Source organism: Globicephala melas, chromosome 12 (assembly GCF_963455315.2).
Source record: "Globicephala melas chromosome 12, mGloMel1.2, whole genome shotgun sequence".
Classification (NCBI taxonomy): Eukaryota; Metazoa; Chordata; class Mammalia; order Artiodactyla; family Delphinidae; genus Globicephala; species Globicephala melas.
In genome coordinates, this window is record NC_083325.1 from 83,050,850 (window position 1) to 83,111,797 (window position 60,948).

At 52.6% G+C, this 60,948-nt stretch overlaps 2 protein-coding genes across 3 annotated transcripts; one reads left to right on the forward strand and one right to left on the reverse strand.

Annotated features, from left to right (window-relative positions):
• Positions 1-2,440: 2,440 nt before the first annotated feature.
• On the forward strand, positions 2,441-28,186 carry CYS1 (cystin 1). The gene is made up of 3 exons (XM_030844598.3): positions 2,441-2,776; positions 20,421-20,473; positions 25,048-28,186. Exons 1-3 carry the CDS (start codon positions 2,441-2,443, stop codon positions 25,151-25,153), a joined length of 495 nt encoding a protein of 164 aa, XP_030700458.1. The 3' UTR covers positions 25,154-28,186.
• Positions 28,187-31,730: 3,544 nt separating this feature from the next.
• On the reverse strand, positions 31,731-41,764 carry KLF11 (KLF transcription factor 11). 2 transcript variants are annotated; one of them, XM_030844595.3, is made up of 4 exons: positions 41,590-41,764; positions 39,727-39,996; positions 37,486-38,446; positions 31,731-34,361 (listed from the first exon to the last, which is right to left on the reverse strand). In XM_030844595.3, the coding sequence occupies exons 1-4, from the start codon at positions 41,629-41,631 to the stop codon at positions 34,081-34,083; spliced, it is 1,554 nt and encodes a 517-aa protein (XP_030700455.1). In that variant the 5' UTR covers positions 41,632-41,764; the 3' UTR covers positions 31,731-34,080. The 2 variants fall into 2 exon arrangements, with proteins under 2 accessions (XP_030700455.1, XP_060165614.1); XM_060309631.1 differs by lacking the exon at positions 41,590-41,764 and adding an exon at positions 41,332-41,511.
• Between the last annotated feature and the right edge of the window lie 19,184 nt (positions 41,765-60,948).

A 60,948-nucleotide genomic window follows, 5' to 3' on the forward strand; every position in this document is an offset into this window, starting at 1 on the left:
GATGCCAGGCTAGTCCTATTGCCAAGGGAAACATCACTCAGGACACATCTCCTGCCAAAAGTATCAACAACTGTAGTTCTCTCGCAAAGTTTAATTTATTCATTGCAGGATGTTCTTTTCCAGGAGTTTAAGCAGACAGCTCCCACCCTGGGCCTCATCTTCCACCACCCTCACCAGCCACCACCCCAGTCACTGCATAAAGAAGTCCTTTAGCTGGAGAAGTGTGGCTGCCAGTATGGCTGCTTCCTTAAGAGGGATCAGACCCCATTTTCAAGGTCCCAATATTCCTGGGACTTTGCCAACCCTTTGGAACAAAGAGATTCTTGTTTATTTCTAGAGATGATCTTAGGTGGCATTGGTCACGTGGGAAAACTCAGGTTGTTTGCTTGTCATGGGAAGCTTCTAAAAAAAGTAGTCTGGGTTTTTAGCACAAGTAGATGGAAGCCAGGTCCCCAAATGTAGCTGATTTTAAACGCACTCTCAGAGTGGAAAGAACAGAGGCTTTGGCAGATACACTCACTGAAGCTGAGTGAGCCAGACACGTCTGGGGAAAACAGGGTTGGAATCAAGAGCGGTCAGAAAAATCAGTTGCCCTGGGAGGTGAACACAGGGAGCTCTGGATATATTTAAACTGTGAGTCACATGACTAGCCTCTACTTACGCAGTAGTAAAACATGTTTTCCTTTAAATGATTAAACTTAGTTGAACTTAGTACAAGAAAGATTTTTCGCTGTGAATGTTTTTCTACCAGGTTTAAAGAGTTTCAAGATGAGATTTGTTTTCTTAAAAAGAAAACTTATATCAATAGCTTCCAAACTAGACACATCTGTGGAATCAGAACACCCAAATGACACCAAATAATGTATTTGGCCCATCTCCTGCATCTGGATGGTTAAGACAGCACATCAAAAAAAGGTAAAAACAAAAATAAAGAGGAGTTACAAATACTTCCTTCGTCTCTTGATAATAAAACAAATGGATATAGACTTGAAGCCCATGTTTATTCCATTGTCTTGGGCATAAAGCTTTCAATGCCTACTCCTGAAGTGATAAAATAGTAAAATTTCAAGTCTATGGTAGGGAAAGTTTAGCCAAAATTTGATTTTAACAATTATTCTGCAATCCCATCTGGATTCAGGTTAATGTCAAGATGTGAGTTAAACCCAGGATGTTTGAGTTGTCTTGCTTTGGAAAGGTTAGATTTTTTTAAGTAAGTGAGGAAGGGAGAGAAAGAAGTCAAGTCTTAAAATGCAAAAGCACAACCAACAATAACACCACCGGGTTTGAATTAGACAGCTTCGGCCTTTTTCTTATTTGGAGGTTGGTTCACTTAAAAATAATAAACGTTTTTCTTTCTTTCTTTTTTACTATCCAATGACCAAAAGCTAGAATTAATTACGATCAGTACCTACTGGCTTTTTTCCTTGGGGAGAGAATGCTTTTTCTGTCTCCTTTCAAATTTTTTCTTTCCCCAAAGTAGTTACTTTTTTAATGAGGCTCGGCATTCAAGCACCAGATCTCCTTTGGGGCAGGAGGAGAGGGACGGGAAACCCAGGGCCCACCACTGCCTGCTGCCGGCTCCCTTGCGGAAAGGCTGCAGCTGGGAGTCCGGTCCGGGAGAATCGCCCCCTTCCCTCCTTCTGTTCTGTCTTAGATCGCACGAGGGAGCAGGGCAGAAATTGAAGGGTGGGATGCCCGGCACCTTCATCATCTTACTCCATCCTCAGAGGTATTTTTACCGTCCGGCCCCTTCCCCCAACTTAACATGTGAGGAACAGGAGGCTGGGAGAGGTGAAGTCCCCATCGCGCTCTAAGCTCGGGAGGGGCCGGGCTGTGGAGTCACCTCCGCACTCATCACCACCCTACGCAGGCCGGTCTGGGCGTGTTGCAGGAGCCCCAGTGCTTTCAGTTCTTCCAGGCGGCGGGGACCTGGAGGGTCGGGGAGCCAGAGCCTGGAGGGCTGACCCCGCAAGGAGAGGCGGGGCCCGAGGCGGGCCGGAGGGAGGAGGAAGGAGTCGGAGGAGGAGGGGACGCCGCGCCCCAGTGCCCTCGCCATCCAGTGCCCGGATACCCGGCCCTCGCTCCCCGCCCCCGGCCGCCGGCTCCCCGAGAGCCCTCACCCGCGGCTCTCGGCCCCCACCTCCAGGCCGGGCTCAGCACCCCAGCCCCGGTCGCGCCCCCTCCCACGTTCCCCTGTCCCGGGATCTAGTGCCCCCACCGCGACACCACGCCCCACGTTCCGCACACCGGTGGCTTCGCCCCTCCCCCAGGCCCAGCTCGCGTCCCCCCGCCCCCAGTCGTGTCCCAGACCCGGGATCTCCCCCTCCCCCCGCTCACGCCCGGCCCGGGTCCGCACCCCCGGCCCGGCCGCGCCCCGGCCCGCGTCCCCGCCCCCGGGCCGCGTTCCGGCGGCGCCACAGGCCTGCTAGGCGGGTGCGCCATGGGCAGCGGCAGCAGCCGGAGCGGCCGCGCCCTGAGGCGGCTGCGCAGCCCCGACAGCCGGCCGGCGGGGCCCGGCGGGGCAACCCCGGAGGGTGGGACGGGGCCGCCAGTCTCGGTGGCGGCGGCGGCGGCGGCGGCCCGGGAGGAGGCCTGGGAGGCGGCGGCGGAGGGGGCGGCCGGCCCCGGCCCCGGCCCCGCGGCGCCCCCCGACGGCGGGGACGAGACGCTTCGCCTGCTGGACCAGCTGCTGGCCGAGTCGGCGGCCTGGGGCCCCGGGGAGCTGGCCCCGCGAGGCCCGGCGCGGCCCCGACCCGCAACCGGCGCCGGGAGCCCGGTGAGTGTCGGAGCCCGCGGAGTCGGTGGGGCAGCTGCGCCGGTTCCTGCCCCGGAGCCCCCTCCCCGCCGGCCCGCACGCCGCGCCCTGTCCCTCCGGGGCCCCCGCCCTGTTGCCCTGTCCTCCAGCCCCCGCGGCCGTCCCGCCGCGCTCTCCCTGCTCGCCCCCTTGCCCTCTCTGCCTCCTCTGGGTGCTGGTCTCACTGCCTCCAATTTGGGGGGTGACAGTGCTGTGCTGGCAGCAGCCTTAAAAGGCAGGGAGACAGCCATCCCTTAGCAGAAATGCATCTCCCAGGCTTGCTTCTGGCCAGAGCTTGCCTTTTTTTCCTTTTGGAACTGCGGCTCCTTCCAGCCTAGGTAGGGGCTGGCCAGCGGGGCTGCTTTCTTCTCAGGTACCTCCCCCTTGGCCATTCCCCGGGCACTGTCGGAGGAGGATGCTAAGAGGTGGGACCGGTAGCCAAACAGTGTTTACAAAGGCCCCTCGCGTCAGACACATCAGGATCTTTGCCTTGTGGTCAAGCAGTTTGCATACTACTGGCTATTTTTGAGATGCTGTGCAATTTCTTTTTGGCTTCCCAATTCTCTCTTCCAGAACACTTGTAATAACATCCCCGCTGTTCTAGAAAAACAATAAAAGTGAGCACTCTCGCATGGCAACAGCCTTCACTCCAGCAGAGCTGAATGAACAAGATCTGTGATATCAGCTCCTGGGCTTGAGGAGGATGTCCAAGGCAGTTCCCCCCTTCCCCGGAGTCCTGCAGGCTTTGCTTAACAACTGCTGGGACCAGAGGGAGGTGTCTTCCAGGGCAGCCACCAAGCAGTGGAATCCTGGAAGCTCCTCAGTGAGGTGGGGAGGGGTGGGTGGAAAGGACTGGGCCAACCTGGGCACTGCAGGGTCTTCCTCCCCTGTCCTCCTGCCCAGCCCCTGCTGCCCTCCCAAAGTGAGCTGCAGCAAGTGGGACCCAATTATATAACAAGATTCCTTTAAGATTACATCAGAGTTCCATTATATAACCCTCAAAATGGATAAACAGTTGAGAAATTTTGGGGGAAATTCTGAGACGGCATGGAAGCCATCTTTTAGGGATCAGTTGTCAAGTGCTTTGGAAACTTCAGAAGCGAAAATGGAAAGAAAACAGAGAGAATGGATTTCCCTCCCCCGTCCCCACCCCCATTCGCTGAGTATCACAGCAACTCCTAGGGTGCATGGGCTGCCTTACTCATTCTTTCAGTCATTTCTCAGGTATTGGCTTGAGCACTTACTGTGTGCCAGGCATCGCTCTGGGTGCTAGAGATGAACACTGATGGCACGCAGTCCTTGCCCTCAAGAAGTTGACAGTGTAATGGGGGAGAGGGATCTGCAAACAAAAAATAGAATACCTGTGGGCAGCCTGTAGAGAGAGTCCACAGGAGGAGCAACTGGTCCTCTGGAGAAGTCAGGTCGGCATACCAGCAGGACAGCACTTGAGCTGGATCTGGAAGGGTCTGTGGCCCTAGCCAGGCAAACAAGCAGCGAAGGGCATTTGGGCAGAGAGAAGCCTGCAAGCAAAGGCAGTGCCGGCCGGGGCATAGGGTACCCAGGGTGTGGGTGGGAGCACGGGAGTTGAAGAGGTTGGGAAGGGTGAATGCCAGGCTACGGACATGTCACGCTAGGAGTATTCCCTGCTGAGGAGTTTGGACTTTACCGTAAAAGCCGTGGGTATCTTTGAAGGACTAAGGGGAGTGACATTTTGTGTCTTAGGAAGGTTGGACCAACAGCCATGGGGAGGATGAACCGGGCAGAGTAAGGACTAGGGGCAGGATGTCCAACTGGGGCTGCTTCAGCGGTCCAGACGGGCAGGTGCTGAGGGCAGCAGCGCAGTGCGAGGGCTGAAGGGGATGGAGTCGAGAGACTAGGAGGTGAAGGCAGCCCGCTGGGGTCGCTCTTTTGGGTGCGGATTGTTTGTAGCTTCTGTACCATAGATGTTTCTTTTTTTTTTTTTTCTTGCGGTACGCGGGCCTCTCACTGTCGTGGCCTCTCCCGTTGCGGAGCACAGGCTCCGGACGCGCAGGCTCAGCGGCCACGGCTCACGGGCCCAGCCGCTCCACGGCATGTGGGATCTTCCCGGACCGGGGCACGAACCCGTGTCCCCTGCATCGGCAGGTGGACTCCCAACCACTGCGCCACCAGGGAAGCCCCTAACCATGGAGTTTTTCAGCTCTTATTGTGTATATGTTCCAAATCAAGGTAAATTTTTCCCTTACATTTTGGTAGAAGCAACTTTCAGTTAAATTTTTTTTTTTTGTCTGTGAACTATAATACTTTGTAGTGAAACACTAGGTAAGAGGATTTTCACTCTGGATTGTAAATTTAGGAAAAATTATGGGCAAATTTGAGGTAAGACACAAATGTGAAGGATACAGTAGTCTCTCTGCACTGGGGCTGTTACAAATCCCCATGTCCAAGAAACAGGATCTCAGGGAGAAAATGGGATGAATGAGGCCAAGGCCACTGGGGAACCCGTGACAGTCTGTGTGTGGATTTACATTCACTGAAATACAACTACTGAGACACTTCCCCAAATAAAGAGCATTTCCATGACATTCCTAGTTTCCAGTCCAGTTCCATAAACTCTTGGTACCAGTACATGTCAGCTAGAAAGAAGTCTTTCCCTTCATGCAGTTTTAAGTTTGGGTGCGTGTTCACTGCAGAGATGCGCATGAGATGTTCGGTTTCCTGTCAGATGACGTGCACAGTAAAGAAGGGGAAGGAGGATTACGTCCGTTGGGCACCTGTTCTGTGTTAAGGACTGAATTAGGTACTTCCTGGTCATTGTCGCACGTTCCCCTCTTCAAACAGCCTTTTAGATAAATAGTGCTTTCGATTTTACAAACAAGGCCATCTCAGTCCCAGGAGATTGATAACATACCCAAAGCCACACAGCCAGTAAGTGGGGGTAGCAGAGTTTGTAGCAGGCCTGCCGGGCTCCAGCCCCTCCGTAGACAACCTGGAACGTTCCATGCCTTTTCCATTTTCCAGATGTCCAAGTCACAAGGCAGATCCCGCACTTCCAGTGCTCTGCTCACAGTGGCACTAATGCCTGGCCTGTTTTTCTTTACGATTTTTTTTTAACGTTCAGTAATCCCTAGCATTCCCCAAGCAAACTCATCAAGAACCTGTATTTTGTCTGATAAAAGTACCACCCGTCTTGCCCTCATAATACCCCCTGAATGTTATTTTCGGCAGCCTCCTTATTCATTCAGATGTTTAGGTGCTTAGGGGTCATACAGTTTTTACTAAAAGTTGTGAGACTCCCAATTATTCACTTAGTACATCTGTCACCAGCATCCTTTTACTTGAGCATTTTCATGAGCCCCTGCGTGTAAGCATGTTGCTGGTTGCACGGCTGCAGAAGCAGAAGAACAAAGAGGCAAAAGACTCAGAAAGAGTCCTTTCCCCATCCTGTATCAGGTTTGATTCCTATGAAACAGAGGGCTTTGCAGTTCACTTACAGTCACTCGGAAATTCTTCAGATGTTGTAATGCAGCCGCTATTTATTCAGGCTATTCTAACAGCCAGCTCCTTACATCCATTGCTTTGCTTAATCCTCATCAGAATAGGTTCCTGCCAAATTGGTGTCGCCTCCCCCCAACTTCATGTCGGAGGGGAGTGTACAAGGCCCAGAGAGGTAGTTCACTTGGCCAGTATCGTGCAGTTTGAAAGAGCCAGTCAGAGTCGTTCTGACTATACCTCTGTAGAGCACTGTGTATACTGGAATTTTAACTGAGTGAATTTGCCATCAGGAGGGATTCTCACTTGTTCCCTGATTCCTCTGGTGCTCAGTTTTTCTCTGAGATAGGTCTCCATACCCCGGCTTCCGTGATTGTGTACAAGATGTGTTCCAGTCTCTAAAGATGTGTTCAGCCCAGAAAAGGTTATGCTTACTTTTAAGTGTTTGTTTTTGAAGTTAGAATAGGTAATATACATGCACGTGAGAAAAAAATTGTTCTTGGTTGTTCTCTGCAATAAAATACTTAAAATGATCTTACTCATGGGAGATGTGGGTTTTTTTAAAAAAATATTTTATTCATTTATTTATTTAGGCTGCGCCAGGTCTTAGTTGTGGCATGTGGGCTCATAGTTGTGGCACGTGGGCTTCTTAGTTGCGGCATGCATGCGGGATCTAGTTCCCTGACCAGAGATGGAACCTGGGCCCCCTGCATTGGAAGTGCAGAGTCTTACCTACTGGACCACCAAGGAAGTCCCACATGAGAGGTTTTAAATAAAAAGATAAGCCCTATATTAGCTTCACTCTACAATTGTAAAGGAATATATGCTCATTGCAGAAAAATTGGAAAACAGAAAAAAAATATATAATAAAAAATGTATAGAAAAGGAAATAAAGATTGCTCATAGGGCTTCCCTGGTGGTGCAGTGGTTAAGAATCCACCTGCCAACACAGGGGACATGGGTTCGATCCCTGGTCTAGGAAGATCCCACATGCCACGGAGCAACTAAGCCCGTGCGCCACAACTACTGAGCCTGCTCTCTAGAGCCCACGAGCCACAACTACTGAGCCCGCGCGCCTAGAGCCCATGTTCCACAACAAGAGAAGCCACCGCAATGAGAAGCCCGCGCACCACAGCGAAGAGTAGCCCCTGCTCGCCGCAACTAGAGAAAGCCCACGCGCAGCAATGAAGACCCAACGCAGCCGAAAATAAATAAAAAAATAAAGTTCCCTTAAAAAAAAAAAGAGCATAGTGTAGATATACAATTTATAGCATCCTTTTATTTAGCATTATAGTATAAGCATTTCTCCCATCATAATGTCTTCATAATTTGCCCACCATCCAGAAGTAGTGTTATTTAATTAATCTCTTATTGTGAAACATTCAGGCTGTTTCCAGGTAGATTTTTTTGTTTGTTTATTTTTTGCCAATATTGAGAATCTTTTTTTTTTGGCCATGCCGCGTCGTGGCTTGCGTGACCTTAGTTCCCCGATCAGGGATTGAACCGTGCCCCCTGCAATGGGAGCGTGTAGTCCTAACCACTGGACCACCAGAGAATTCCCGTAACGTTGAGAATCTGAAGAAAATTGTATAGGCAAAGACCATACTGCATCATTAACAGATTAAAATGTTTCCCACTATACTCTTTAACTTACCAGCTGTCACCTGTTTTCATTTCTTTTGTTCTTTTTTTTTTTTTACATCTTTATTGGAGTGTAATTGCTTTACAATGGTGTGTTAGTTTCTGCTTTATAACAAAGTGAATCAGTTATACATATACATATGTTCCCATTATCTCTTCCCTCTTGCGTCTCCCTCCCTCCCACCCTCCCTACCCCACCCCTCTAGGTGGTCACAAAGCACCGAGCTGATCTCCCTGTGCTATGCGGCTGCTTCCCACTAGCTACCTCTTTTATGGTTGGTAGTGTATATATGTCCATGCCACTCTCTCACTTTGTCACAGCTTTTAAAGATATATATCATTGAATTATAACAGTCTTAAAATTTTTTTACGTAATCGATCTCATAAGCGGCTTTTCATGCTGTTGCATGATATTATTCATTATTATTTTAATGATTGAAAAATATTTCATCAAGTTCACGTACTTTAATTCACTAAAGCATCTATTACTGTTCTAGACTAATTTTCAACTTGTTCCTGGGCAGTCTTAGGTGCCCAAGGCAGAATTCCTTTCCCAAAGTCAGAAGAACTTCAAAATCAACAGTATTTTAGTGAGATATTGAAACTGAAAACTATTTAGGGTGGGAGAATTATGTGTGAAAATCTAAGGGTTTGGATTTGTCTTGTATTAAGTTATTTAATCAAATTATGATTTTTTAAAAAAATGCAGCAGTATCTCTCTCAATCAGTGGTCTATTAATTAGAAAAATGTACCATCTAATATTGGTGTATCCATTCAACGTTTATTTTTTGAGCACCTACGTGTGCCAGGTACTGTTCTAGGTGCTGGTTATACATAAGAGAACTAAACAGACAAAACCTTCACTAACCTTCGGTCATGGAAGTCCAACAGTGCACAAAATAAAGTATAAAGAACAAAAAAGCAGTAGGGGCTGGGGAGAGCAGGAGTGGTGGCCTGGTGCCCGGGCAGAGAACAGGGAGCCTTGTGGCCACCGGAAGGCCTTGGCTTTTTTGGGGGGGTAGGGGGTGGGATCATACCGGTGCCCCCTGCATTGGGAGTGCAGAATCTTAACCACTGGACCACCAGGGAAGTCCAAGGCCTTGGCTTTTACTTTGAATGAGGTAGAGAAGGCTGGAGGAATTCTGAACAGCGGATGACATGATCTGGTTTGTTTGAAGGCTCACCCTGGCTGCCCTGTTGAAGACAGCCTGGGGTGGGATGGAGGGGCCAAAGCTGGGAGCAGAGCTGGGAAGCTTTTGCAGGAATCCAAGTGAGAAGAGGGATTGGTCTGGACTAGAGTGGTAGTGAGTGAGCTGGGAAGGACTGGTTGGCATATGGACCTAGATTAGAACTAGAGACAGCCCGTTTACTAATGGATTGGCTGTGGGTTGTGTGAGAAAGGAGTCAGAGGACCCCAAAGTGTTTGGCTTGAGCAGCTAGAAGGACGTAGTTGCCATTAACTGACATGGGAAATGTGGAAGGGGAAGGGTTTGAATGTTGTGAATCAGGAAGTTGTTTTAGAATATGTTAAATTTGAGGTGCGTGCTAGGCATCTACATAGAGAGATCAATTGAAAAGATCTTTGTAAGAGTTTGGCGTTCAGGGGAGAGGCTGGCTTTGGACTTATAAATTTGGCGGCCGTTAAAACATAGAAGGGTTGAGATTAGATCAGCCCACCAGTAATACTGAGGTCGGCTCACACCTGAGTGTGTGCCAGGTACTGCTCTGGGTGTTTATGTGTGTGACCTGTGTTCAGAGGTAGAGAAGATGAGGGGACATCCTAAAGGGAAGAAAACCAAGAGGATGCAGGTCTGGAAGCCAAGGGAGGCAAGTATGTCAAGGAGGAGGTAGTGACCAGCTCTTGTAAACGCTGCTCGATGGGACGAGTGAGGTGAAGTCTGAGCGCTGACCATGGAATCTGGCGGCTTGGAGGTCCCTGGTGCCTTGGCCAGTGCCGTTTCAGTGGAGCGGTGCGGGAAGCCTGATGGGCTGGCCTTCATGGAGGCAGGGAACTGGAGAGTAGCCAAGGCTTTCAGGAAGGTTCTTTTTACAGTGCAGTGTTGGTGGGTAGCCATAAAGATGGCTCCATTAGGACACTGAATTAACCGTAAACTCTCAGTCCCAGAATGGGCTAGATAAAAGAAGTTTGGGGGATTAAATGTGCTAGTGACATTCAAGGGTACCCTTAAAGAGGATATTCTGATTCAGTCTAATAGATATAAATTCAGTGTTTTTACTACCAGGTGATGATAATTCATACTCCCCACCGCCGCCTAGTAAATCTTAGTCACTCAAGATCTAGGGAAGATCATTGTCTGTCTTCCAGGCTGAATGACTCCACTGTCCACCATTTTTGCAAATGCACTTTTGCATTTTGCTCTAGCGAAGGAGGACCAGGGTGCCTCTTTCTGGTCTTTCACCGTCAGCCAGGGATTCCCAGTAATCCTGGCTCACAGCTGCTGTGGGATGTGAAGGTGAAAACAGGCATCAAAATGGTTCCGTGGCCGGAAAGCAGATCCGCCAGAGGACTTTGAAAGTGACGGATACTCTAATGGACTTCTGGCAAAAAGCCACTATTTTGAAGACAGTTACCATCTGTCCGCTTTCAGATCTCTCGCAAAGAACACAAATTTAAGTGGCAGTAAGTGGCATTTGATCAACCTAGGAGTCATAGGAGAGTAAAGCGTCGTGCTGACCCCCAAGGCTCATACCGTGTTGGGGGAGGGTTGTGAAATGAGCGTTCCTCATGGAAGCCCTGGAGTGGAGGTAAGTAGGAATTATTACATACAAAGAGTTGAATAATCCCATCCAAGGCAGAAGTCTTCGCATCCAAGAAGACCTGACATCTGAGTTGGTTGTGAAGGATCGGTAGAATTTTCCAGCAGTCAGTAAAGGAGGGAGCATTCCATAAAGAGCGAGCAGCATGTAGAAGAACCCAGAGGGACCAAGTGCTTTAGGAGAACAGCATGTTGTCCATAATGGCTGGACAGCAAGGTGATGATGGCTGGACAGAGCGCAAAAGACAACGAGATCGGTTTGGGTCATGATTTCACAACCTTCTAGGCTAAAGGGTTGAACTTTATCCTGTAGGCAACAGGGAGCTAGTGGAAATTTTGTGTTTTTTATTTTTAAATGATTATTTAAAAAATCAGAATAGGTAATATACACGCACATGAGAGAAAATGTAACAGGTACTCTGAAAGGAAAGTTTCCCCTCCACCCTGTCCCCCACTCTCTCCAGTTCACTTCTCCAGAGACGCCCACCTTATCGAGTCCTTGTGTCTCCTCCCCAGCCTGTGTTTAGAAAGACAAAGGGTGGCAGGAGGGCGGAGGATGAGAGGTGATGGCGCGGGAAGCAGGGTGCCCAGGTGGGAGATTCTGCAGAAATCCAGGTGAGAGACGATGCGAGAAGGCGAGGTGCACGCTGGTTGTGAGAGCAAGGGAAGGCGGGCTGCCGCAGAGGCAGCCGGGTTTCCTGCTGGTGTCGTAGCGTCGACAGCCATGCTCAGTGTTGTGCAAGTGGCTTTGGGGTGTGAGGCAGACAAGTTCGTGGGCCGTCAGAAGCTCAGGTCCACTGTACAAGGTGGTTGGAGCTGGCACGTAACTCTGTGAACTTCAGCATCTAGATGGGGCGATGAGGGAGAGCATGTGGGTGGGAGGAGAAGAGTCCTGAGCTGGAGCCCTGGAGAACTCCAGGAGCCGGAGGAAGACGCTTCCTCTCAGGAGATGTACGGAAACAGCCAGATCTAAAAGTGTTTAGAAGCGCTTGCCTGGAGATGGGGTCAGAGGTGTGACCCCAGAGGGCTACCTCCTTCCGTGGTTCCGGGATGTGGGCTTCGTCCATGGTGGGAAGCCTGACCGTAGTGAAGGTTGGAAGCGGGGTCTCACGCGCCTTGCTTGAGGCCGGGCCCCAGCGGCTGGTGCCGAGTGCTGGTGCCGGGAGGTGGGGGAGCGAGGTGGCTTGGGCGTCCCTGCAGCGTCTCAGTGAGGCGCTGAGGAAAGTGAGGTGCTGAGGAGGGCTTCCTTGCCAGGAGCTTCGGGCTGCCCCAGCGCCTGGGACAAGCCCTAGCTGGACTCCGGTGCGGACGGTCAGGAGTGGTTTGTGCAGACAGAGATTCTCAGCACCTGAGTGCTAGGAAGGCGGCCTCCAGCCCAAGGCTATCATTCAGGTTCCCAGCAGACTCGGCCGCTTCGGTTCCTTCGCAGCTTGAGAATCACAGATTGCTGGAGCTGAAGGGACCTTAGAGACCACCGGGGCTACCTTCTCATTTACATCCCAGGCCTTTGGGTCCCAGCAGGGTGATTGCCCAAATCCCCAGCAGGACCAGGATCCACGCCAGGTCATCTGCCTCCGGGGGTGAGGATCAGGCTGCCCATGTGAAAATGCGTTTGCAGGTGCTTCATAAGGTGTTATAACGCCGTAGATACGTAATTTATCGTTATTTTCCTTCAGTCCCGCCCTTTACCTTCTCCAGGTCTCCCCGGCCTTCTGTCTCTGGAAGCACTTTACTGAAGCAAGGCCTGGTGAGGGGAGGTGGGCGCCCTGGGACTGGTGGCTTCAGAGTCAGAGCCTCCTTTTGCAGAAGTCCTTTGTCACTTTAGGAACGCAAAGCAGCCCTCCCAGCAGAGTCCACTGGGCCTGCAGCGTGTGCTGCCTGGGAAGCCATGAAGTGGAGCTGTGTGGGGACAGTAGCGCCCCCGGGGGTGAGAGGACTGAACCCGACTGGGAGAGTGCTGAAACCTGCTGAGGCCAGGAGATTCGGTACCGGGAGACCGAGTTCACTCTTCTCTCCACTGCAGGTGTTAACATTTCCATAATGAAGCATAAGCAAACCTGGGCTCCACAGAAGGACAGTTCTTAGAGAGGAGGGGGGAAGTCTACTGATAAAACACAACAGGCTCGTCGTGCAGCGTGAAAGAAGCCAGGCAAAGAAAGGTGCATGCTGTCTGACCGCATGTCTTTAGGCTTCTAGAGAGGCACACGGGTGTGTGGTGACAGGGGCCGACTAGTGGCCGCCTGGAGATGGGAGGGCGGAGGAGGGAAGCAGGGAGCATCACCGGGGGTGATGGATGTGGTTCAACAGTGGACACACCTGTCAGACCTGTCAGATCGTATTCTGCAGACGCCTGCAGCTTGTTCCAGGTCAACTATATATATTATTGATATGGGTACTTTAAGAGTTAAGGGGAGAACTCTTTAAACAGAAGAAGCAGGATACACATATTGTTAAATAAAATATTCAGTGGGTTTTCTAAAGATTAACCACTGATACTTCACTTTTTTTCAAAAAACCCTAGTTGTAAGAGTCAGAGGAGACTTTTTTTTAAATTAATTATTTTATTGATTTTTGTCTGCGTTGGTCCTCATTGGTGCACACAGGCTTTCTCTAGTTGCGGTGTGCGGGCTTTGTTGTGGAGCACGGGCTCTAGGTGCGCAGGCTTCAGTAGTTGCGGCTCACGGGCTCTAGAGCGCAGGCTCAGTAGTTGAGGTGCACGGGCTTAGTTGCTCCGCGGCATGTGGGATCTTCCCGGACCAGGGCTCGAACCTGTGTCCCCTGCATTGGCAGGCGGATTCTTAACCACTGCGCCACCAGGGAAGTCCCAGAGAAGACTTTAAGAAATCATCTTATTGAGTTCTTCCTCAGATGTTTTATGCTTCTTGTTCAGCTGCGGTGTGAGTTTTTCAAAGCCCCCCTAGGATCTCGAGTGATGACACATCACATGCTCATCCTGAGTTCAGCCGGGTTCCCACGGCCCCAGTCCAGGCGCCATGGCCTCCCCGGGGTCCAGATGTGTCCTACGGAGCAGGAGTGGCAGGCTTCCTGCTGGCTGGGAGCTTGTGTCTGCACTAGGCCTGGAGCAGCCGCCAGGGGCTGCTGTGTCTTTGCTTTTCACAAGCTCCCGAGCTGCTTCAGCAAGTTGGATCTTCTGGGAGGCCTGCCTAACACATTTTGCGTCTGAGAAAGTCAAGTTAAAGGCTTAAACTGACGAGAGGAAGAACCACACGTTCAAACCACAGAGAGAAACACAGGTAAAGAAATGAAAGATATAACAAAGCTGAGTTGTCAGGGAAATTAGAAAAGAAAGAGTATGGCCTCTGTGTGAGTGCAGCCTTGGGGAGTCCAGTCCACATACTTGATGCACCACATCATCGCGGCCCTGCAGCTGGCAGCGTGTCCCCGTTAGTAGTGAGTAGAGCAGCGCAGAGAAGAGGAAACTGGCTGACGATGCAAATGTTTGATTCCGATTTCTTGCTCCTTCACTCAGTTGCCCTCCTGATGGGAGAAACCATATATGTAACAACTCTTACAAAACCTGGTGATGAGAGGAAAAGCCCCAGCAGGTGATGGCAAAAGCTAGTTCCAGCAGAAATGGACAAGAGGGAACTAGGGCCCCTATTGGATGACTTCATAAAAAATAGCTGAAGGGTAGTTGAGTAAAAGGATTACTTTACTTCTCTGTTGTCCCTGAGAAAATAACCAGGCTCCGTGGCTGAAAACTGCAGGGAGGAAGATTGGTGTCAATATTATACGAGAGAACTTTCTCATGTGCCCAAGAGAATTGAAAGGAGGCTCTCAAAGAGATATCTGTGCACCCATGTTCATAGGAGCATTGTTCACAATAGCCAAAAAGTGGAAGCCCCTCAAGTGTCCCTTGGTGGATGAATGGATAAACACAGCGTGGTATACACGTGCAGTGGAATATTATTCAGCCTTAAAAAGGAGCGAGGTTCTGGCACGTGCTACAACGTGGATGAACCTCGAGGACATTACGCTGAGTGAACTGAGCCAGGCAGAAGAGGACGAATACTGTATGATTCCACTCAGGTGAGGCGCTAAAGGACCCATTTCTATCGGACAGGAAGTACAGGGGTGGTTGCTGGGGTTTGGGGGATGAGAGTTGTTGTTTAATGTGGACAGGGGTTCAGTTCTGCAAGATGAAGTTTGCGAGATTGGTTAATGTACTTCACTCTACGGAACTGTACGCTTACAAATGGTTAAGATGGTAAACTTCAGGTTAAGATGGTTTAAGGTGTGTGTATTTTACCACAATTAATTGTTTTTTGAATAAAACAAATTAAAAAGAATTTTCAGCTAGTCTGAGCTGCCTGAGCAGGAATGGGCTGCTTCAGGAGGTGGTGGAGGTGAGTGCGTGTGTGTACGTGTGCACGCACACGTGTGCGTGCCTGTGTGACTTGCCCTCCTCTCTCTCATCTTCGTCGCCCCTCCCTACCCTCTGTCCCTCTTCCCATTGTGAATTCCTTGCTGACTTGGGAGTCATCTCCTCTTCATCTTTACACTCCCCAAAGGCACGAATATTCAAAGGAATATGCAGGGAATACTGAGTCCCCGGGGCAAGGTCACTAGCCAGTAGCAGACACTAGCCGGCCCCACAGGTACCCCTGGGAGGAAGTTGTGCACCTTCGCTGCGCAGCCCACCTCCGCGTGGAGAGAGCGCCAGGCAGGCAGGACAGGCTCTTCTGGCCAATGCGTGGGGGTGCCTGTGTGGCAGGCGGCTGCCGCGGCCCATGCCACAGGGCCTGTGTGGCCAATGCGTGGGGGTGGCTGTAGTGGCAGGCGGCTGCCGCGGCCCATGCCACAGGGCCTGTGTGGCAGGACACACCCAGGTTTGCTTCTGCTAACCACCACTAACTAACATCTCCCAAGAAACACATCAGAACTAGTTTCTCAGGGAAGCGTATGCTGTCCTGGAACCTCTCAGGCCTTGAACACCAAGGTCTTCCCTGCGCTCTCCTCCTCACGCCTTCAGGTTCTCTTCTAGCAGGGCTGTGTCAGAGGCTACTCTGGGCTGGACGTTAGGTCAGATGTTCGTAATGGTGTTTACTGGTCGCTTACAGGATAGGCATTGTACTAAGGATGAGACAGAAGAGAAAGAGACAGATTATCTTTCATATCTCTGCAGCCCTGAAGGCTAAGTACCTGTTACACAAATGAGTAAACTGAGGGTTAAACTGATTGCACAAAGTTTATAGCCCCCAGTCTGTGCTCTTATCATTTTGCTCATTGTTAACATGTCTAAGACTTAACTTCTCTGGTGACATTGCACCTCAAAAGTATAGGGTGTGGGTCTCCACAGCAGCTGACAGAGCACTGGGCACACTGGGGTACTGATGATTGATTAATTCCTGGCGATTGATTAATCCCTGGGATTAAGCCTCAATAGGAAGATGGAGGGGGACTTTAAAAACGAATTTGGAGAGAATGTAAGCAGATTCCTGTGGGGGCAAAAGCCCAGTTCTGCCTATTGGTGGTGTAGGATTATGTGCACAGGGAGCACCGTGGGAAGGAAGCTCATCCTGCTCTACTGTTAAAAGGAAAAAACAAAACCTTTAAAACTCCCCAATGTCTGCAGACTACGTCAGAATAAGACTCTTGATTAATCATTTATTTAGGATTAGTATCTCTCTCCCATTTGTTTGTCTTTTTGTGTTGCTTCCAGAGAGACTCTCTCAGTTTGACCTTCCGGGTAACTGAGCTTCTCTTCAGCTGTGTCTAATTTACTCTTCAGAACACCTCCTGAGGTTTTACTTCCTTCCATCGTAGATGGCATTTCCAAAATCTCTAGCTGGTTATCTTGCACAACAGCTTATTCTTGTTTGGCTGAGACTGAATCATTCTCCTTTTAAAGTCACGTTCAGTCTGCTCGAATCACTTTTTTCTCAGGTTTAATTCTTTGAACTGATGAGTTTGGTTCCTGCCTCCACGTGTCACAGAGGAGGGTCAGGATATGCTCCTGGTGAGTGTGGCCATCGTTAGTGGTCTGGGAACAGTTTCCTGTGCTTCCTGGTGTCAGCGGCTGCCCATGCTACCCCCCCTCTCCTGTCCCAGTCTGGGGGATGCACCTCTGTGCCCTGTCATTTGCACAAGCAGGCCCCTCCTCTCTGACCCTTGCCCCAAGGCCCTCTCCTGCTCTGGTGTCTGTCTCCTCTGAACTTGGAGCCCCCAAAGCTGCTGCTTTGTCCAGCAGCCCCCTCCTGTGTGTGCTGGGGGCTGTGGTTTCCTCCATCGATCTAACCCAGTCTGTCTTCCAACAACCCCTACTACCGGGCTTCCCTGGTGGCACAGTGGCTAATAATCTGCCTGCTATGCAGGGGACACGGGTTTGAGCCCTGGTCCAGGAAGATCCCACATGCCACAGAGCAACTAAGCCTGGTCACCACAACTACTGAGCCTGCACTCTAGAGCCCATGAGCCACAACTACTGAAGCCCGTGTGCCTAGAGCCCGTGCTCCTCAACAAGAGAAGCCACTGCAATGAGAAGCCTGTGCACTGCAATGAAGAGTAGCCCCCGATCGCCGCAACTAGAGAAAGGCTGCGTCCAGCAATGAAAACCCAATGCATCCAAAAAATAAATAAATTTATATATATAAAAAAAAGAATATGCCTGCCAATGCAGGGGACATGGGTTCGAGCCCTGGTCTGGGAAGATTCCACATGCCACAGAGCAACTAAGCCTGTGTGCCACAACTACTGAGCCTGTGCTCTAGAGCCTGTGAGCCACAACTACTGAGCCTGCTCGCTTAGAGCCTGTGCTCTGCAACAAGAGAAGCCACTGCAATGAGAAGCTTGTGCACCACAATGAAGAGTAGCCCCCGCTCGCCGCCACTGGAGAAAGCCCGTGTGCAGCAACAGAGACCCAACACAGCCAAAAATAAATAAAAATTTAAAAATTTATATAAAAAAAAAGCTCTACTACTTTCTAGTCTTGCAGTACTGTTAGAGATTTGTGAGTTGTTTTGTTTGGTTTGTTTTGTTTTTTGCTTATGGCCTTTTCTGTCATTTCTAAGGATTTGGGATGAAAGCGGGAAGCGGGCCTGCATGTTTGGTTTACCATTGTAATCACGGCTTCTGATGACCCGTGCACTTGTAGTCCACACCTCGGTGTCTGGCATTGGATTTTTCTCTAGTTGTGTCATCACGCTAGTTTTTTTCTGCCCAGCTGTGAGCTGCTCTGGGCAAGGACCATATCCTGTATGGATAATAGAACATGGCGCACAACAGGGCACATGGACTTGATGAATGCTTATTCACGACCTCTGACGACTCCGTGTATTTGCATATGCAAATATGTTCCTTATCTGAAGTGCCCTTCCCCTCTTTTCCACCTGGTAAACCCCTACTCTTTCAAAACTCCAGCTAAAATGTCACTCTTGCCACTCTTCTTGGAAACCTCCCATGGTGTTTTTCCCATTCAGAGTTGGTTTCCCCTCCTCTCCCAGCCCTTTATAACTCGGCTACATAATTTATCACATAGCATCGCATTGCATTTTTATGAGACTCTCCCCGTGAACCGTGAGCTCCTTGAAGACTGGGTTCTTGACAGTCGTGGCCTGTCCTGGGGGGCACTGCTCGTGCCAATGGGAGATCTTGTGCACAAAGCAGGCTGACGTCTGGCTGGGCCATGGCCTTGCTCAGCTTCATGGGTCAAAGGCTGGTGTCCACAGTGCCCTCAAGTGCCTTATGCTGGGAACACAGTATGGAAGGTTATTCAGACCCCTCTGCTGCTGAAAATAATATACTGGATATAATTAATGTAGTAAGAGTGTCCTTGAAACATTAAGTGGCTGGTGAGATAGTGAGGAATTACCAGCCCAGATCCAAGAAAGGCAGGATCAGAGATGCAAATAAGACGTTGGGCTGCATGTGCCTCAGGTGAACTTGAGCTTTGGGGCTGATGGTGTCCAGCAGTAAAGGGAACAGAATTTAGGGCCCAATGAAAGTTATAGTAGATCCTTCCCTCATCAATCCAGGACCTTCGGGGGACGGCAAGGAAAAGTATCACAGTACAGAACAGTGAAGGAGGGAAGAAGAGCCACAATCTAGCTGCCTCTTCAGGTTTGCAGCCCCAGTTCCCATCACCCAGGTGGTCCAAAATGCCTGAATGCATGGATTTAATTTCAAGTGGCCCCAGACCAGGAGTGCCCCCTGGTGCCCGGACAGAGCAAGCTCATGTCCTCTCTGGAGGAAGGCATGTTCCTCTCAGGACAGAGACCACCCACAAAGTGTTTTCAAGGCTAATGAGCATCAAACAAGAAAAAATAACCAACCAACCAGAGAACCAAGTGAACACTAGAAGAAACAAAGACAACAAAAATAGACCAATGAAGACTTCAGTTATTTTTTTGGATTACCAGACACAGATTATAATCAACTATGTTTATTTTATCTTATTTAAGGGAAATACCTTTGAAGGACCAGGACCTCTAGAAAGTGACCTAGCATATTTTAAAAAGAACCAGATAGAACTTGAAGAAATGAAAAATACAATAAACAAAATTAAAGATTCTGATGGTTTGGGTTAACAGGAAATTAGACAGAGATGAAGAGAAGATCAGTGCCCTGGAAGACAGAACTGAAGAAATGACCTACACAGAGAGACCAGGATCTGATAAAGGACAACTTGAGAAAAAGCCACAGCAAACCTAATATTACATTTGAAATAATGAAAACTTTTCCTTTCAATAAAGGAACAAGGCAGAGATGCCTGTTATCATTTCTTTTCAAGGTAGTACTGGAGGTCCTAGCCAGTGCAGAAGGGCTAGGTGAAAAGTGTGTTTCCCTTCTGGGACCAGAAGGGAAAAAATCAAATGGCCATTTTTCTCAGATAATGTGAACAGGAAGAAAGACAGTCCAAAAGCATCTACAAATAAGTTATTAGGACTAATAAGAGAGTTTAGTAAGACTGGTGAACACAAAATGTATATATTTCAATCATATATCTGCGGAAACAAACAGGAAGAAAATAAAATTTTATTTAAAAAAGGATAATATCAAGTATCTAGAAATTGGTCTAAAAAGAGATATCTATGACCTCTACAGGGAAAATAAGACTTCTTAAAAGACATTAAAGAAATCCTAAATGAATGGAGAGGTGTTCCTTGTTTTTAAACTGGAAGACTTGTTATTATAGATATCAAGTCTGCCTAAAATGATCTGTATATTAATTCAACCCCAACAAAATCCCCAAGGGGGACAAACTGACTGCAGTACACATATAAGGAGGTGCAAAGAACCGGGAAGAGTCCAGGCTTATTCTAAAGCTGTGGTAACTGAGACGGGGTGGTGCCGGCACAGGACAGGCATGGACCATTGGAAGAGTTTGCAGACAGACACGTGCGACGTCTGTGCACCCTTGACTGAGAACAGAGAAGGCACAGCCGAGCAGCAGGGCAGGCTGCCGGGCAGTGCTTACATGGACGTCAGGACTTCGACTCCTGGCGTGAGAGATGGGGACATGCTGGCCGTTAGCTGCCGGGGAGGTGGGGAGTCTCTTGGTGTGAGCTGTGTAGGTCACTCCCCTCTCCCAGCCTCAGCTTCCCACATGCAAAATAGGCGGATGGAACTAGACAGCAGGGGAGCCTTTCCACTTTCCAGCTCTGGTTTATTCAGCCCTGGGTTGAATGTGGTGGCCGTCTGTCAGCACAAAGCCAGGGCAAAGACAGGCTGCACCACTGCCAACCTTCTGATGCCTCCTCCTTTTGTCTTTCTCAAGGTGTCCCCGAAACGGAGCACTGAAGACCACCCAGAGAGCAGCAGTGTCTCTGAGTAAGTACAGGGGCAGCGGGGGGGGAAGCACATCTCCACCAGAGTCACAGCCACCCTACCCCCCGCCCTCCCCACGCCTCCGCATCCCCGGCCCTGGCCCCGCCCATTCACTCAGAAGCTATTTGCAGTGGCTCATCTGTAAGTGAGGCACAGTCCTTGGCCTTCAGGAGTTTCCAGCCTAGAAGGATGGCAGGTGGGTCCCCCGTGATCCCATTACAGCGTTAGAAGGAAAACACATTTAAAACCCCTGGAAAGTGTCATCTGAGGACCCCAGGCCCAGAGACCAGGCCTTCTCTGTCTGCACGGCCCTGGGCTGTGGGAGGATTCCAGGGCCCCAGGAGCAGCCAGCACCGGGAAGCTGTGCGGGGGTGACCTTGGGCCTCTGGCTCATCGTGCCCTTGGCTTTCTCGTCTCTAATTGGCTCACGGTGATCGGCCCTGGGTCACTGGGAGGTAGGTGAGTGTGATGCTCAAGACCAGAGATGTGAAAATTCTGGCTCAACAGCTATTTTTATTACCAATTCCAAACGGCTCAGGGCCAGAACTTTGCCGGGTTCCCTTATTTAACAAACATTTGAGGAGACCTTCTCCCGAAGATTGGGGTCTCTTCACACGGGCTCAAGGGAGGTCTGAAAGGGGACAGAACTGCCGAGGGCTTGTGGAGGAGCTGATGTTTAAGTGGCTCGCAGGACACGTATTTTCACCAAGGAGAGAGGGCAGGTGCGTTCCAGGTGGTGGGCTCCACAAGCAAGACACAGGTCTGAACAGGACACCACGCACAGGCTGGTGACATTTAGCACAGGGTCTGGGGGGAGAAGGAGGGCCTTGAAGGCCAAGCTGAAACCGTGGGCCACTGCTGTCCAGTCAGAGGACGCTGGGGTCAGCTCTGGGAGCTGGGACTCCACCGTGGCCGCGGAGGTGAAGCGGTGAGCACGGGTACACGGGCTCCGCCCCTTGCCAAGGCCAGCGCTTCACTCAGCAGAGAGGAGCATCCCTCCCGGTCCCTCCTCACAGGCCCTGCTCTTCACTTGTTTTGCAAACCGTCACAGGCTCCGCTTAGCACAGCTGCCTCCGGGTGGGCTCAGCGCCCCCGTGCACTCCCGTGCTGGACTGGGCGCTGTGTCTCGCTGCAGTGACCGGGCGCCAGGGCCGCCTCTGCTCCGCTGACCTGGACGCCCGAGCACGTGGCGCGGCTGAGGACCTGGGCCCGGCGCGGTGCCAATGGAGCTCCGTCCCGCCTGCATATTTCTACTGATTGTAAAGATAACTGGCAGTGACTTTCTTAAGTTTTCATCACCCCAGGGACTTTAGGAGGATTAAGTTCTGCCTCGAACAAATTAGCTGTTTCTTCTTATTTTTAAATGAATAGGTCCCTTCACCTCACATGCAAACTCCAGGACATCCCTCACTAGGAGTACTTCATTCATTCATTCATTCACTCCCTCAATATACTTTAGTGGGAGCGTCCTGAGTGCCACGCTAGGCCCTGGACTCCAGGCTGGGTGGGTCCCAGGCTGGTCCTGGCTCACTGGCGGCAGAGGGGAGAGCGTCATGAAGGTGAGATCAGGGCTGTGCCTCCCAGGAGCAGGCTCTGAAGCCATACAGGCCTGCCCCAGGGTCTGGACTGGCAGTAGCCGCCCTCCTCTGTTCCCCAAACTTGGGCTCCCCTGTCTGTAGGGGAACCTCTCTGAGGAGGGAGCGGCGGGTGTCCTGCCACCACGTCCACTGTGGCCTCTCACTGCCAGCGGCCGGCCCTGGGCTCCTCCACACAGCCAGCGTGCGCCTCCCTCCCCGCCCCCCAGACTGGGCGCACACAGAGCGCAGCCCACAGCACCCTCCTCTCCTGGTTCCTGCAGCGCCCACCCTTCCAGCCACAGACAAGCCCACCGTCCCCTTCTCCACCACCAGAACCCCTCAAAGCAGCGCTTCAGGGAGAAGTGTCCTAATGCATGCAGTTTACTTTGAAATGCATCCAGAAATCAGATAAAGTAATAGACATGGGATAAAGTAAACCCAGCAAAATGTAGCAGAAAAATATTTACTTAATTTTTGAATCCACGATTTCAACTTTTCGGTATGCTTGAAAGTCTTCGTAATAAAAGGTTGAAGAGGAAAATCCTCCCAAACTCAGTTCAAATATCTCCTCCTCAGAGACTCTCACCCTCCCCTCCCTCCGTGTCGACCTGGTGAGTCTCCCTCCTTCAGCAGTGCCGGCTCCAGTTCACACCACACCTGTACGTGTAACGCAGCGGGTACCTGTGACAGCCTGTCTTACCTCTTCACTCTCAGCCGCATCTCTGGGCCCTCACAGCACCAGGCCCAGAGCGGGTGCTTCACAGATGCAGCTGAAGGGAACGTTCGGTGTGAACCTGGGCCTGTGGGCCTTGACCCCCAGTCCTGACCATCCTCGATGTCGGCCACGCCCTTTCCCCAGGGTTGGGGTGTGGAAGCGACAGAGCTGAGCCAGCCGGGCTGGCTTTGAGGACAGGGCTGGGCTGGCCTGACCTGAAGTCTGTGAGGATCCGGTAGCAGAAGCCTAGGGCCTGTGGAGGGGAAACAGGGATTCAGGAGCCTTCTGTCAGCAGCTGCTGCTGAAATTTGCTCATTATTTATTCTGTAAATGCTTGTGGGATGCCTACTATAAGCCAGGCCTAGGCCAGGCACCCCGTTTTCCTAATGAGTAAACAGATGCAAGGTATGATTTGCCCATGGTCAAAGGGCCAGTAAATTCTAGACCCAACAGACAGTATAAATGACTCACCTCATTTTGCATGTGGCTCTGTAGCCCAATTATAATTGATTTGCTCTCTCTGGGGAAGAGTAATGGGTTTTTGTTTTGCATGACTTTAGGAATCTCTGACATAGTGAATTATAATTTAAACAAAGATTCAATTCTTGACTCCTCAGTCCCTCTAGGAACCATCTCTCCCTTTTAATGTCGTGCTCCCCTCCCCCAAGTAGGGGGAGACCCCACCTCGGTCTTCAGGCCCCCGGGCCGGCAGCCCCACGGCCGCTGGTGGACAGTGTTGCCCACCAGACAGGCTAGGATGGCGTGAGGCCGAGTGGAGCCCTGGCTGCTGGGGCTGCAACACCTCCTGTCGGCCTCCCCATCAGCCTCCCCTGCTGGCCTCCCTGTCAGCCTCCCCTGCCGGCCTCCCCCGTCAGCCTCCCCTGCCGGCCTCCCCTGCCAGCCTCCCCTGCCGGCCCTGCCTCCTCACCCCCTTTCTCCCCCATGTCCCAACTGCAGGGAGCGTCAGGTGCCTAGAGAGAAAGGCCTTGCTGAGCTGTGGGACCGGGTGAGGACGGTCTGTAGCCAGGTCACCATGGGACCGTGGGCAAGGCATTTCTCCCCCATCCACAGAGAGGGGGCTGGCCTGGGTGACTGTGCCAGCCCAGAGAGGGCTGTGCGGGAGGCACATGTCATCTCTGGGCTTGGGGAAGTGGAGTCCCGCCGTTAGACCCTCATCCTTGCTGTTCAGCGCTGGGGGCCTGTTAGGCGGCACACACCCTGAGGTGACAGTCAAGTGGCCCAGAGCCCAGCTCCTGCCCTGCATTCCGCGACAGCAGACAGGGCCCTGGAGGCCGCTCTGAACATGTCAGGAGCACGACGGCAGTGATCAGGTGGGCCTTAGAGATCATCCAGCCCAGCCCCCCAGCTCACATGGCAGCACGTCTCTGGCTGGCAGGTGGGAGCTCAAGGTCCCTTAGCTGGCAGTGGGCAGCTCTGGCCTAACTCCTCCTTCAGAGGTAGCCCCTCAGGCTGGCAGCACCCAGTTCGGCCCAGGTTTCACACCCTCCCACCTGTCAAAGGTGCTGAAGGGGGCAAGGCCATGGCCAGACACAGGTGGACACCGCCGTGGGACAGCCTGCAGGACAGGGAAGTCGGGGGCACAACAGAGTCCAGAAAGCCGGAGAGGGGGTGGGCAGCCGGATCCAGGCCGGTGGGAACCACTTCCAGGGGCCCAGGTGGCAGGATGAGGATCCGAGATTCGGTCACTTAATACACTGCCCAGCAGGTTGGGGGAGTGGCCAGGATCCTGACGCCCAATCCTGTCCCAGCGTGGCAGCTCCTGTGAGACACCCCCGCCCACCCAAGGGGGCAGGCACAGGGCGTGAGTCAGGCCGATGGATAGTCAAGACACAGCTCACCTTTGCTGAGGGCTGGGCAGGGTGCAAAATTCAGTGTCACACGCTGTCCATGCATTAGCTCATTTATGCCTCAGAATGAATTTAAGAATACAGCTCTATTTTAGAGAAAATTATCACTGAGCTAGTAACTGGCAGAGCTGGGATTCAAGCTGGGTCTTCCCATCCCCGGGCCCTCACCCTTAAGCATCAGAGGCACTGGCTTCCTCACAGCGTAAGGTCTTGGGTAACATTGGGGAGATGAAACCAGAGAATCAGGCAGGGGCCTGCTGATGGAAGAGGTTGAGGAGGTGTTCCCGGGGCAGAGGTTTTCAGTTTTAGTTTTAGGATGGATCAGAATTCCATACAGGGGCCACCGTGGTTGTCCAGTAGAGATGTGGAGTTTGAAGGTAACATCTTGTTTCCCATGTCCATGTTTCTCACCCACAGAGCCCCAGGCAGCTGCCACAGGAGGCCTGAGAGGCAGTCAGCCATCACATACGACTACTCTGAGGAGCAGCTGATGGCCAGCATCGAGCAGGAGTACTGCTGCTAAGGCTGGTGCTGCAGCAGCCCCGTGGTCAGCCAGCGGCCAGTGCACCGTTCCTCCCAGCCCCAGCCCCAGCCGACTGGGTCTCTTAGGAACCTAGGCTGGGCGCACACATCCCCCTGCCCTGCCCAGGGCTCTAGCTGGAGCTTAGCCACCTCCAACATGCAGTTATTCCCAGACCTTTCACAACTGCCCTCTTCAAATCCATATTCAGACAGTCCTGAACGTGGCCGGCAGCTGGCCATCATGCTTGCTGGCAAGAGGTGATCGGCTGTGCAGATCCAGGCCACAAGGAAGGCACAGGTGCTGCCCCACAGGTGCGTGGGCAGGTGACCTGCCGGATACCTGCCCCTCCTCTCAGTCTCTGGGGAGATCCGTCTACAAGGTTCTCCTGGGTCTTGAAATGCTTCCCCTTTCTGAAGGCCCACTTGCCACCTGCTCCGAAGAAGCCTCTTTACTGAGCCTGGCTCAGACTGGACACTTTGCGAACTCTAACACACGTCCCAGAGGGCCCCAAGGAGGTTCCGCTCTGGAGGGCACACCCAGGAGGTATGCCTTAGCGAGCTGGAGGGAGTCACCCTCTGTTCTGCAAATGAGTCGCCTGGAGATGTTATTGAAATGCAGATTCTGATTCTGTGGGTCTCCAGCAGGGCCTGAGAGTCTGCGTTGTTTCTAACCAGTTCCCAGGCGATACCCAGGCTGCTGGATCCCAGCCATGCCTGGAGTAGCAGGGACCTTGTCTGAGCTTTAGGCCTGGCTGACTCTTCCTTCCCCAGTGCTGGAGGCTGCCCAGAGCCACGACCCACCCATCTCCCCAAAGAGAGGCCTGTGCCCCTGCAGTGGGTGCGGTGGGACAGGAGCCAGAGACCCCGGTTCTGATCCTCTCTCTTGCACTACCTTGCGGTCACTTCCCCCCTCTGGTCCTCAGTGAGTCCTGGAGGCACGCGCCGTCCCCCAGCTCTGACCATCAGGGATCACACAATCCCAGGCTTCCTCGGTCTCTCGTCCCCGTCCCCTGGGGGCACGGGACTGCCTTCCCTGCTGAGGGTGACCACTGGCCACACCTGGAAAGGGTCCTTAGGGCTGCCGGCTCTTCCCACCTGGAAGAAGGTAGAAAATCACAGCAGTGAGGCCAGGAGAGCCTTAGAACATTCCCAGCTGACTGATGAGAAAGCTGACACCCTGTGAATCAGGCAGGGCCTGGAGGCGAGTGCTTCTTGCACGAGACGTGCACAGAGGGCCTGCTGGGTGCCGAGCGCGGCCCCAGGCCTTCTCTTGGTCGCTGGGTGTTGCTTCTGAGCCCCAGCCTTCTGCTCTGGAGCTGAGTGTGGAACCTGCTCATGAAGGGGAGCGGGGGGGAAATGTGGCTGAAATAGAGGCAGGAAGAAAAACATCTCCATGTCGAAGGTGACAATGACACATCGATGTCTGGAAAAGTCTCAGTGCCACACACGTGTCTCCTGGCTTCTGTGGTGGCGAGTGCCTCTGAGATGCTACAAAGCCCAGGGATATAGAAAACACGCTCCGTTCCCAGCTCTGAGAAATGCTGTGCCCGTCCTCCCGGGGAAGAAGCCAGGCCACGGCCCTCCTTCTGCCCCTCTCACGAGTTCTCAAAGGGGCCCCGCCTGGCTCAGGTTCCCTCTCCTCACCTAAGGTGAGCTTTTCCAAGACACTCCCCTTTGATGTTCTGAAGTCTCAGAGCCACTTCTCACTGGGCTGCCATCCAGTGAGATAGCACCACTGGGTGGACGCCCCTGGGGAATTTCTGTTCAACCCCCCCCCCCACTCGTTCTGACCTTATGAGCCCCTGCTGCTGTGAGCCCGGCCCTCTGCTGGATGCCAGGGTTCGTGTAGCAAGATCTGGTCTCCACTAGTGAGGACATGCTGTTTCTAGAGGCGCACCTGTAAACATGGACTCACGGCTGTCAAAGAACTGTAGCCAAAAGCCCTCTGAAGATCTAGCCTCTGTGGATTGGGGATGTGGCTCTTTTTCTGGGCTGGCAATAGTTAGTCAGGAGAAAAGCCTTCTTGGTTGCCTTTGAGAAGACAAATAACGTTTGAGGCCCGGACGTCCTGCGCTCTCCCAGGAAGGAAACGATGTAAAACCAGACCTTTGGGGTGGTGACACCTGGACCCCCGGCACCAAATCAGACCTTAACAGGTGGGCGGGGCTCAATTTTCTGGTGTGATGAAACCCCTCTGGAAACAAAAAGCTGCCTTTTCTGTGACGTGTGAACCCTGGGAAGGAGCAGTGACACATTTTAAGTCCTCAAGAGGTGGATGACATCCGATGGACACCCTGTGGAGCTGGTGCCCCAGGGTGTGCACATGAGACGGAAAAAGCGTGTGGTTTTGTGTGGCACTGAGGGCACCCGGCTGCGCTTTCAAGGTCCAAACCACCAAAATCAGGGGCCTGTGGTCGGCTGTCAAGAGTGGCACCACGTGGCAGCAAGGCGTCCACACAGCAGGGTGTCCGCTTGGACTGGGTGTCTCTGTCCCTGGAAAGTGGCGGCTACAAAGACCCCAGCCTGGGATAACTAAGCCCGAGAGGTTTAGGACTATTTTCAGGGAAGGGGAGAAACTGTAGAGGGAGGGGCTGACTTTTCTACTAATCTGGTGAGGAGAGGATTTGAGTGAAAAATAAAAATAACATGACCTTAGTAGCACAGGTTACAGACATGTTACTTTTTTTTTTTTTTTTAATTTATCCAACATCTACTTGAAGAGGGCGGGCTCCAGGCCAGGCCCTGTGCCAGGTGGGCCCTGGGGGATAAAATAAAGATGTGATGCGAGTGAGCAGAGTGAGGTGGGAAGAGCCGTTGCTGTCGGGGTTCCAGCATCCTCGCTGCTCCCCGTCCTTGGGCAGCTTGGGTGATGGGGACTGGGCTCCCCGGGGAGGCCCTGAAGCTTCTCCCTGCCCAACGGCGCCTCTTCCTCCGCCCTGGTCACTGGGAAGCCTGAGGGACAAACGGCCGTGCGCTGGGACCCCGCGGAGCCACGCGGATGAGAGGTGGGCGGGTCGCGGGGGTGCCGAGCCCGCGGGCGTCGCGTGGAGGGAGCTGGGGGCGGGCTCCCACCCGGGTCTGCAGACACTCAAGGGGACCCTGGCCTCGAGCCCGGCCCCATGCCGGCAGGAATATTCCCGGCAGAGGGGCTTCTGAGGGTTCCCGGAGCGGTTTCTGCGGATTGGGTCCCCCGCGCGGGGAGCCGAGCTCGGGTGCGCCCCCTCGAGGCCGACCGCAGGCCCGCAGGCCCCCAAGCCCGGCGGGCGGGCTGCGCGGCTGCTGAAGCCCGGGTCCCGGGTTCTTCGGGGGCTCAGAGGTGCGTGTGCGGACTTGCTGCCCCGCTGTGGCCTTTTGGTAGGGGTGTCTCTCAGAAGAACCGCCTGGGCACCACCTGTCACAGCTCGCGTAATTCCCACACGCAGAGCCATCTCCCTGGGTTCCAACATCCAGCCAGGTGGGCACGGGGTCGGGGAGCGCGCACACTGAGCCCGAGGCCCCGCCAACGTCCTGACCCACCGCGTGCGCCTCCTATGCTCTCTCCGAGCGCCTTATCCGCTAGGGCGGCCCTCTAACCACGTCGGGTGGCCCTCTGAGAAGTGGTACAAGAGACGGCTCCTCGGCCCAGATATGGACACACGCCACCCCCACCCCTCCCCCGCGCACAGGACTCGCCTCGGTTTCAGGCTGTTCTCCTCCCCCCAGGCGCCCCGTCTGGAGATCTCCAGGGTTTTGTGGGCCGTCCTCTCTTTCTTGGCAGTCTGCCCCTCACCCCCAATGCCTTGGCATCCCTGGACCCTCAGCTCCATCTCCTCGACTCAGGGACTCCTCTGGGTCCCTGCTGAGTTCCTGTCCCTGCACCACAATCTGGAAACCTCCTCAAGGCAGCAAATCTGGGCAGTCACAAGATTCACTTATTTCCTGTCTTTCAGGGTCACTGTCTTTCATGACCTAAGGTCCAGCTCCTGGAAAACTCTCATTTGATACCTTTTGTCTGGATTTTTTGGGTGTGAGGGTATATTTGTTTCCTGTTACTCCATCATGGGCAGAAGTGGAATTCATATTACTATCACTTTAATGTTTAAACTGTCACAACATGGCCAGTGGGAGCCCCTGTGCCGTTTAGCACAGTCCCTGACACTCTTGATGGCAGCCGGCAACACAGGAATACTCTAAGCCCATTCTGTTATTTCTGGGCCCTAGCTCCCTTTGATAGAAAACTAAGGTTTTCTTCCACGTACAAAGTAGAAGTGCCAGACCCTGAGACAGGCACACTACCTGCTGTCTCTACCTAGTCTTCACTATAAATAAGCAGTCTAAAGGTAGAGTACCTTTCTCAGCAACACAGAGCTAGATGGAGTCAGACCTGCACCCAGGCCTGCCTCGGGCCAAATCAACACCACCTACCAAAGCAGCCTGCCAGGAGTCTGGTAGACTTTCCCAGGCCCTCTTCCCTGGACTCCTTCAGGACTAGGGGTTCTGACCGCTCCAGTAGGAACTTGCCATATTTTACTGAACATTGCAAGTCTAATCTACCTGCTAAAATGTAAGCTGCCCTGTGATAGAAATCACATCACATCCATCCATCCATCCATCTATACCCCTACCCACCCATCCACAAGTCTTGTGGGACCCACAAGACTTACAATCAAATTCAATAAAACTGGCAAGTTCTTCCGAGTGGTTAGAACCTCTAGTCTTGAAGGAGTCCAAAGAAGGGGAGCCCTGGGAAGGCTCCCAGAGGCTACCACCAGAGCTGGGCGGTGAGAGCTTAGCTGCCACTGCCCCACCTTGTCATCATCTCACTCTGCCTGTGCATCTCCTCCCCCAGCACCACTGGACTTGTAGCAACCTGTTTCTTTTTTTTTTTTAAACACAGTCTTCTTTTTTAAAATTAAATTATAGTCTACAATATTATATTAGTTTCAAGTGTACAACATAGTGATTTGATATTTTTCTACATTGCGTAAAGCTGACCCCGGTAAGTCTAATTACCGTCTGTCACCATAGAAAGTTATTATGGTATTATTGACTATATTCCTTATGCTGTACCTTACATCCCTGTGACGTTTATTTTATAACTTGTTTCTTCCTTATCATCTTTGCTTGTTGACCAGTTTGTCTGCTGAGATGAGAACATGCTGGGGAGAGGAAACCTGTTTGCAGAGCCAGCTCTGGGCAATTCTGGGACGACTAGGCTTCCTACAGAGTGGTGAGAGGCTTTTGAGAACGAGCCTCCCTAACTTAGCAGGGACTGAGTGTGTCTCACCCCCCTGGGGTGTGGTGTCCTTGGTGCCCGGACTTCCTCCCAGGATGGGGCCTGGGTGTTAGCAACATGTCTGAAGTCCTTAATTTAAGAAGTCCCTAAACAAAGAGGCAGGTTGACAGCAAAGGAACAGTGGATGTTACAGCCAGAAAGTAAAATCTTGGTGGCACAAAGGGAGGAGAGCAGGTACAGAGTCAGAGTTGAGGCTAACGGGTGTGTGGCCGGCACCTAGGCGCAAAGGGGCTTGGAGTTGGAGAGACTTTTCTAAGTGGATTGCTAAATGCAAAGCGCATTGATCCTTTACCGCCTCCCCACACACCTGCACATACACACACGCACACACGCATAACCGGGACTAGCGTGGCTTATGGAGTCACATTCCAGAATGGTTGGCTTGGGAAGGCAGTCAGTCAACAGGGTAGTGACAGACTGGCTGTGGAGCGGGAAAGGAGCCCAGGGCGCCTCCAAGGTTTTGCACCTGAACAGCTAGAAGGATGGACTCCTTGTCCTTTTTAAAGGCAGCGGGGTCACTGTGAGAAAAGCAAGTGTGGAGGAGATGGGGAGTTCAGTCGTCTCAAGTTTGGGATGCTGGTTAGACAGGTGTCAAGCAGAGGGCTGGACACAGGAATTTGAAGCCAGGTGTGGAGCGTAAAGGAGAGACATACATGCGGGGCTCTTCATGGTAGAGAAGTTATTTTTATCTAAGTGCCAAGGCTGGAAAAGATCACCAAGGTTGTGAGGGGAATAGAAGAGGGGTCAGGGAGAGGAGGGGGACCGGCGAAGGAGCAGCGAGGTAAGAGAGCAGCACGGTGCGGCCTGCAGGGGAACCCATCAACCCTGTCCAGTGCCGTTCACAGACAAGCACGACGGGCACCAGGAGCTGAGCCCACGCGAGTGCCTGGCCACACCCACGAGGCCTCCCCTCACGGGACGTGGATGCACAGCCCCAGCAGAGCGGGCTTGAGAGAGAACGTACTCCAGGGGCAGGAGCGGAGACTGTGGCTCCCTGATGTACCTTTAAAGCTTGGGCTGGGGGTGGGGGAAGGGAGGGAAGAGGCTGCCTCCCATACTCCCCTCTTGACACACGGAGGGCATGAGGATGAGGGTCACGGGTTACCCAGCAGCCATGGTCCTCTACTGCCAAGACCGGTCCTGACGTCAAATTGGCCAACACAGAAGCTGCTCCTTCACAAAGGACCCTCCAAAGAAGCCAAAGGGTGCCCTGAAAGTAGAACAGAACCCAAGAAAACAAAGAGGAGGGTCAGGCACTGGGTACACCGGAGTGCAGTTGAATGACACAGGACACAAGTCCAGTTTGCAAATCAAAAAAGTTTTATATGATCCAAAGAAAAAAGTTACATCACACATATTCATTTAAATAATAAGTCAAAGTCTGTTACATAAAACATAATTCTGAAACATTTAACATTTTATTAACTACTTGAAAGGCTCAAAGTCAAAAAAGATCAAGCAAAACTGCTCAGGCAGTAAAGTGCACTGGGGGACGTGCCGCCCGCGCCCTCCTCCGATGCCCGGGCCGCAGCGGAAGGACTCCACGCTGAACACGCACCGCGGGGTTCTGGTTCTCACGTTGCATTTTTCAGATGAAGCTGTTTCCCAATTTACAATCTTTCAATCACAGAGGGCCAAAAATGTTGTTTACAGAAGGTATTTCAAAGTCTAATCAGGAAATGGAAGTGTAAATCAAAACTTTTTTTTTTTTTAACACATCTATCCTTTAGCAACAACACTGCTCAGAGAATGAAGTTCTAGGTGACAAGCAACCAAATACTCAAAGACGTTGTATTATCTACCAGAACTTTAGCAGGACTAACATCACTTTGTATAATTAAAAATATCCAGATTTAATGCCACTTACAGCATACACAAAGAAATGTTTATGCTGATTTAAGATATAAGTGCAAGAAAGAACTGGGTGGTGGGGAATCACGAACTATAGACATTTAATTCTGGTTCTCTTCCAACTGTAGCATGTCTCATGACCAGTAGGAATACTCAATTACAGAAGTCTCCAAAGACACGGAAGCCTACTAAACACACAGCCGGCGCTTACAGAACTGTATGTCAATTAGCAGTTGATACTTCATGGGTATCAAGTAACATACAATGAATGACCAGGCAAGGGTTATTAGACTAAAAAGACCTGAACACAAAACCTGATATTTATTCAATATTTCACCTTACCGTCATTTTAATAAAGGTAAATGCAAATAAATAAGAGGCAAAGACAAAAATCTAAATACACACGGCACAATAAAAACCATTCCCAGGCTCGAAGGGCAGAGCAGTATCACTGTGTTCCTTACATGCACTCTCTTGCCTGGATTCCCAACGCTGCCCAACCAAAGCAGTCTCAGCAGCTTCCTGGACACCTGGACACTGGGGCGCAGTCTCTGTAATGCTAGGACCTGTGCTCACAGCTTCAAAGTGATGCCCATGGTCTATTCTCTAGCCAGACTGCAAAATACCCCATTCCAAGTAATTTTCTGTTTGATCAAAACAATTTCTTTCAAACAAAATGAATGAAAGGACAGCTTGGTAGTATTACTGCCGCTTAGTGTAACTTGCATTTCCCGTCGTTCTTAATACTTAATAAATAAAGGAATCAGAACACTGGAGCTGGACCATACGCATGTCCGCTTCACCTTACATAAGCTTTACTTTGGTGGAAAGTTCCTCCAGCTACTAAGGACATCTTTTTCTCTAAGTTACTCTACCCACAAAACACTTGGATAAGGCCACAGCAAAAGAAGTCAAACTGACAACTGACAAAGCAGCTGGGTTTGAGTGCTTACATTTTCTTTTTTGGGGGTTTGAGGTACAAACAGGAGACTCTGAATGGTCTGCTCTCAGCAGAGTACAGACACTCAGACCCTACATCAGCTCTCTGCTCACCGGGTATCCACCGAGTATTTTACGTTAATCTCTGGGGTACATTCTTCACAAGTCACACCATGGACACAGGTGACTAAGGTCTACTTAATGAAAATTTTAATTCCTTGGGCTACAGCCTTAAAGAAATAGTTGTCTGGAATTTCCCTTGGAAATGTTATGAAGAAGCTGACTGCGAAGTTTTTTCCCCCCATTTCTTTAAGAGGCCCCTATTCAACCAGTTCTGATTCTAAAAAATTCTTAGATCTAAAAGGCCTGATTACAAAGTTGTAAAGTTTTTTTGTCTGAATGATGTGCCAACTTTACTAAAAGTAGGGTTATTATAAAAACATCGTTAAACATTGAAAAGAAGATTGTAAAATCATCTATATAGAAATTGGTAATTTGAGAACCAACAATATAAATTTTTTTTTATAAAAAACAGTATAAAAATTAGTAACGTGTCTCATTTCTACAAAACAGGAGTAGGAAGGTTGTAAAAAAACCAGATTTTGTAAAATTTATTGCCGAAATGTTTGTTTGAATGCTGGTGATTTAGATTATCAAATTTTCTTCCATTTTCCTTAAAACAACTTCTGAAACTACAAAAGATATTGAACAGGGTTCCCCACCAAAAAAGACAAGTTAACATACTTTCATCAGAACCAGCTCCCCTAGCCCTCAAGACAATTTCTTTTGGAGAGAAAACCATCACTTCCATTCCTGAAAAAAGGCTTTGAAAAATTCCCATCCACAACTCCCTGGAGGACCTTTCATGCAGAGGCCGGCAGGTGCACCAGCGGGCTCCCAGGGTTCTCTGCTGAGGCAATTCTGTTCAGTTTGCCAACCTCCGCCTGCCAGCCAGGGATCTTCTTGGTGGTCATATGGCGCCGGGCATGCTTTGTCAAGTGGTCGCTGCGCATGAAACGCCGATCACACACTGGGCATACAAACTTCTTCTCCCCAGTGTGAGTTCTGCGGTGGCGAGAGAGTTCATCTGAACGAGCAAATTTTTTATCACAGCCATCCCAGCTACAGGTGAAAGGTTTCTCTCCTGAGAGATAAGAAAACACAAAGTAAAGAAAACATAAACGTGCAGCACCTTATTGGACAGGTTAATTCATGTCGTTTTAAAACTGTATTCGTCAAAACCTAAGCAGCAAGTAATATCCTATCATTCTGGTATCAGGTTATTTGGAAGTCAAGAAATCGTCCAAGATGCATTTCTTCCTGCCACACCTAAGATGTAATATGTCAGGGCCCAAAGACATCAAACTAATCTAATCCTTCTAAAGATATTTTTAAATAAAAATAAATCTTTGACTGTGAACTTGGGGTAGGAGGTAAATTCTTGAAAGGAATGACTCCTTCCCTCTCTGGAAGCTGCACATATAAAAAAAAAATCCCTCCTAGCACCTGCAAGACTTCTCAGAATCATTAATTCCATCTTCATATTTGTTATTACACTGACAAAGAGGTTAATTGCAGAACAGGTTAGAATTCTAACAGCTACCTTCTTGTTGTTACAAGCTTCAAGCATCTGTCATTCACTCAAAGTTTCAGAGCCCCCGGCAGGTGTCCTGCCCATACTGTGTCTTCCTGGAGGTACAGGGGTGAGTGGGAAGCCCTTGTCCGCAGAATCCTGGGCCTTTCTAGCCAGCAGGAATGCTCCGTCTCCTGCATCCTGAAGCCCTGATCTTGACCAGGTTGTGACCACCATAGACCGCTTGTGCAACCTTGTGAAGGGATTTGATAAATGCTGTTGCGTGCTGTCATGTGACCTACCTTCCCGAAGGTTTACGACTTGTCTAGTTCATCCATCTATGTACAGTTTAACCCCCGGCACAGCACTTTGTATGACAGGTGGTGAATAAATGGTTTTGAATGAATGAGTGTTGGAGAGAGATCAACTAAATATCTGATGTTTTTCAAAGCTGATTTAAAAGGAAAATTCATTATCACAGTGATGCTGTGATGGATTTCAAAGACCCCATGTTGAAAGCATAAGGTTACCTGTTCCCAGGAAACTACCACCAGTGCTGGCAGCATACCAGATGGCCAGATGTTGGACAGAGAACCAACACCCTTTGGCGTGGGATTTACAAAGTGCCCTATGTTTTCAGCATGTCAAAAATGTAGCCTTTGCTCACTCGACCGTATCCTAATTAAACAAATTTTCATGTTGGTACAGTGGAAAACTATCTTATCTAAGGTAAACCTATCCAAGATTTCTATTTCTTATAAAAACTCCAATTTAGTGTTTATGAAATAACACAAGAATTTGATTCTTCAGAACCTTTATGGTTACTTAAATGTAAGTACTTTGGGAAACCTGAAAAGAGCTTGTATGATCACCTTAGTTTCCTACCAAGGGAAGCTGACTGAATAAACAGTAAAACCTCATTCCACTGCGCTTCCCCACATGTGGAATCTGTGTTTGGATGTGATCTGAAGTTCACCTCAGCAGTCTCAGTGAAAAGCAGGGCTTGCCAAGTCAATGAGCCCCTTAGGGGTGCCCATTCACACCGATACAGCCATGACAGCAACCCTGCATCACCAATGACTAGTGCCAGGCTCTTGGGACAGAAACCAAGAGTCTATATCCAGTGAGATCAGACACCTATGTACGTAACTAAAAATACAAAGGGAGAATAAGGTGAAAAACACAACAAACCACCAGGGTCAAATAAAGAAGGAGAGATCAGGGAAGAGTTCTAAGAACTAACTTTGGGATGGCCCTTAAAGGGTTTTCAGTAAGTAGAGACAGGCAGAGGGCAGAGGGTGAAGGGCAGAAATGTGGAACTGGAGAGAGACAGTAAAGGCAGAGAGGCAAGTTCTTCACAGGCCAGGTTTGGGGCCTTAGCCCGGAAGCACACAGCCCCTTCCGCAGTGTGGAGGACAGCAGGGCTCCTTCCGTAAGGCCCGCCTTCCAGATGCGGCTTCATTCTGCAAGCGGGAGCTGCCACGATTGGAGTTCTAATGTGTTAATTAGAAACCACTCTACCAGGAAAGCATTTCAAAGTAAAGTACTATGACAACTCCCTCCAATTCAGCCTTTCCTAAACTGTATTTCACAATTCACTGCTGTCCCCCAGGCCACTAGCCGGCATCTGGGGTTCCACGATCAAGACAGCTTACGAAGCACATCTTTACTGCAGAACCTGCGTCCTGTTAACTGGGCTTATTATATATACATATGTGTGTGAACCTTTGAAAGGTGAGTTTAACAAGCAGACTATTTAACCACAGGACCCTTGAAAACAAAACAAGTGACACTAACTCAAAGAACAAGAGTGTCACAGAACACCTGAGACGTTCTGCCCTAATCAACTACAGCAGAAGTTCTACCTACCAGGCAACCTCACACCTCCGCTAAACATGGTAGCTACCAGCCCCATGTAGCTATATAAACGCAACCTTAATGAAAACGTTAAACTTCGGTTCCTCAGACACACTGAGCCACACTGAGCCTCAGACACAATGGCCAACAGCCATTCCACTCGACGAACACGTGGCAGGCTGCGGGAGGGCCCCCTGGGGCAGAACCAACATCACATTTCAAGTCCATGTGGCTAGTGGCTACCCTCCTAATGGACAGAGAACATTTCCATCACTGCCGAAAACTCTACTGGATCTGACAGGACAATGAAGAGATCATTAAGTCATTTTAGTTAGTTTCTTGTGTGAGTCCTTCTGAATTAAAACCACATATTTCCAAAAATAAAAAAACAATATTCCTTTAAAGTTCAAATATTCTAGAATTCAAACTTTCCCATACTTTGGAGAGCTCTTTCCCCATAGTAAGCCTAAGTAAGTCACACTGATGTTTATTGAACGTGAATGGACACTTTCTAAAATGCAAAGAAAGAATGTCTACTGCAATGTGAAGAGAAAGGGGGAATGTGAGCCTCACCCTAAAAGCCTCTCAATCACAGGTTCACAATCACAGAACTATATTACATTTTAGCTACTGGGGTGACCAGATACCATGTTCCAGGAAAACCACTGACAGCTGTACTAACGTTCACCCCAAGACTATGAAGGCTTTTCAGAACCAAAGAAGGATGGCCACCTTCTCCAGCGGTTCTCAGCTTCGCTCCCACTCAAAGGCGGCTGGACGTGTGTTTCCCGATCACGGGATCCGACATTCCCTATGCCGTACCTGCTTCAGTTCTCACCTGTGTGAGTGCGAAGATGAGCCTTGAGGTGGGAACTTTTGAAGTAGGTTTTCTGGCAGCCTGGGAAGTTGCAAACATAGTTCCTCCTTCGGGAAAAGTCTACCTGAGGGGCGCAGTTCTGACTGGATGCAATGAACACTGGAGCAGGGGCAAGGGGCAGTAACTTGGTATTCCCAACAGCCATTCCACTCGACGAACACGTGGCAGGCTGCGGGAGGGCCCCCTGGGGCAGAACCAACATCACAGTTCCCTGAGGCACAGACGGTCCCACGAACACAGGCTGGGGCACTGGAGCAGCGTGGGGTAAGATGGGTTTGACAGTCCCTGCAGACACTTGGGGAGATGGCTTCAAAAAAGCTGATAACATGCCACTTTGTCCAGTCACAGGGATCATTTGGCAAAGGACAGGGGGACTAGGAATGGGGACAGAAATCAGAGGGGTGGCTTTCCTTGGCAAGTCATTTTCATAATTCTTTGGTGAGCAGGTCTGAATTGCAACGGGCCACCCTGCCTGCTGGTCTTTGGTGGGGCTCAGGCCACTGGACTTGTGCAAACAAGGCTGACAGGATGCTGAGTTAGCGCTGAGCACACTGTCTGTGAGGTGTGTGTCCTGCACAGCTTCAACGTGCCCCAAAAACTGCGCTTCTCCTTCCGCGTTGGCCGAAAGTTGGTGTGCTTGAGTCTGGGTGGTAGGAACGTGGGCAGCAGCAGGACTCCCCCCAGTGTGGCAAATGACACTTGTCACCGTGGCCCTGCAGTGAGGGCTGACAGCCGGCTCCAGCAGCTCTGCCTTCAAAGCAGGCAGGGTGCTCTCTGCCCTCCTGCTCAGCACTCCGGCTGCCCCAGTAGAGGCTGGGGCGACAGCCACGACCACAGGTGCTTTGGAATCAGTTACTTGGGAAGGAACAACTGTCCCTGTTGACGGCTCCAGGAGGTCAGGGCTCTGAGGAGGAGTCATGCACTTTAAAAAAAAAAAGAAAAAAGTACTGTGTGAAAAGGTTGTTTTGGTTAAATTTTAAGGAACTTACTTTGATCATGTTGTCCCCAAGATCTTTACAAAGAAGTATCTAGAAAAAACTGGTCAAAGTCTGCTCACAATCACACCCAGTGAATATAAAAGCTGCATGAGACACTTTACTTTCTAGCTTTCTCTCCCTTTCCCGACCTCTCTCAAACCCATCCATCTGCTCGGTTATAAGGACGCCAGTGCCATTCCTGGCCTCGCACAGCTACTGAAATGAACAATTTGCATATTAGGGCTGCAAATGAGAAATCAAACTTATATTCAAGATGAAAGCTTTACACAATAATTTTAGATTCTCAAAAATTTTTTAAAAATCTCAGTGGTAATCATTTAACACACACATATCCAATCAATCACACACGTATCCTGTGCCTATTGGATGAGAGGTAAAACCTGTCAGAATGACCCATAAAAGGCCCTGCTCTAACCAGGGGTTCTGCCTATAGTGAGCCTCTGTAACACCTCCCCCACCACTCCCACTTATCTTCAGCCTCTCAGTGGACGATCCCAACGCTGTGACGTGCTCTGGGCAGCCAGGCCCACTACCTGTACAATCCTCTCCACTACCCCCGAGTCCCTTCTCATCCCTCTCTCTCCAAGTCGGTTTTCCACACTCTCCTTCCAGGGCAGGCTTCCAGCCCAGGGCAATTAGATTATAATTTTCAGTTTTGTTAGCAACTGACAGCTCTCGACTTCTCCAAGTTGCGAAGCAGTTTTCCCCAGTAACTTCAGAGCTGTAGCAAGTTAAGAAAACCAAAACCAAAACCAGTGCTTGACTACACCCAACTCACCCAAGAAAGAAGCTGGCTGCCACAGGGTGGCAGAGGCCAGGGTCTCAACCCAGCTAACAAAAGCTGTCCAGTGCCAAAGCACAGGCTTTCCCCAGCTGTGGCAGTGGATCCTGACCCTGGCCTGGGGTATCTGGGGAATCTAAGCCTCCACCCTCAGTTCCCCAGGGAAATGAGTACATTTTGCTTTCTCCCATTAATCTGTACGTTTCAGCCTACGGACATTTTCACCCCGTGGCTGCAAGCTATGATCAATCAATGGAAAGCATATTTTCAAGAGAAAAAAGAAGTTTTCACCCTTAGGACCCATACAGGGGAGGGTATGAACTTGCTTGCCAGCATCGGGTGAATCTCCCCAGGAGCTCTTCAGCATGTTTACTGAAGGTACTCCAGCCATTGCACAAATCGCTCCTCTCCCCCTCCTCTTACCAGAGTTGATAAAGAATGGAAGTCCTTTGGTAACTCGGGTGTGGCTGCGTCCACGTGCACAATGGTGGAAACATCCCCAGAGTCAGAGACAGGTGTGAGGGGTCTTATCTTTAACAAGTCCCCTTTCTGGGATCTCTGACCCCAGGAGCTCATACAAACAAGAGCCTCGACAGCTTCCATGTCGTTCTGCTCCAAGATGCTGCACGTAGACCTCTCGCTGTCGTGCCGCTTCCTCTCCAGGATTGACTCGCATATGTCCATGATGTCAACCTAAAGTCGACACAACACAGTGGCTGAGTCCCTGGAAACACAGGGAGGGGGGGACCGGGACAGCACGGGGACGCGCACACCAGAAGCCTGCCCCGCCCCCGGCAGCACGCGCACGCGCTCTGGCTTCCAGGGAAGGATGCCTGCCGAGCGCCGAGGACCACTCGCTCCGAGCCAGCGTTCTGCAGCGGCGGGTGGGGGGCAGTGGGGGGAGGAGGAGGAATGGACTCGGTCCGCCAGCGGCTTCCACGGAAAATCCTGACTGTTAACAAAGGTTATTAAGCTAGCTTCTCCTTCGGGAAATGATTAATAACACTTCCAGAAGTGTGAGCTGCAGTAGCTAGTACCAAACTGTCCCCGGGGGAGGAGGAAAAGACACTGATGGCTGAGGTTGGGTAAGATGAGAGCGCAGCCCTTCTGAGTCGGCGAAGCCACCAGAGCGTCCCCACAGACGCATCTGCGACAACCCCGGAGGCTCCACACCAGTGAGGCCGTCACTCAGCAGAGCCCTGGGCGGGAGAGCCTGCACTGGCTCAGCCCCGGTCCCCACACCCAGGAGCACCGATTCACGCCACAAGGCCAGCGCGGGGAGAGGAAAAAAGTGTAAGATGTGCCACAAGCCCGGGCCCCGAGGACTTCCCAGCGCAGCAGACCGTCTCTTGTCAAGCAAGAGCGGGGCGGGAAGCGGCTGAATGATCTCTTCGCAGAGAAATTCTACATCTACTAAGATACACACTTCCACTCAGTTTGCCTAAACATCCAACCTGTCCTGCTCAGGTGTCCCCCAAAGCACACAGGCAACGCCGCCGCCTTTACAAACGCCGCTCTAGCCCCACTTCTGCCCGCAGCCCGGGCCTCGGAACGAACTGCGAAGTCACAGACGTGCAGGCTGCCGCCTGCTTGGCCCACAGGCGGGCAGGGACAGGGCGGCGCGGGGCTCCCACACTTCTCTCTCGGCCTCTCAGCGGTCCGCGCGGCTCGACTAGGTCCCAGGTCCAACCAGCGAACTCCTCGCAGCCCTCAGGTCCCGACCGGAGCCCGCCAGGGTTGAGGCGCCGGGGCCCGCCCCCCGCCCCGTGCAGCCTTCCCGCCGGCCTTTTCCCCGCCCCTTGCCCCGCCCCCACGTTCCCACAGCCCTCGCCCCGCCCCCACCTTCCCGCCAGCCGTTGCCCCGCCCCCTCGCCTTTCCACCGCCCGTGCGCCGCGTTCCCACAGTCCTTGCCCCTTCGCCGGCGCCCCGCCCCCGCCGCCCGCGTGCCGCGTTCCCGCCAGCCGCGCCCCACCCAACGGCCACCTCCTCAGGGCCTGGTGATGTCATGGCTGGAAATAGCCCCGCACCTGAAGCCGGCGGGGCGGGGCCGCTGCGGGAGCGGTAGACAAAGCTGCGCAGAGAGCAGCGCGAGGCACACGCCCACTTCCCGCCCCTCCCGGCGCGGCCTCGTGCGGCCACCGCCCCTCTCGACTCCCGAAGCCGCCCGGGCTCCTAACGGTGCGCGCGCGGTTATGCCCCGCGCGCCTCTGGCCTCCTCCGCGCCCTGGGCCCGCACTGGCAGCGCGTCCCCGCCTCGCCCCTCGCTCCAATGGGAGGCCACTCACCGCGCGTGCGTCGCCCGAGCCCGCGGAGGCCGGCGTGTGCATGGTGCCGGCGGCCCGGAGGCAACAAAGCGGCCGCGCGGCGGGAGTTCAGTACAGCAGCTGCCGCACGTGCACGGCGGGCGGCGGCGACCCGGAGCTCCAGCGGCCGGCGTGCGCCTCCGCCCGCCCGCGCGGCTCTGCCCTGGCGCGGCCCTCGCGGTGCGGGAGGGGCGGGGCGGCTGGGGAGGGAGCGGCCGCAGGGGCGGAGCGCGGAGGCAAACCAAAATACACCACGCCCCGACGGGGCGGGGCCTGGAGGGCGCCAGCCAATGCGCACCTAGCCCGTGCGCCGCCGGCCAATGGGTGCCGCGGGGAGCCGCGTGATCAGAGCCTGGCAGCGGCGTGATCGGGCAGGGCGGGATGCTGCATGTATTTTGGTGGCGGCGAGGGGGCGGAGCTTGAGGCCCTGGAAAGTAGGGGAAAGGCCACGGCGGCGGCGGCGGCCACGGCGGCGGCGGCGCGGCCGGCGGGGACCACGCAGCTGCGGCCGGGGAACTCCCCGAGCGTGTTGGGACGGCTGGGAGGAGGATTACGCTTAAAGGGGCCACCGCCCGCAGCCTCCCGGAGCGCAGGTCCCCATGAAGTGAATCCGTCCAGAAGAGGCGGCTCACCTGGAGACCTCAACCCAGATTTTGCTTTCTTGTTTTTTAATTGGTATTAATCTACTGTCGCTCTTAGGAGTGCATCCCTGGCCTGGAAGAGTTTTGAAAGCTGGCTAGCTCCAGGTGACATCGCCTGCATCTGCTGCTTACCGCAGCTTCTAGGCCTGTGTCTGCCGCTGACCCCGGTCCCCAGGCAGTTCTGGGCTGCAGTTTCCGCTTAGCTCAGTGGGGGTGGGGGGCAAGACGGGTGCCCACCCGAGAGGCTCCTGGTGAAACCCATTCTTCCCAGGCCAGGTGTAAGCGTCACTCCCTATGGGAAGTCCTCAGGCCTGAATGAGAGCGATGCCTAGGACACCTTTTTTCCCCCCAGTACTTCGGTTGCCTGTTTCTCAGGGTGCGGTTTATCCAGTTCTGCAGCTCCAGGTTCCTGAAGTGCAGGCTGTGTTTATGTGCACCCTCACAACCTGCAGCGAGGCATGAGACAGCCCTTCATCCATCCACGTGGCCCACATTTGCTGGGTTTCGATATGGCTCGGCACAGCGCACGGTGCAGAGGCCACAGTGCAGAAGCCTTGACCCTAAAAGCTAAGAGCAGGTGAAAGTAGAGGATCCCTGCACTGTGGGGATTGGCTCTGAGCAAGAGAAGCTCTGGGCCCAAGGAACAGGCCATCAGAGCACCAGGCCCTCCCCCTTAAACTGATAAGGAAGCAGGTGGGACCCAGGGCTCTGGCCAGCTTGTTCCTCAACAGGCCTGCTCTGTTGGGCAGAGGGAGCATAGGCTGACCTGCAGCTTCTCTCCATTTCATCTTCTTCAGATCCTTCGCAGTACCTTTCATGGCCTGTAACTTGTTTCTTCGGTTATTTGTTAATTGTCTCTCCACCAGAAGGAACCCTCCCAAGGTTAGGGACCTTGTTTAATTCACTGTGAACGCCCAGTGCCTGGCTCGCTGCAAGTACGCAGTAACCACTGGTTGAATGAGTGAATGAAGGCCAGCACCACCTGGCCTGCCCACTTGGACATGCTGCAGACCCCTCTACTTCAATGTCCTTGAAACTCAACTTCCATTCTACCCCAATCCGGGTTTCTCGCCTCCAGAAGGGCACCACCAGATACCTCATTCCTTCACCCAGAAATCTGAGAGTCACCTTTGACCCTTCCTTTTCCTGCACTTGCTTCCTTCTGCCAATTACTTTGTGTTCTTCTTCCTAAATCTCTCTCAAACTCTTAACTTCTCTCCATCACCTACTCCTGCTCTGGTCCAAGCCACCATCTTCTCTCACCTGAATTATTCCGCTGCTTCCCAACGGGTCCCCCTACCTCTGGCTTCGTCACCTGTAATCTGTGCCTCATCTCACTGCCACAGTGATCTTCTAGAAGTAGAGATGGTACCGAACCCATAATCAAACCCTCAGTTTGGAATCCAAACAGCTATGGGACTGAAACTTACTCCTTAGGTGGGAATCCATGAGTCTGCGTAACCAGGCCCCAGCCAGTGCGTGCTGCATCATTCTGGCCAGTTCCCCAAATCCCTTTCCCTCCTGCCCCCATTGCCTCCGTAGGGAACCCTGTGCCGCCCACATCAGGTCAGATCACTGTCTTCTGCTTTGTACGTGGCGTTCCTTCTGTGTGGAACACCACAACCCTTCTCCACTTCTACTCTGTAAGACTGCAGTGTGACTCCTCAGCAAAGCGCTTCCTGACCCCCGAACAGCAGGACGACTCAGCCAAGTGCTAAGTGCAGGGTTTTGGCGTCACACCCGGATGCAAATCCCAGCTCTGCCAATGTGGCCAGGCCATGTGGCCGGCTATGTCTCTGCAGAATAGGAGGTGGCATCGACTCTCCAGGAGTCTGGAGCACAAGCTTCTCTCACCTCCAGCTCAGTTTCTGCTCCCTGGACAGCAGGAATACCTGGAAACTTGGGCAGCAGGCTGGCTCGGGGCTCTTCAAGCGTAAGGCCCTACCCTTCCTGCATCGGTCCATGTGACAGAGAGACAGGTCTTCGCTTATGCTTGTCCCTTCTCTCTTCTTCCCCACCTCTACCCAGATACGGCTTCTCCATGAAGCCTTTCTCCCCCGCAACCCCCCCCGCCTCTCTCTCTCTCTCTCTCTCTCTCTCTCTCTCTCTCGCTCTCGCTCTGTCTCTCTCTCTCTCTCTCTCAGACACACACACACACACACACACACACACACACACACACACACACACACACACACACACACACACACACACACACACACACACACACACACACACACACACACACACACACACACACACACACACACACACACCAGTCTGTGGTTGCTGCCAAACCCCAGATGCTGGTCCTGCCTATAGTCAGTGGATATTGACATGTTTATAAACTGAAGACAGTTACAAGTCGTTGACACAGAGCCATCACCGAGGCCCTCATTGGCACCAGGCCCCACAGACCCTCAGGCAGAGCGCGGTCCAGCAGGCAGACTGGGCCTCGACACAGATAACTCCTGGATAAAGTAGAGCATGATGCCCCCAGCTAGACGGCCACCACTTTCTCGTGGGTCCTCCCAGAGAGTCTGTGTATACGGAAAAAATACTTTTACACAGAAGGCAGCGTTCTGTGCACCTTCTGCATCTTGCTTGCTGATTTCACAACGTGTCTTGGAGCCTGTTGCAAATCAGTACAAAAAGGTCACCCTCGTGATTTATCACGGTTAAATGCTATTCTGTTATATGGACGTGTTGTACTTTATTTAACCACTCCTGCTTAAATCACTGGGGTATTTAGACTATTTCCAGTTTGCCAGGACATCATGTCCATTCATTGTTTGCCCACATGCAAAAATAACTACAAGATTACTTCCTAGAATTGGAATTGCTGGAAATGCTCTTGCATTTCTTTTCCTTTTCCCTTTTGATAAATTTTATCGAAGTATAGCATAGATATAGGGAAGTGCAAAAACTTAGGTGTACAACTCGGTGAATTTTCACAAGGCAAGCACACTTGTGTCACCAGCATGGAGATCAAGAAACAGAGTATTAGCAGAATCCTAGAAGCCCCCTCCCTGACCCCATCCAGGATAATCCCTATCATGGCTTCTAACACGATAGGATGTTTTTGCATGTATTGAAACTTGTACAAAGAGTATCATATGGTTTGTTCTCTGTTGGGTCTGCCATGGAGTTACATGTAGTTGAAGATCATTTATTCTTGTTGATATAAAATACAGCACAGTGTCCATCTAGTCTCCTGTCGATGGACATCAGGACTTTCCAGTCTGGGGCTATTATGAGTAAAGCTGCTACGAAAATTCTGATACGTGGGTATGTGCATTCTTAATTGAGGAAAATTGTCAAATTGCCCTCCAAACATGCTTTTGTGTCCATTTACCCCGTGAACAGTGAACTGCAAAGCCAGTCCCCTCTCCCTTCACTAATACTGAACCATCTGGAATTTTTGACCTCTACCAAGCTCAGTGGAAAAAATGAGAACTCATAACAGTAGATTGCATTTCTTTGGTGGGGTTTCCTTGAGAGTTTTTCATGTATTTGAAAGCCATCGTGATTTCGGTTTCTGTGAACTTTGAAGGAATTTTAAATGACAGTACAGGAACTTGAGCGTGTTTGTACACTTAAGTGAAGGGCTCAGAGGAGGAAAACGAGTGACGCAAGAGGGAGAGGGAAGGGAAGGAGGTTGGGGAGTGGTGTCAGGGGAGGGCTGGGAGAGCACTTAACAGGGAGGCTGGCCCTGGGCAGGAGGAAGGACCTGCTTCATCAGAGAACAGGGGAAGGAAGAGAAGGTGGCTGGGGAGTCAGGAAGATTCTGGGATGCAGAGGAGAGACGGCCAGGGTGATGACCTGTGATCTACCTTCTTGGTGACGTTAGGAGCCATCTGCTGGGGAGGGGGCCCTAGTGAGATGAGAAAGGTTTGGAACAGACTCAGCGGGAAACGTGTTAAGGACTTGGCCAGGGAGAGCGACAGCAGTTGCTGGAGTGACCCTGGACAGAGTAATGGGTTGGTGTCCGAGCTCCTGGTATTAAAGTGCTGGATCACCTGGGCAGGTCTCTTTGTCATCTTTGAGCCTGTTTCCTGACCTGCAAAATAATCAGTCTTGAATTGTGATCAAGTTAGCTTTCAAGGTTTTGTTATGAATGAGAAAAATAAGGGCAAAGAATACATTTCTTCCTATAGTTAAGCCCAGTTTGCAGACCCTCACTTACTCAGAGATCGTATCCTCCTATTTTTTCTTGTTACAGTGTCACGTCTTTTAGGAAGCGATGGTGATAGCAGATGGTACATCATACTCTAAGTTGTGAGAACAAAACACTGGCAACCCTATGGCAGCCCCTCAAACTTGTCCTGATATTTTATGGTCAGTGAAATGCCCAAATCTGGGAATCTCTGTACTAGATGTTTTTGGAGGTCCGTTCCATCTTGGATAACCGTGGTTCCACAAGGGTCGTTCCCTTTCCACGTTGAACTTGGAGGAGCTGATTTCAAGGCCTAGTCAGAAACAGATGGTTGGCGTGACTCCACTTCACTCTGCCTGGGCCTGGCAGCTGCCGAGAGGCAGGGACCCACAGCGGGCAGGCAGGCTCTTTCCTCTGACCCTCAGCATCCCCTCTCCAGGTGGCACGCTGGCCAGCCCGGGTTTTGCCAGCTCTTGAGTGTTTCAGCCTTTGGCCAGAGCCCAGCTGTGGAGCTAAGAGGAACAAAGCGAGTCTAGAGGCTGCCTTCCCTGCCCCGACTGCTGCCAGGGTGGGTGGGAGGGCCAGGGAGAGCTGGCTTGGGAGGGTAGAGCTGGCTGCTGGCAAGGCCTGGGTCCGGCCCATCCTTCCTGCCTTTCTCTTTCGCTGGGCTGAGCTCACTGTCTGGAAGCCACACAAGGACCGGAACATGGTGTAAACTGACTAGCTGCTTGACCAGCAGGCTGGTTGACTAAGCGACCTAATCAATGATTGATTAGTGGATGGATTAATGAATCACCGACCCACCAACCCCCCTGTTGGATGACTGATCCACCAACCTGACAGCAGGCATCCGTCACTCCTAACACCCTCAGTTTCTTCATCTGTAAAATGGGGTAGTAACTGAGGACTAGAGAGATGAAGCAGCCCTGGCTGGCACAGGTGGAGCCAGGCTCCATCTCTCAGACCCACGTCCAGTGCATCTTTCTCCCAACCATCTCCTCCTGGAAAACAGGCACTAAGAGCACGTGTGAGTCCTGTGAGTGGACCTGGGTGGTGGCGGGGGCCTTGGCAGCTCCCACGAGACACAAAGGGGAAGGTCAGCTCCTCCCTCTACACACAGACACACAGACACACACAGACACACACACACACACACACACCCCTTCATGGTGGCTGCGGCTGCCTCGTGGCTGCTGTGCTCTGCCTTCTCTCTGTGTGTCCCCAGGCCAGGGCACGACCTCTCTGAGTATTGCATCTTCAGACCTTCTAAGAGGGAGAACCGGGCTGTGTGTATGTCAGGTCCCCAGGCCCGGGTAGAGGGGCCTCCAACTTGCAACATTTGCCAAAGGAAAGCTTGGGATGCGGATGTGGGCGTAGTGGGCCCCTGGAGGCTTCTCGGAGGGGATGGGTGCTCAGTGGGGCCTTGAGAGCCTGGGCAGGACAGCCTGTGGTGCTGTGGGGAAGGAGAGCCCTGCTGTGTGCTTGGTGCTAGGGGACCATGGAGGGACCAGACCAGCCCCTCCCCTTTGGTCCCACCATTCGGCAGGAGAGACTGACCTACAAACGAGGGAATGTACTGTCCACAGCGGCCACACTGGAGGCGCAGGTGCGGGGGGAGCAGAGGGGACCTGACTCCCTCTGCCTGCGGAGCTGGCGGGAGGGCCGTCTGGGACCATTTCTGCAGGAGATGTCATTGGAGCTGGTGTTAAGGGACAAGTGGGAGGCAGCCGTCCAGGGAGCGGAGGTGACATTTCAGTGTTGACGACACACCTCATTCACCTGTGCCTAGGCAGCGGGTGCCCGATAGGTGGAAATAAGCCTGGGGAGAGACCTGGGAGGAGAGCAGCCAGTCCAGCGGTTCTCACACTTGAGCAGCATTAGAACCCCCTGCAGGCTGCGTCAAAACAGACTGCTAGGTCCAGCCCGGCGCGTCTGACACAGCAGGTCTCCAAGGGGGTCAGAGAGTTTTCATTTCTAACACGTTCCCAGATGGCGTTGCTGCCACCGGTCCAGGGAGCAAGCTGCGAGAAGTACTCATCTAGTCCGTCCTCCTCTTTTTTGTGGGAAGAGAAACAGACCCAGAGGAGGGGAACGACTCATCCAAATCACTCTCAAACGACCAGAACCCACGCCTCCGGGCTCAGTGCCCTCCACCACATTGTGAGGCCCCCTGGAGGACACCCCAGGGCCACTGTCCTGAGAACAGCCCCAGAAGCAAGCCCTCAGAGGCCAGTGCGGTGTTGGGCAACAGCACCAAGTACCTGCTGGCCTAGGCGGGCAGCCTTCCAAGTGTCCGCGTGGCCGCCCAGGCTGTCCGCCTGGCCAATGGCCTGTACCTGGAGGTGCTGCCAGCCCGGCTTCCCCAGTGACCCAGTGCGGTGCTGGCACCAGCCCAGGCGGGCAGCAGGGCCAGCGGGCGGCAGCTCGAGGTGCTGGCAGAGTGGCCGGTGGAGAAGCATCTCACAGGGGGACTTGCACGGGCCCTGCAGGGCCTGAGCTGGGACCTGCCGGGACGCCAGCTCCTCACGCCTGGCCTCTGGGGAGCGCCAGGCCGAGCCTTGGTTGGGCTGCATTGCCCCGGTGGTCCCAAGCTGGCCTGACTCAGCATAGGAATGGATTTTAAACCCTCGAAGGAGGTACCAGCTCCCAGCTCAGAGCTGAGCACAGCAGAACCAGGGGGCATAGCCCCGCTTCCCTCGGGTGGGCTGGTCCTGCTGCCCGCTGCTTCCCGGGTACCAGGGGCTCCTGGGTGGTGGCCCTTGCTCCCCGGCTCCCTTTCTGCCCTGAAGCCCCTCGTCTTCCCCATGAAGCCCCCGTCCCAGGTGCAGTCAGTGCCCCTCCCTCCTCGGTGTCCCCGTGCGGCATCTCTACAGTGACATTTGTTATATTTACCATTTGTTTATTTACCCTTTTGTCTCTACCCTCAACTGGGAGCTCTGACCTCAGAGCAGGCCCGTGTTGATTGGGCCAAGAAATGAGTGAACTGCTTAGCCAGGATGAGTTTAGAAAATGCCTCATGCCCTGATTTGTCCGGAGCCCCTGCCTGGACACCCTTCTGGCTCCGTGTCACTCATGGATCCCCGCTGGGTCCCTCGGGTCACTCGCTAGGCTGCCACCCCATCGTGGGCTCTGAGAGAGGTAGTTTGCTCGGGCTCACGATTTGGGAGCCATCTTCACTGCCCTTCTCTCTCCCTCCTAACGGGCAGGGACGCTGAGAGGTGGGAACCTCCTTGCCAGGAGCGACGCCTCTGCTGGTGCCGCCACCCCGGGGGCCTCGCGGAGACTTGGGGCAGTAAGCCAGCAGGACCTGGCCCCTGTGCTTAGCTCCCCCAAGCAGGTGTGGACAACAGCAGCTCTGGCTTTTGCTCTTTCTGTTGCAAGGCAAGCAAGTTGATGGTGAAGCCTGGCACTCTGCCAGCCACCAGGGAGAGATAGGTGTGACACAGTTCCTGGCCTCACGGACTCTGCTCACTACCTGTGTGACCTTAGGCAGGCTGCTTAGCCTCTCTGAGCCCCAGTTTCCTCTTTTGTAAAATGGGGATGGTAATAACATCTACTTACGGGAATGTTGTGGGGATTAAATGAGATGATGCTCACACAAATACTGAGAGGTGCCTGCCGCATAACTACTCGTAAATGATGACTAGGAAAGCTGTCCAGTGATAGGGAGGCTCACAAGGAAAGCAGTGATAACGGTATAGTTTGGTAAGTGCAACGAGTGCGGAAAGCACAGCAGGCTGTGGAAATATGGGGGGTGGGGAGCCGTCTTAGCCACTCAGCTCAACTGGAAGGAGGAGACCTAATGAAGATCTTAAAGCGGAGATCATTAAAATGCATTGTAAGTAAGCAAATGGCAGAGAAGAGACAATTCTCCCCCAAGAAGAATCCCAAATGACATGCAGAGATAACCCCCTCCAGGGACTGGAGCCTAAATCTTCTCCCGCAGAGTAGGAACTGGATGTAGTGACTCACTTCTAACACATACAGTATGGAAAGGGCAATAGAAACTTCACAGTGGAGAGAGCGGGCAGACATGATCAGGTGACGGGGACTAACCTCACTGTGATAAGTCGTATTGACATTACAGGCCCCCGAGGTGAGGCGAGGAGGCCACTTCCCGTCTGTGTCATTCTTTCCTTGATTCCACAACCCCAGTCTAACCATGAGCATCCTCAGACAAACTCTGATTGAAAGATGCTCTACAAAATGCTTCACAGGACCCTTCAAAACGGGTCAAGGAGAGACGGGGGACCATCACAGATCGGAGGAGACTAGGGGGACACGAGGACTAAATGCACCGCGAAATCCAGGATGGGATCCGGAAGTAATGAAAGGGCATTTGTGGGCAAACCGGTGAAATCTGAATAAAGTCTGCGGTTTAGTCTGTCGTGTTGTCCCGATGTTGATTTCTTCATTCTGACAAATGAACCACGGTTATGTAAGACGCTAACCTTAGCGGAAGCTGGGTGGAGGGCGTACCGGAACTCTCTGTACTATCTGCAGGTTTTCAGTAAATCTAAAATTATTACAGAGTAAGAAAAATTTTTAAAAATAATTCACTGTAAGAGATGAATCAGAGCAGGTTTTCCAGATAGCACAGGTGTGTGTGCACCTGTGCACGTGTAGATAAGGGAGCAGTACATACCTGGCCAAGCGGGCCAGAGGGGAAAGCATGGAGTTTTGGGGAACTGTGAGTGTGGCTGGATCCGAGAGGGAGGGAGTCCTGGGAGGCTGGAGGAAGGCGGGGGCCGCTGCGGGGGGCCTCTGTCAACCACCCTGAGGAACCTGGGTTTCCAGGAAAGGGGATGCACCACGCAGAGCTGACACCCCAATTCTTAGCGAGACCGACGCCTGTTTTGCCCAACAGCAATCTCCATCCACAGTACTGTCCGTGGCTGTTCCCAGACCCTCAGCGCTCCCGAGCCCCCCTGTTCCTTATGACTCAGCTAGAATAGCTTCAAGTGCTCACGTGCAGCCCTCATCCAGCTGGAAATCTGCATCCTTTCCAGTATCACCAGGGATCCCCCGAGGGCTCCATCTCTCCCAGGCACCTCTGGCTCTCAGACCTGTTTGTACCAATTTCTCCTCTTCTTCTCATCTCTTGGTCACGGACTCCCCTTGGACAAGCCCCTGTCCATCACGGCCAAGTGTGTGGACGCCGTGAGCGAAGGTCACGCTGAAGGAGGGGGGATAAACAATGACAACATGAAACGGAACATCCCTGTTACAAAAGCCCAAGTCCTCTGTCCTCCAGGGATTGTTCTCCACATGCCGTGCCCCCCTCTTCTCTCGTCCCCGGCTCCCTCAACCCCACTCCGTTAACTCCGTCCCACCCCCAACCCAGAGTGGTCAGGCCTTGGGGACTCTCTCTCCACAACCAGTGACCCACGCGTAGGTGGCTCTCCTCCAAGAACAGCTCTGCAGCCAGCTCTGGGACTGGCCGTGTTTTCTCCCTCTGCACCGATAGTGAATGGGAATATGTGTTAGGATTGTGATAAATGCAGGGATGCCCTGAAAGGGACGAGCTCCCCAACCTGAGATGTGCCCAAGCCAGAAAGGGCAGAAATCCATCAGGGCTGTGGAGTGATTCCTGCCGAGGGTACGCTGGCTGCTGGGGCCCCAGGGCCAGTCCTGAGATTCTGGGGGCTTGGGCAGCTCCTCCCAGGACCCCACAGTATCACAGGCCTCCAGACTGTGTGACCGCACCTGGCAGCCCATTCTCATATAGAGCGTTAGCCTTCTCACCAGGAAGTCCCTCCTCAGCCCTTGCCTGAGTTGGCCGTGCTATCTGTCATTAGCTAGGTACCACAAGTCCCGGGGATGCAGTTTTAGCTTGATACCCCCATTCCAGCATATATACCAACCCGATAAATGCAGAGCCTGCCAGGGAATCATTCTGAAGCTCATGGCCCCTCATCAGGCGTCTACCAAGATGGCAGCCCCACAGGCTGGCCGAGGGTCCGGGAGAAAGACTCAAATTCCTCGTCTTTGGCAAATGCCCTCCGTCTTCTCTCGCCCGTATTCATCAGCAGCATTGCTTCCCAATCCTCTCTGGTGCTGGGAAGCCGCTTTGCCTGGCTCAGGCAGGGGTTGACCCCCAGGGAAGGGAGCCTCAGCAGGAAGTCCTCACTCATCACACCAGCCGCCCTCCAGCGCCTTCCTCGCACTCCCACTTCCGGACTGCGTGCAGCACGCCGGCCTGCTCTTTGCCTTCCGGGCTCCTTTAACGGGGCTTCCTGGGGCCTCGGGCCCTGCAGGCGACTGGACGCCCCGGCACTTGGGCTCAGGAGGAGGCTTGAGGAGCCGTGGTAGCTGCCAGGTGACGAGGCACCTCACCTTCTGCGGGAAGACGGCTTCCCAGGGGCAGGTCCCCCAGCCTGGGCAGCGATTACGGACCCAGGGAGGCTTGACTCTCTCCCAGTGGGAACCTCTGACCTCTGATTTGTCTGATCTCAAGGCCTGACCCCAGATCTCGGGCCACCTGAGTTAAGAGCCGGCACACATGAGCCGTCATGATGCTCCCTTACACACATATTTACAGAGCACTTTTCCCTCCATTTTCTCCTGTGGTCACCCGGGCGGCGACCATTACCTTCCTAGGAGGTCAGTTTCTTCAACTCTAAAATGGGTGCAATCATACCTCCTTAGCGGGGTTGTGTTAAGAATTGGAGGTGAGGGGCTTCCCCGGTGGCGCAGTGGTTGAGAGTTCGCCTGCCGATGCAGGGGACACCGGTTCACGCCCCGGTCCTGGAGGATCCCACGTGCCGTGGAGCTGCTGGGCCCGTGGGCTATGGCTCCTGAGCCTGCGTATCGGGAGCCTGCGCTCCGCGGTGGGAGGGGCCACAGCAGTGAGAGGCCCGCGTACAGCAAAAAAAAAAAAGAATTGCAGGTGATATTCCACAAAACATGGCCCTTATAGGCAGTCAAATTATCCCCATCCCGAGCAGGTAATTTTTTTGGCTTGGTTGGACCCAGCCTTGCCTTCATGTCAGAACCAGCTTGTGAGTTTGGGGGTGGGAGAGCTTCTTATTCTATGACTGAGGGAGAAGGGGGCAGCTGGGAACCTCACACTGGGATGGCACCCATCACCCCGGATGTGGGACCCCCAGGAACCTTGGCAGGGACAGGGGCTAGAGTCCCACAGGGCTGGGGGAAGCACCTCCGGAACGCTGGTGTAGGAAACAAAGCCACTGAGTTTGCACCGCCTGGCTGGTGGGCCGGCCTCAGCTGGGGTGGTCCCAGGGCACGCTCAGAGGGCACCCCATCCTGCAGCCAGGCCCTCGAGCATTTTCGGACACACACACTTTGCTGCTCAGCCTTTTCAGAGCGGGGCTTGGAGACCCTTCAGTCTCCCCACCTTCTGGCTTCCTGGTTCACAGAGCTCTGGGCGGCGAAAGAAGGGAGGGACGAGGGTGTCACAGGCCCAGCACATGCTTCGGGGTGGAGGCACGTGGGAAGGAGTGCTGGAAGCTCCTGGTCCCACAGGGCCCACTGAGGGCTTTGTCTGGTACCCCGAGAGCAGGAAATGCCCCACCCTGGGGAAGATCTCTCCCCAGCCTGTGGGTGGGCCTGGCCTGCTTCCCCTGCAGAGGGACACACCCAGGCTGTTGGCCGCCACTGGGGAGGGGCGGCAGTGGTCATGGTGAGGCAGGCTCCTTTTGGCCTCAGCCTCAGTTTCCCCTTCTTGGGTATGAGAGGACCTTGCTGGTATGGTGGTAACGGACCGGCAGAAGCACAGATCAAAGAGCCCAACCAGGCTCTCTGGGTTCCAGCAAACGTCAGCTGGGCTGCAGACGCCATGGCAGTTCAGATGAGGGATTGGGGTTGGGGCGCATTTGTTCCCAAGCCTGCCCCATTCATGTGTAGCTCCCACTCCTCATTTAGAGGGCACGAAAGGGTTAAATGACCGTCACCCCCAACCAGAAAGTGGACGTGTTATTCACTAATTCATTTCAGCAGACCCTTCCTGATGGCCAGCCCTGAGCTGCTCCCAGGTTCCAGAGACAGTGAGCCTTTCCTGCCCTCCGAGAGTCCACAGTCTGGGGCACGATGGGGATTGGGGGGACACATAGGTGACCAGGCACTGGGGTCTGGGCCAGAGGAACTGCACGGGGAAGGGGGAGCCCAGGGTAGATACGCACTTCATCCTAGGGTCAGAACCCTGCCTCATGGCCATATTTGAGCTGAGCTTCAAGGAGGAAAGAAAAAAGGAAGAGTAAAGGAGTGTGTGTGTGTGTGTGTGTGTGTGTGTGTGTGTGTGTGGATCATGAAAGTCTGGAACATGAGGGGCTGGGGGGAACTGGTCTCCGGTTCCCACACACAGACAGGTGGCAGTTGGGAACTCATTTGAAAGACCAGATTATCAAGGGCCTTGCAGGCTATGCTAAAGGGTTTGCATTTTATTCTGAGAGCGGAGAGCAGGCATTGATAGGACTTACAGGAACAGGCAATCCCATTTGCATTTTAGGACCATGCCTCTCACTATGGTGTGGAGAGCAGACTGACAGGTGCAAGGCTGGGAACTGGGGGTCCCATCTGTGGCCACTGCAGTCGTTCCCTGATGCAGAGAAAAAATGCGGGTGTTTTAGTTTTCTATGCTGAGTGACAAATTACCACAAACTTGGAGGCTTAAAACAACACACTTTTTTTTTTTTTTTTTTTTTTTGCTGTACGCGGGCCTCTCACTGTTGTGGCCTCTCCCGTTGCGGAGCACAGGCTCCGGATGCGCAGGCTCAGCGGCCATCGCTCACAGGGCCCAGCCGCTCCGCGGCATGTGGGGCCTTCCCAGACCGGGGCGCGAACCCGTGTCCACTGCATCGGCAGGCGGACTCTCAACCACTGCACCACCAGGGAAGCGCAACACACATTTTTTTAAAATCTCAGTTTCCATGAGATAATGAAAGAGGAGTCTGGACACAGCTTAGCTGGGGCTTCTGCTCTTCAGGGTCTCGTTAATCTGCAGTCAAGGCGGCATCTGGGCTGTGTTCTCATGTGGAGGCTCAACTGGGGCAGAACCTGCTTCTATGGTCTCTCAGGTTGTTGGCAGAATTCCTTCCCTTGCGGCTCCATGATTGAGGGCCAGACTTCCTACTGGCTGTCAGCTTAGGTCCTGGAGGCCGCATGTAGGTGCTGGAGGCCGTGCTTGGGTCCTGGAGGCCATACTCAGGTCCTGGAGGCCGCCTACATTTCCCTGCCATAGGCAGCACAGCATGGCAGCCCTTTCTTGCACGCCGGCAGGAGAGACACTCTCTCTGGTCAGCCAAGACAGAGTCTTCTATGGGGGCTGGGGTGGGAATGTAGTCATCAGAGTGACCTCATCTTTGGCGTATCCCATTGGCTAGAAGCAAGCCATGAGTCCCCCCATGCTCAAGGAGAGGGGCTTAAACAGGGCATAAGGCCAGTGTGAGAGATCATGCGGGCCATCTTAGAACTCTGCTGCCTCGGGGGCCTCCTTCTGTTTACTTGTATTCACACCCTTCAGTACCTATGGAAACCTAAAAAGAAGATTTTATATCCAAACCCACGCACCTAGCTGGCCCTCTTGGCTGGTCAGGGGCCTGGAGCTCTCCTCCCTCCCCACAAATATCCTGGGGAGTTTAGAGGCTGCAATGCAGTTGCACAAAGCTCTTTCTCTCACATGTCTGCTCCTCTCCAGGAATTTACCTGAGGGTTGAAAGGCCTCATCAGAAAAATGTGACCAAGATCTGACCAGCCCCTCTCCCACCAAGTGGCAACAACAGCCAATCATAATTCTGCATTCCTCAGGACACAGTGATTGGTTAAAGGGTAGTATGTGGCATAAGCCAGACCAATAAGGCTTCTTCTGGAACTTGGGCTGGGGCTGGTAGGAATCACCGTTCCTTCCTCTCCAGGGTGGCTATGAGGATGTGCTGGGGCCATAGAACTACCCCTGTGCAGGGAGTCTGTCAGCAGCAGGAGAGATGGGCCAAAACAGACGGAGAAGCAGAGATGACCTAATTAGTGCCCTGATGACTCATTTGAGGCCTGGATGTCAGCAGACTTCCTAACTGTGTAAGCAGGTAAATTCCCCCTCCTTTTCTCTTTTCCTTTAGTTGAGTTGGGATTTCTGACTCTTGTAACTGAAAAAGTGTACCAGAATTAAATCTCTTAAATTTCCCAATGAGTATCCCTCGCTGCGGTCCAGCTGGGGGCAGGGGGAGCTGGGCTTGGAGCCTTCTCTGAAGGACTTCCCAAAAGACAACAGCAGGCTAGTGACATGAGGGTGGTTTCACCGTGGGAAGCCTCTAACACACTGTGGGAAAGGCTGTCAGTCCCTTTAGGAAAGTGTGTGGAGACTGGGACCATGCTCTTCAGCTATCTTTTTGAAAAAACCAACTTTAAGGTGTAATTTCTGCTCAAGGGGATACATCCATTTAAAGTGTACAGTTCGGTGAGTATGTATTCAAGACACAACATTTCACCACCCCCAAACTTTCCTGTCCACCTCTGCAGTGAATTTCTCCCTTTGTCTGGGCCCCTGGCAACCAGTGGTCTGCCTTTTGTCACGATAGAAATGCATGTAAATGGAAACGCACAGCATGTATTCTTTTATATCTGGTTCCTTTTGCTTAGCACAATGTTTTTGATATTCATCCACGTTGGTGAGTATACTGATATTAGTAATTTGGGCTTTTTTGTTTTCTGCTGAATAGTACACCATTGTATGGACGTACCACATTTTATTTATCCATTCACATTTGGGTTGTTTCCAGTTTTGGGTGTTTAGGAATCAAGCTGCTGTGACTATCACGTTCAAGTCATTGTGTGGATGTATGCTTTCATTTCTCTTGGGTAGAACCTAGGAACGGAATCGCTGGGCCACATGGTAAATGTGTTTATAGGATTCTGCCCAACTGTGTTTCCAAATGGTTCCGCCTTTCTACACTCCCAACAGCATCGTGAGAGCCTCAATTGCTCCACAACTTCACCAACCTGTGATATTGCCAGGCTTTGTAATTCTGGCTGTCCAGAGGGACTGAAGTCACGTACTAGCGTGGTTTTCATGGCTATTTCCTGGTGACTAGTGATGCTGAGCATTTCTTCATGTGTTTATCGGCCCTTTGTACATCTTCTTTCGTGAGGTGTCTGGTTGAATCTTTTGCCAGTTTGTGTTTGTTGGGTTGTCAGGACCATATTTTCAATGTCAAAGCCACCTTCTGTGTGTTTCCATGCTGAGGAGACTTGATGCACCGATTGTGTCTATGTGTGTCCTCAAGTGTGGACACACACGCGCACACACACCTCAATTCTTTTCAACAGTGTGAGAGGAGTCTGACTTCCATTTCAGCCTCATTTCGGCTGTGCCGTAAAAGGACACGCAAAGGGCAGGTAAGATGTCCTCCATTTTATGGTTGGAGAACCCGATGCCAGACAGACCAAGGTCATGACACCAGTGGCACAAACCTGAGTTTCTGAGCTTTAGGGCGATGACCCTCTGAGACACCTTTTGTGGCCTCCTTCAGAGAAGCCTTGCCACCGTCCAGGTTCTTGAAATTCAAATCCACGCCCTGCAACTACTCTCAATGTTAACCAGACATCAGGGTGGAAGGAGGGACCCACATTCCTCCTCTTCACCCCAATGTCTCTGTCTGCCCCCAAACTACCCAGGCGGCGTCTTTGCTGCTTTTCTACCTCTGATCTCAGCACCCAGCAGAGGCCTTTCCCGTCAGCACTTGCTGCAAGCCCTCCCCTTCCCCTCCCCGCTCCAGGTTCAAGTCCTCCCTGACGCCCTCTGAGTGTCGCCCTCTGCCCACCTGCAGCTTGGAGGGCTGGGCCCGGCTCCTTCTCCGCTGGCCTCCGTCCACACCCAACGAGTAGTGCAGGGTCAGCCTTGCACCTGTACGTCCCTCTCAGCGTCCCCTTTCTTCCCTCCAGTCCTCCCACCTCCCAGCTCAAGGAGGTTCAAGATGGCGGCTCTGGGCCCGTCGCCGGGGGGCGGGCTACACCCAGATGTAGCCCGAGAGCCTTTCCCAAGCTCTGGATTCAGAAACCCCGAGCCCTCTCTCGAGGGAGGAGAAAGGATTCAGGGCACAAAGCGTTCATGGAGATAAGGCTTTTCTGCAGCGCTGTCTGCAGCCGCAGCACTGGGACTGCAGATCCCCTCGGGTACCCTGGGGGCAGCCCCTGCCTTACGCTCGCCTGTTTCACCCCCAGCAAGGAGGGGCACCCCTGCCTCGGCTGAGGGGCTGAGACGAGGGTCTTCTGCTATTGAGGGTCACACTCATGGTACAGGATTCTGAGCACCCCTAGTGTATCATGCAGCGTTCCACCAGAGAAGCAGAACCAGTAGGATATGTGTGTGTGTGTGTGTGTGTGTGTGTAGCTGTACATAGGTATGTATTTGTGTATGTGTATATATATGGATGTGTATGTGTGTGTATATATATATTGCAGAAGCCAGTTCCCTGCAATAAATCTCTGTATGTATATATATGATTTCCATATATAATATGTATTATATAATATATATTGTATAAGATTACACGTGTATCTGGGGAGAGAGCGAGCGAGAGAGATTTGTCACAAGGAACCGACGTGCACATGTGTGAGGGCTGCTTAGGCGGGTCAGAAATCCGTGACGCAGGCAGCAGGCTGGAGCCTCCTGGGCAGGACCGACGCTGCAGCCACGGGTGCAATTTCTTCGTCTTCACGGAGACCTCAGCTTTGCTATTAAGGCCTTTCGCCGGTTGGATGAGACTCTCCCACGTTATCGAGGGTGACCTCCTTTACTTAGAGTCACCTGACTGTAGACATTAGCCGCGTGGACAAAACCCCTTCACAGCTACCCCCTAGGGTAGTGTTGACTGAGTAACTGGTGATGAGAGCCGGGCCAAGCTGACATGTGAAACTAACCATCACACCCAGGGGCCGAGAGCTGCTGAGGTCCTGGCGGCAAAGAGCAAGTCTCAGCCCTTGCTGTCCTTGCCTCTCCGCCTTTGGGTTGCTGTGTGTGTGTGCGTGCGCGTGTGTGTGCGTGTGGGCCGGTGGGTGGCGGGGGTGTATGGAGCCACAGGGCAGGCTCCCCAGTCCCCAGGGCTTCACTCAGATGCATGCCCTCCGCTCCTACAGGGCTCAGGACTCGGCTGAAGGACTCCCCAGGGGCTGAGCTAAGGGCTGGTGCTCAGACCCATCTCCTCTGGCCGGCCCTTGCCCTGGCCTTAGGGCAACGCCTTAGCCCGGCACACACAGCCTGGCTGCCGCCTCCGCAGGCCTTCACCTGCCCACATCGGAGACGAGGGGCCCCAGTTCTCCTGCCGAGGGCCCTGCTTCCACATGGCAAAGGCGGAGAGGAGGAGGCGGGTGTGTGCGTGACTCCAAATTCTTTCCGCCACCTGCTGCCCTGAAGGTAAGGCTGAGCCCGGAACTCTGAGTGCCTGTGAAAAAAATGCTTCTAGCCACACATGTCACCTGCCTTGAGCTCACTCACCACCGACCTCTGCGGGTTGTCACGTGCTGGAGGGAGGAGAGCTGTGGTGGCCTGAGCCGGCTCGCACCCTGACTCTGCAGTCCCCTCCAGCCCATGTTTAGTGGTGTCACGTTGTAGCTTGAAATCAGCCGTGATGAGAATACTGACACCACAGAGATCGGAAAAACACTACAGATTAGCCCCCCACCCTTGCCCAGAGAGCTGCTTGTTAAACACTTACCAGCACAGCACTGGAGAGACCCAGAGGGAAGGCTGGGATGCAGGGCAGGGGTGTTAGTTATCTGTCATCGAGTAAAGTGTCCCCACCCCCTGCGAAAACCGCAGTGGCTTAAAATGACAGTGATTTATTCTTTCTCACGATTCTGCGGGTTGAGGCCGTGGCTACCCCGCTTCCCGAGTTGGCCAGCCTCACTCTGGCAGCTGCATTCAGGCCTTCCTCTCCAGCAGGATGGCCTGACTTCCCTACAGCATGGCGACTGGGTTGCAGGAGCGCAGAGGCTGCCAGGTCTCTCGAGGTCTAGGCCTGGGACTGGCCCAGCTTCACTTCTGGCCCCTTCTGTTGGCCAAATGAGCCATCAGACCTGTCGAGATTCAGTGTGGGATGGACCCAGAAGGTCCTGAACACGGGGAGGTGCGGATCCCTGGGGTGTCAACCGGAGGGGATGAGAAAAGTGGGACTCAGCCATGATGGGGAATCAGGGTTTCTAAAGAGTACACCTCGCAGCGCCCGCCTGGGTCCTGAATGACGTTGCACCAAGCACAAGGCCCGAGGGCTTTGCAGCCACCACCCCACTGGGTGCTCCCAGTAGCCCCGGAGACAGGCGGGACCAGCCCCTGTTTACAGACAAGAGGCTGAGGTTCAGAAAGGTTCAGACACTTGCTCCCGGTCTCTGCTTCTCAGAGGCTGAAGCTGGTCTGGGAGATTGAGGAAGAGCTTCCTGCTCCAGACGCCTCTTAGATGGTGTGATTCTGTGACACTGGGTCTCTGAAGGGGTGACAGCCATTTAGAGGGTCTTCCCTGGACGATAAGAAGGGGAACCTCTCACGGAACAGAGAGCAAACCCTGCTTCCCCCAAGTCAAATATCGTTCTCCCGAC

Excerpts from the sequence above, each read along its gene's own strand:
- CYS1 (XM_030844598.3), top strand. The coding sequence starts at position 2,441 with ATGGGCAGCGGCAGCAGCCGGAGCGGCCGCGCCCTGAGGCGGCTGCGC. Across the intron at positions 2,777-20,420 it reads CAACCGGCGCCGGGAGCCCG|GTGTCCCCGAAACGGAGCAC; the intron begins GTGAGTGTCGGA and ends GTCTTTCTCAAG. Across the intron at positions 20,474-25,047 it reads GAGAGCAGCAGTGTCTCTGA|AGCCCCAGGCAGCTGCCACA; the intron begins GTAAGTACAGGG and ends TCTCACCCACAG.
- KLF11 (XM_030844595.3), bottom strand. The coding sequence starts at position 41,631 with ATGCACACGCCGGCCTCCGCGGGCTCGGGCGACGCACGCGCG. Across the intron at positions 38,447-39,726 it reads TCCATTCTTTATCAACTCTG|TGCATGACTCCTCCTCAGAG; the intron begins GTAAGAGGAGGG and ends TTTTTTTTAAAG. Across the intron at positions 34,362-37,485 it reads TCATCTTCGCACTCACACAG|GAGAGAAACCTTTCACCTGT; the intron begins GTGAGAACTGAA and ends CTTATCTCTCAG.